This window comes from Schistocerca cancellata, chromosome 4 (genome assembly GCF_023864275.1).
Source record: "Schistocerca cancellata isolate TAMUIC-IGC-003103 chromosome 4, iqSchCanc2.1, whole genome shotgun sequence".
NCBI lineage: Eukaryota > Metazoa > Arthropoda > Insecta > Orthoptera > Acrididae > Schistocerca > Schistocerca cancellata.
This window is the reverse complement of record NC_064629.1, coordinates 867,276,091-867,348,179: the sequence shown is the minus strand read 5'-3', so window position 1 is coordinate 867,348,179 and position 72,089 is coordinate 867,276,091. Positions and strand designations below refer to the sequence as shown.

The window sequence follows — 72,089 nt, the reverse complement described above, 5'->3', positions numbered from 1 at the left end:
TTCTCCCCAATCCTATTCAATACCTCCTCATTAGTTACGTGATCTACCCACCTTATCTTCAGCATTCTTCTGTAGCACCACATTTCGAAAGCTTCTATTCTCTTCTTGTCCATACTAGTTATCGTCCATGTTTCACTTCCATACATTGCTACACTCCATACAAATACTTTCAGAAACGACTTCCTGACACTTAAATCTATACTCGATGTTAACAAATTTCTCTTCTTCAGAAACGATTTCCTTGCCATTGCCAGTCTACATTTTATATCCTCTCTACTTCGACCATCATCAGTTATTTTACTCCCTAAATAGCAAAACTCCTTTACTACTTTAAGTGTCTCATTTCCTAATCTAATTCCCTCAGCATCACCCGACTTAATTCGACTACATTCCATTATTGAGGCGCTAGAGATAATTTAAAGATCTCTGATTGGGATTAATTTACAACTTTGCAATTGGTACCCTTATTTCTAGAAAAGTCTCCTTTACAACATTACACAAAATACCCTAAATTGAATTTATATTATATAATCATACCTGATGTTTTGTTTTCTTTGCTGACGGCAGGCTTTGTGAAAAAGGAATCCAAATTTCTTGTCTGAGATAACGCCTCACTTATTTGTTTCTTCTTCTCTTCTGCTATTGTTATATAAATCTCCCCACTACTCCTCTTGGGTAAAATATTCCGGAGGTAAAATAGTCCCCCATTTGGATCTCCGGGCGGGGACTACTCAAGAGGATGTCGTTATCAGGAGAAAGAAAACTGGCGTTCTACGGATCGGAGCGTGGAATGTCAGATCCCTTAATCGGGCAGGTAGGTTAGAAAATTTAAAAAGGGAAATGGATAGGTTAAAGTTAGATATAGTGGGAATTAGACTTCTGGTCAGGTGACTACAGGGTTATAAACACAAAGTCAAATAGAGGTAATGCAGGAGTAGGTTTAATAATGAATAGGAAAATAGGAATGCGGGTAAGCTACTACAAAAAACATAGTGAACGCATTATTGTGGCCAAGATAGATACGAAGCCCACACCTACTACAGTAGTACAAGTTTATATGCCAACTAGCTCTGCAGGTGACGAAGAAATTGAAGAAATGTATGATGAAATAAAAGAAATTATTCAGATAGTGAAGGGAGACGAAAATTTAATAGTCATGGGTGACTGGAGTTCGAGTGTAGGAAAAGGTAGGGAAGGAAACGTAGTAGGAGAATATGGATTGGGGGTAAGAAATGAAAGAGGAAGACGGCTGGTAGAATTTTGCACAGAGCACAACTTAATCATAGCTAACACTTGGTTTTAGAATCATGATAGAAGGTTGTATACGTGGAAGAACCCTGGGCATACTAAAAGGTATCAGATAGATTATATAATGGTAAGACAGAGATTTAGGAACCAGGTTTTAAATTGTAAGACATTACCAGGGGCAGATGTCGACTCTGACCACAATATATTGGTTATGTAGATTAAAACTGAAGAAACTGCAAAAAGGTGGGAATTTAAGGAGATGGGACATGGACAAACTGAAAGAACCAGAGGTTGTACAGAGTTTCAGGGAGAGCATAAGGGAACAATTGAAAGGAATGGGGGAAAGAAATACAGTAGAAGAAGAATGGGTAGCTCTGAGGGATGAAGTAGTGAAGGCAGCAGAGGATCAAGTAGGTAAAAAGACGAGGGCTAGTAGAAATCCTTCGGTAACAGAAGAAATATTGAATTTAATTGATGAAAGGAGAAAATATAAAAATGCAGTAAATGATGCAGGCAAAAAGGAATACAAACGTCTCAAAAATGAGATAGACAGGAAGTGCAAAATGGCTAAGCAGGAATGGCTAGAGGACAAATGTAAGGCTGTAGAGGCTTATCTCACTAGGGGTTAGATAGATACTGCCTACAGGAAAATTAAAGAGACCTTTGCAGATAAGAGAACCAGTTGTATGAACATCAAGAGCTCAGATGGAAACCCAGTTCTAAGCAAAGAAGGTAAAGCAGAAAGGTGGAAGGAGTATATAGAGGGTCTATACAAGGGCGATGTACTTGAGGACAATATTATGGAAATGGAAGAGGATGTAAATGAAGATGAAATGGGAGATACGATACTCCGTGAAGAGTTTGACAGAGCACTGAAAGACCTGAGTCGAAACAAGTCCCCCGGAGTAGACAACATTCCATTGGAACTACTGACGGCCTTGGGAGAGCCAGTCCACACAAACCTCTACCATCTGGTGAGCAAGATGTATGAAACAGGCGAAATATCCTCAGGCTTCAAGAAGAATATAATAATTCCAATCCCAAAGAAAGCAGGTGTTGACAGATGTGAAAATTACCAAACAATCAGTTTAATAAGCCACAGCTGCAAGATACTAACACGAATTCTTTGCAGATGAATGGAAAAACTAGTAGAAGCTGACCTCGGGGAAGATCAGTTTGGATTCCGTAGAAATACTGGAACACGTGAGGCAATACTGACCTTACGACTTATCTTAGAAGAAAGATTAAGGAAAGGCAAACCTACGTTCCTAGCATTTGTAGACTTAGAGAACGCTTTTGACAATGTTGACTGGAATACTCTCTTTCAAATTCTAAAGGTAGCTGGGGTAAAATACAGGGAGCGAAAGACTATTTACAATTTGTACAGAAACCAGATGGCAGTTATAAGAGTCGCGGGACATGAAAGGGAAGCAGTGGTTGGGAAGGGAGTAAGACAGGGTTGTAGCCTCTCCCCGATGTTATTCAATCTGTATATTGAGCAAGCAGTAAAGGAAACAAAAGAAAAATTTGGAGTAGGTATTAAAATCCATGGAGAAGAAATAAAAACTTTGAGGTTCGCCGATGACATTGTAATTCTGTCAGAGACAGCAAAGGACTTGGAAGAGCAGTTGAACGGAATGGATGGTGTCTTGAAGGGAGGATATAAGATGAACACCAACAAAAGCAAAACGAGGATAATGGAATGTAGTCGAATTAAGTCGGGTGATGCTGAGGGAATTAGATTAGGAAATGAGACACTTAGCAAAATAACTGATGATGGTCGAAGTAGAGAGGATATAAAATGTAGACTGGCAATGGCAAGGAAAGCGTTTCTGAAGAAGAAAAATTTGTTAACATCGAGTATAGATTTAAGTGTCAGGAAGTCATTTCTGAAAGTATTTGTATGGAGTGTAGCCATGTATGGAAGTGAAACATGGACGGTAAATAGTTTGGACAAGAAGAGAATAGAAGCTTTCGAAATGTGCTGCTACAGAAGAATGCTGAAGATTAGATGGGTAGATCATATAACTAATGAGGAAGTATTGAATAGGATTGGGGAGAAGAGAATTTTGTGGCACAACTTGACCAGAAGAAGGGATCGGTTGGTAGGACATGTTCTGAGGCATCAAGGGATCACCAATTTAGTATTTGAGGGCAGCGTGGAGGGTAAAAATCGTAGGGGGAGACCAAGAGATGAATACACTAAGCAGATTCAGAAGGATGTAGGTTGCAGTAGGTACTGGGAGATGAAAAAGCTTGTACAGGATAGAGAAGCATGGAGAGCTGCATCAAACCAGTCTCAGGACTGAAGACCACAACAACAACAACTCCGTTTTCGACCATCCATTACTATACAAGTTATTAAACAAATTTAAATACACAACAGAAGAACAATAGATATTAATATAACAGAAAACAATGATGGCCATGTAACGCCGTCGCGCCCCAACAATAAATGGCGACGGGAGAAGGTAGGTTAGGCGTGCATAATGTCTGAGAGCTTTAGTGTGAAACTATTCCCTGTCAGCCTGTGTTGACATCTTAGCCGATTTTCGGCTGATGCTGGCCGATTTAAGAAAAATGTTTTTGATCGTCGACAGCCGAAATTCTGGCAGTTTTCTTGTATTGCTGCAAATACAATTAAATAATTTAATTGAACTTACTTGATGCACATTGTTATTAAACTATTAACATTAAAGCATTGAGTTCCAATAAGTTAATAATGGTATTAATATTTTGAATGAACCATTAGAACAGATAGCTTAATACATTATTTGAGTCAGTATTCTGGTTGTTGCTGCCAACTGCGTGACGCCTGGTGCGATAAGACTGAAGCGCGACAACAGTGGTTTCTCGAATAACTATCGCACTTTATAGGTGCAGCCAGGATTTGATTATGGGACGGTTTTTCTACAAATTGGCGTTGTAATAACGTAGACTTGTAATAGAACTCTAAAAGGCACTAGCACTGTATGTATTGCGTCTTGATCTGAACATTTCATTCCAAAGAACTGTTTGCTAGATAGTCACAGTAGCATGAATGCAACATTAAGGAGCTTCCTAAGATAAAATAAATAAAAAACCCCAAAATTCCCCCCCCCCCCCCAAATTCTGCCGCCCGGCGCAGAGGAGCAATAGGTACTCCATAAGTTATATTAGAAGTATAACAAACATTCGGCGAAGTGACAAATCAGAAAATGAAATGTCGGGTACGGCCTTTCTGCGATACATTCCCATAATGACGGACAGAATCGGCCATATATTGCGTAAACGCGGCGTAAAGACTATTTACAAACTGACAAAGAAGATCAAAGAGTGTCTCAGATCGGGAAAGGAGAAAAGGGACCCACTTGCAATGCCAGTAATATACCGCATACCATGCAATTGCGGAAAAGTTTATATTGGAATAATTGGACGATCAATCAACACCAGGATCACAGAACATAAGCAACATTGCAGGTTGGGGCAGGTGGAGAACTCAGCTGTGACAGAGCACATACTGTGTGAGATGGACTACGTACTAGAATTCGTCAACATGAAAGTTCTGGCTGCAGTGAAGAACTATCACATCCACTTGTTCAGAGAAGCTATACAAATACATAAACACGAGAATAGCTTCAACAAAAAAGAAGAAAGCCTCAAAATAAAAACGGATCCTGGCTTCCCGTGCTGCAGCGAACGACCGTATCAAATACCGAGAGAACCGCACCCTAAGTGATTATGGAGGACCCCTTGGACGTTGGCGCGCCAGGTACAAATGAGTGGTCTTATGCCAGAATGAACTAAGAGACTTTTTTTAAAGAAAGCTGTTATTCACAGTTTTAAAATGGTGGGGTTTCATTTTGTCTTATGCCAAAATGAACTTTCTGACAACTCACCCCGTTTCGTCGCTAAGGCAAGGGATTTCTTTGGCAGAAGGTTGGTACATTTCATTGTCTTATTCCATACTGTACCATGCGACATCACAAGATGGCTACCGCGATACATAGCTCGGTCGCTCGTCCCCACGCAATGGCAGAAAACGATTCTAATTGTGAAGACGAGCTCTTCTGATGATATGAACCTAGTGATGGCCCCTCTCAATCATCAGATGGTAAGTGGATTTTAATAACCAGTTATACTTTTCTTTGTAGAATAAACTCGTTTATTTTGGGTTACGATGTTTATTTCACATCCCAAAATGTACCATGACCAGGAGCGGTAAATCTAAGGTCACTGCACAATCGATAGTGCTGCCACACAATAATGAGGGGAGAGGAATATTGACTCTCGAAAGAAATACCTCTTTATTTAGGGCAGGAAATATGATTTAACGTGGAGATGGTTCACTCTGGCGAAAGAGTTCCTTAAATATTGTATCTAACATGTTCGTCAGCCACCAAAGTAATGAAATGGATTATCTTAACTTAGTCTCTTAATAAGTCAATTTTTAAAACGAATTTCTAGAGCTAAGTACTTTGTTTCTCAGATGATCATGTAATTTCTGGCAATAAAAGAAAAGAAGGAAACGGAACAATGGAAGAAAACCCTAAGGAAGAAGAACCAAATAGTGGGGAAACTTATGTTAAGAGCAAAGGGGAGACTGTCCCAGGAAAGACATTTGTTGATTTTAATTGTTCATGTAGAGAAAAATGCTGGCAAAGAAACAAATTGTGAGGAGAAAAGAAAGTTTTTGACACATTTTATGGAAGTGGGTCTTGGAATGTGCAGACATCAATGATATATTATTCAGTTAAAAATGCTCCCATCAAAAGGAAGCGTTCTAAAACAGACTACGAGAAGTTTTCTAGGAACTATTATATTCCTAGTGGGGATGGAAATGATGTGAAGGTATACAAAGAAACTTACCTAAAGACTCTGCAGATTTCTTGCAGCAGAGTGCATCGAGCCATAGCCAAAGCTGAGACAAGCTCTTTATGCGACCAGAGCGAAACACACGTATCTCATAATAAAAGTGCTGACTCAATGATTATTCACATCCATAATTTTGTATCCCGCCTGGAAGGCGGCGCCGGCCAGGATAGCCGAGCGGTTCTAGGCGCTACAGTCTGGAACCGGGCTACCGCTACGGTCGCAGGTTCGAATCCTGTCTCGGCCATGGATGTGTGTGATGCCCTTAGGTTAGTTAGGTTTAAGTAGTTCTAAGTTCTAAGGGACTGATGACCTCAGGAGTTAAGTCCCGTAGTGCTCAGAGCCATTTGAATTATTTTTTGGAAGGCGGTGCGTGGGTCTGCTCCTGAAATCTGAAGGGTAGGCTGAATGTAGGAAGCTAGGAGGAGCAGGTGAGGTAGAACACTTGGTACTGCAATCAAAAGTGGTTTTACTATATCACCACACAATAATTTTAATAAATCAATGGTACTTAACTTTGGTTGGGATGGCACATAGGTGCGAAGCTGTACATTAAGTTATAACGGCAAAATCTGTAGTGGCTCGCCCACTATGAAATAGAAACAAAGTTGCTTGGTCGTCTACTCGGAATCAAATGGGCTGAACCCGAAGCGGCGCTCGTAGAACTGCAAAGCGCTGGCTAGAGGGCGCTGTCGTCGGTGTCTGGCGTAATGCCAACCTAATAACTGGCACCTACGCCGTGGCATCGTAGCTATCGGTACCACACACAATAATATTAACAGTTTTCCCACTACATCGAGTCACTACTGCAGAAGAGATTTGTCAAAAAAGTACTTGGACAGCAGACGTAATCTTAGTTTGATGTACAGATTATTCATTGACAAGCTGAAAGAAGAAGATCCCAACGTTAAACCTCCCAGACAATCACTGTACATAAAAGTATTTAGATGAGGCTTCAATCTCAGTTTCAAGCGGCTTCAAAAGGATACATGTCAGACATGCGACAGACTAGATACGCTAATTAAAGCAGAGGAGACACTTAGTTCTGGTGAGGTAGACACTGAGATGTTACGAAGATTAAGAACGGAGCATGAATTGCACCAAAGGAAGGCTGAAGCTGCAAGAGATTATCTGTAAAGGGATATGAAGAACTCCAAGGCAGAAGATAATCTTACAGTTTTTTTTTTTTCATTTGATCTGCAGAAAGCATTACTGCTGCCAAAATTGACATCAGGTGTTTCATACTATAAACGTCATCTCTCCTGCTTTAATCTTGGAATTCATGACTTTAAAAGTGGAAAGGCAGCAATGCGTTACTGGTATCAAAGTATTGCTTGAAGAGGAGCTCCAGAGGTGGGCTCTTGTGTATTGAAGTATATGGAATCTCATGATATTGGTCCAAGGATGGTCACATTCGTGTGAGGGGAAAAAATAGGAATTTTAAAATTATGACAATTTGGATGTATTTTGTTCAGAGTGACAAAAACAACATTGAGCAAAATAACTAAACATTTGCTGAACCTGATCACTCGTATCTTTCGAATGACGGTGATTTGGGGATACAGAGAGGAAACTACGGCGTTATCCAGAAATATTTTACCCACAACAGCTTTTTTGTATTATTGAGAATGCCAGAGTGAAGAAAGGTAAATTTGAAGTTGTAAAAATGGAATGTAGTGACTTCAAAAGTGCTATGGTACTGGAAAAGCAATGACTAACAGAAAAGTAAATATTTCTGGAGAAACGATTGAGTGGCTTAGGATTAAGGAAATGAGATTTTCAAAAATTGCAGTATAAATACAGCCACAATAACATGGAAGAATATTCTTCAGTGAATTTCAGTAAACGACTAAATGCTCACAACTGTTCTCTAAGTAAAATTGCACTGCCTACATTGTATTCACCAGGGCGCACTCTACGCCCTGAGAAACTGAAAGATATTCAGAGCCTTCTAATGTATGCACCCCCAGTCTACCATGAATTCTATAAGGGTCTCAGAATGGCTGAAGTAACAGAAATGAACAATGGCAGTAATGAAGAAAATGAGTAATACAGTACCCATATGGATAATAGGGAAGATAATGTTCTTTCTTTCCTAATCCCAAAAATTGTTTAATAATGCTGTATTACATAAATACTTAAATTATTATGCGTGTTTCCATTGCCAGATGGATCCATGTATGAATATAATACAAAAACAAGAAAACTTTACTTTATGTCTTGTATCTAAAGTGAGTAAATGTGGTGTGAAAACAAAATAACCTGACGTACATGGATATTTCACATTGTTTCTATGCAGCATTAAGTTTCATACTGTAATTAAATAATGTGCTGCAAGGCTCAAAATGCTTGTAAAAGTTTTTCTCACACATTATGCACCACACCACATGTATAACCATAAATATTTTTGAATAAATAAGTTGCTGCAAACTCATAACTTCAGTCATTTATTTCTCAAAACTAACTAAATGTCACTTAGTTCGTTCCGGCAAAAGACCACTCAAATAGTTTGGGGCCGCGAGCTCGGCTCTAGTCCACCACCAGCAATGGAGGGTGAAACTTTGACAATGCCAGCCACTCCTCCTGGCGAAACGTCAGAAAAATCATCAGAGGAACGTCGGCCGAAGAACCCGAGACAAACGCTAACAGGCAGTTTGTCAAATATAATACACTTTCTCAATGAAACATATGGCAACGAGCCAACCATTTACAATAATTTTTAATTTTCTTTCCTACAGTGATTTATGGTTAACTTTAGATGCTATCTGCCACCTCCCGTCTGTCTCCCCTCTTCGACTCCCCCTGCTGCCCCACTTCCCTCCTCCACCCTCCCCCTGCCTATCTTCCTCCCCTCTTCTCCCCTCTCTCCCTGTCTCCCCCGTCTCCCGTCTCTCACCCTTCCTCTCACCTGCGCCCTCCCTTCCACCCTTCTGCGTTCCTTCCTCTCCACATTTAAATCGTCAGCGATCCGAGTAATATCAAACTCCTCCTCACAACAGACTTTCTATCGCCCCCTATTACTCTGTAGGGATGACGTGACTTCCGATCGTCAAAAACTTGTTGTCGTCCACTGCAGTAGTTTACAGGTGTGGAAACATTGTTCCTGCGATACTGAAGGTTTGCATCTAGATCTACATTCATACTATGTATGCCACTTACAGTGCATCGCAGAGCGCACTTCATACCATGACAGGTCATTTCCTTTCCTGTTCCACTAGCGAATGGAGCGAGGATCAAAACAACTATCTACATGCTTCCACACAAGGTCTGACTTCTCTTATTGTGGCTTAGCATTCCTTATTCGAGATATACGTTGGTAGCAGTGGAATCGTTCCGCAGGCTGTACAGCATGACTCTGAATTGCTTCGATGTCTTCCTTTAATTCGATGTGGTGGGACCCAAAACACTCGAGAAGTACACAAGAATGGGACGCACAAGTGTTCTGTATATGGTCTCCTTTACAGATACTTCCCTAGAATCCTCCCCATACATCAAAGTCGATCATTCTCCTTCCCAACTACCAGCCTTAAGTGCTCGTTTCATTTTATGTCACCTTGTAACGTTACGCCTAGATATTTAACCGTAGTGACAGTGTCGAGTAGCACAGCACTAGCACTGTATTCGAACCTTACAAGATTGTCTTTCCTATTCATCGGCATTAACTTACATTTTTACGCAATTAGAGCAAGTTTCGATTTATCACAAAAATAGAAATTAGCCTCATATGACCCTGCACAGTCACCTGCGACTACACTTCCCTGTTCATTGCAGCGCCTTCAGAAAACAGTCGCAGATTCTTGCTCACACTATCCGTCATATCATTTACGTATATAGAAAACAGGAGCTGCTCTATCACACTTCCATGGGGTACTCCTGACGATACGCTCCTATCGCATCACGAGATGATCACTCTTTCATACTCCACATACACTCTTCGGGTTACTGTGTTGGCTGGATTCTCTCTTGCTATTTACCGGCGACTGTGCCTGGACTTAGTTCTAGGTGTTGGACTCATACGGGTGTAACTGTTCTATTGTCTGTCATCGATAAACGTGAAGCTGCATCACGCCACAACACAATTATTTCTGTAACTTTTGGCGACTCAGTTCATTACTAAATGAAATACTAACGAACATGGCGTGGCGTATAATACACACAGAAAATAGATACATATACCATCTGATCAAATGTATGCAGATACCTGTTCGTAGACGTTAATATGGGGCGTGTCCACCCTTTGCCTTTATGACGGCTTGAACTGTGCTGGACACACTTTCAGTGAGGTGTCGGGATGTCTGGGTAGGAATGGCAGCCCATTCTTCTCCAACAGCCGAAACCAGAAAAGGTAGTGACGTTGGAGTCTAGGGCGAAGTTAACGTTCTAACTCATCCCAGAACTGTTTCATTGAGTTCAGAGTGTGTCAATGGACAGGTCATTTCATTTATTGTCAACAAAGCATTGCCTCACGGGTGGTGCTTTGTGACAGGGTGCAGGTCACGCTGATACAATCATTGTCACCAAACTCTTCCTCTGTTGTACGTAGTTCATATCTTTCCGCATTTAGCGTTGAATGAAACACAATTAGCACCAAGCACCAAAAACACCACCATGCCGTGACACCATCCACCAGTTTTCACTGTTGGCTCTACACATAATGGCACGTGAAGTTATTCAGGCATTCGCCAAACCCAAACCCTTCCTTCACATTGGCACAAGGCATAGCGTGATTCATCACTCCAAATATTTCGTTTCCAGTCATTCACGATACAGTGATGTCGTTTCTTACACCACATCAAGCGTTGCCTAGCGTTGGCTTCAGAAATGTATGGCTTATGAAGAGCTGCTCAGTCATTGTATCCCATTCTTTTTAATTCCATATGCACAGTCATTGTCATAGCTGAACTACTGGTAGCACTTTGGAACAGGCGAGTGATTCCTGTCGCTTATGTCACGGAATTTTTTTACAACAACCCTCGGCTATGCTCGATGGTCCCTCTCTGTGAGCTCAGTACATAATGTCCGCTTGGTCTCGGTTTGGTTGTGGTTGCTCCTTCACGTTTCCGCTTCACAGTCGCATCACCAACAGTCGTTCTGGGAAGCTTTAGAAGGGTTGAAATATCCCTAATGGATTTGCTACTCAGATGACGTCCAATAACTAACCCAGGTTCTCTACTGACAACACAACAGTTCTCGCGTACTCTTACACCGGCGGGTCCGTCTCTCGTGATATCGTGTGGTCAATTTCGCGTGTCACATGTGTGTCCGGGGTACACAGGTGTGCTCAGATAGTGTACACATACTTCGTCAATTTAAGGTGTTATTGGTTTGAATTTCTTTACTATAAACTAGCGTTTGTACTGAACATTTGGAATGCCATGCTGGTGCGTCCAGCAGTAGTCAGCCAATATCGCTGCAGTCCATCAATTGTTATAGCGTGTTTCCATAACCATCCACGGAAGAAACGCTTGCTATGTTCATCATTGCCTCAACCTATCCTCTCAAGGAAGAAGTCAAGATGTGAGTCAAAGAGATGTCTTCTGAGCGACGTGTTGCAACTCAGCACTAATACACTTCACATTTACTTTTCCCAGGAAAGCTGACTACGTCTGACTTGAATTCATGACTTTCAGCACCACTCAGTAAGTCTTGGAAGGCTCTGTCGGCAATGATTTTCCTTGTTTAAGGACTTACGAACACACCTATTTTCACAGTTACATGGATCAACCCCAGAAACTTGTTGCACAGGTACCGAAATGCATCTAAGCCTTTGTCTAACTCCTTTTCAGAACTCTTCATAAGCCCCAACCTCATACGCACCGGTCGCATTAACAACAGCGCATGAAGGACGTTTTGGTTCCCCGGCTGCAATCTATGATTGGCCATTTCTGCTTTACGTTGGGGTGGTTTCCATTTCAGCTGTCCCACTTTCAGATAGAACGGCAGTACTGTCTGCATTCCCACGGGACAAGAATGGTGATTATTTTCAGATCACCTCAAAGACTAGTGATAGTAATATTGTCAAAAAAGTGACCTAGCAACTTGCTTTCGTATTTCTCTTTTAGGTGATCAGAATCTCCAACTAGTGCTGATGCATATGTTTCCCTTGTGGAGTTGTACCGCCTTCAGTTTTGTCTCACTCAGATGAATCAATAAACAGTCGCACACTTCCACGTTATGTTCTCACCGAGGCTTTGCGTACGACTTTGCTTATTCGTTCAGCAGCAAATAATGCCACACCTTCTATTAGTGTTAAATCCCATACGAGATCTCGAAATTTAGCATAATTTATCACCTGAATATTTTCAACAGGTTGGTAGTCAGAGTTACAGACGTTGAAAAGAAATATAAAATCATTTGTCTCCTTGCATCTCTTCGTCAACTGCGGCTGTTGATGCCATAGGAGAAGTGACAAGATCATTTTGAATTCGTTTATAAACTGGGGAGATTCTGGATATTTTACAGATACATGAGTTTTGATGGAGATTGTCGTGGTGTCTGTCATAACAGAAATAACAGTTGGTGGTGTGGTTTCTTGCTTCACGCCCTACCATTGAAACTCGAAATTTCAAGGGACTGTTCTTCCTCAAAACTGCGCAAATTGCAAGCACATGTCAAGTAGATAAATCTTGGTACCCATACCTTACCACTGTCTATCTTCATATCAAAGAAGTACAGTTCACACACTTCCTCAGAAACGGTGTGAAACTCTTTTCAAGAAATTTGTCTGTTACGCAGCCACACACACGAAAACAAATACTGTCAACAGAAGTGAAACTACACAGTGCTCTTTTTATATTCGTTTATGGCCTAAAAGAGTCATTTCTGATTTCAGTCTTGATTATATACGTGATGAATTAGTATCATCAATGTAGTTTACCAAACAATGTACGATTCTGCAGCAGCAAAAGTATGTAGGCCTCAAAATCATCTGTTTATACACGAATGAGAACAAAATTACTGCTGTTGCTGTGAACCACAAGAAACGACTCATCGTCAACATCGATAAAAAGAATTAACCTGCAGCCATTAGAGTGACTCCAGTGGGCAATGTTACCCCCAGCTGACGGCAATTAACCTTGAAAATATTTCTATGTACCGTACACAACAAAAATTAATGTGATAGAGCAAAGCAGTTTTTAGATTTAAAAACATAAACTGCAATGTAAAAAGGAAAGATCGTGTAAGATATTTACAGTTTGTTTATAGTGGTTTTTGTCCCCTGTCGTCGGTTGTTGCTGTATTAAGGCGTGGAACACGTTTGTATAGATGATTAATAGTTAATTAATTTCAAACCTGCTACATTTTGCATGAATCGCGCGTATGAGTCTATTTTGCTGCTTAATTGTAAGTAAAGGGGCACTATTGTCCACATTTCAGTTCTGTAAGTTATCTATTTGTCATTATGTAATTGGTCGCTAGCTGCCGCATTCATGTCTGGAGTCAGCACAGAAATTCCTGTCATTGCTGACTGATATCTCTCATATGACAGGAAGAGCTGTTAGTTTCCCCTCTCTTGTATATGGTTCTCATACACTCAAATGGGACTGATCAGAGAGGACATTCGGGCTATTTTTCTGACATTTTAACTAAAGACAATTAGGCTTCATCTAATTCCTTATCGATTTTTCCCAACACATGGACATAGAATAGAATAAGTGGGTTAGTTTCACATTTTGAATTTTCCTGAGATTTTTATCGAAAGTGACATCATCACACAACTGCAGCAACTGGAAGTGGCATGATTGGAGGTGGAAACTGAACCTCTGATAATACTACCATTGCTGTATTACTATTGAGTTTCCCTAAGCTGAGAATAAAGTTCTCTTAGTGTTGTTTTCTGAGCTTGCGGAGCACTCAGGCTGAGCTTTCAGACTAGTTTAATTTGGCAGAAGCCTGTCGACTGACCTCAGGAAGACATCTAAACAGTACTGTAAATATATAATCAAAGTAGCAGAACCATAGAGGATGTTTTGGTAAAAGTGAAGCTATAACTATAGTGTTGATTGGTTGAAGTGCTGCAGTTTTCATCGGTTTTCTGGGGTTCCACTGAAGCTTGTCGTGATGTGTCATGGAACTGAGGCTGAAGATATTGCAATATTGATTTCGTTTCGTCACACCAATTATTCGTGCATGAAACTACAAACCAGAATGAATGCGCTAGGTATTTGTTTTTATTGAAACACGCCAGTGTCTATTTCTGTGTTGCCTGTGATAGATTAACAACTAGTAGCATCCTGAAATCCAAATTCGAGAAAATATGAAGATTTGCAGCAAATGAGTTTCCATGTTGTTCATTTCCACTACTAGTATTAAAAATATCTCTGTTAGATACGGTATGTTCCGGTTTAAAAAAAATTCGCGTTGATATAAAAATTAGACAGCCATGATACTTGTGGGTATCACTTATGCAATGAAAAAGAACTGAAAATTGTAAGACAAAGAAATAGCTAATGTAGGTCAACAGGATTTAGTGAAAATACAAGAGGGAAGTATTCTTTTTGAAATATGAAACTGTTTTAGAGGAATGTTTTGAGAATAAGAATTTTACCAGTTAACTTATGTGACATAGGTGTAACATGAGGCCACAGGTCTCATTATCCTCAGAACGGCTGCACTTTTCAGCAAGAAGCATTACGAGGGACTGTCTGTAACTTAGTTCCTTTATCATCTTTATCATCCGCACAAACCAAGCTGACACTCGGCGCGGTGGCTGATGTGAGTGACCGTAAAGACATCTTCCATTAGTGCAGATAATACTTCGGAAGAAATCCTTAGAGGACAATCAAGACAGATGACTGTAGGACATAAATCAGTTGCATATAGTTTCGCGCTTTTTAGCAGAGTGATAGTTGGTGTAACAATTTAATCTTTCATTATTATTTGCATATGACATAACATTGTTTAAAATCCAATGCTGAACTTTCAGTTGTGTGTAGCGTAACAACTTCAAAAAAGTCCTGTGCCAGACGCTTTCCCGGTCGTGTCATAGCCTTAGTTTGAGTCTTAGGTTAAATCATTATATGTAGAATTCAACCTATATGCGTATCTCGACCATCATAAATATCCCAAGCATTATATACGGATTTGGAAGAAAAATTAGCTTTTCTTTACAAACTATTGATTTCAATCTGTTGCACAGCGAAGCAAATCTATTCTTTGCCTTTGATAAGTAGCAGAACTTGACAATTTAGTTTCTCACAGCAAACGCAAAAGTCATTTTCCAGTGAACATTGATTTTAAACTTTAAAACTCTACTATTCTCACGACAGGATCAGAGCTACCAACGTCACGGCCTCCTAGAAGTTTTATAGAAGGCTACGACATTTCAGAAAAAACGAAGCTAGAGAAGCCAGTGCTTCGATCGATTTTTAATGTCGTTGCCGTCTAAGAGTATTGACAGTTCGCCAGCTGTTGCCGGTGAGGAGCAGAAGGGCAATAAACTTCGTGTGACAGGTATGGCCATAATATGCGATATTACCTGTCATTTGTTTTGATAGTCCTGAAAAATCGTGAATTTGAATGAGAAGCGTTCTGCGTTCTTTGATGATGGTTTGAAACCAGTATGATCAATAGACTACCTGTTGCCCACAGAGATAGCGTAAGCTTTAGTTCATCACATGTGTAACATGTCTGGAACAACAGCCCTATTTGAAAGTTAAGAGTGAGTTTGGTGGTATGATTATCGAAATATGTATAGTGCAGACAGTGCTGTTTTCGTACTAGCTCTTCGGTAAACATGTACTCTCTGTGCTGTTATCGCATAGTCGCCGCCACTTGTAAATGCTGGTGTACGGTATGAATCATTTGTTGATGAACTTATAAGTACAAACTGCAGTGCAGTTCTCCATTTAGAGTTATTACATTCATCAAAAACATTTTTCACTACATGAAATATACGTGGTACGTGTAGTGTAACTCGGAACTTTTGAGGATCACCTCGCATGTCCGGATTTTCTCAATTTTGGTTTGAGATGACAGTCTTTAAATAAATAATAGGATTTACGGTATTTTAGAGTACGTTTGTTACCGGCATCATACATTTTTGTGAAGTAACATAAGCCATCATTGTAGTTGCTTTAACTTGTAAATTGGCGGTTCAAGCATATTTTGCTGTTCCAGAAAAATGGAGGCACTTCATCACGATCACAAAGAAGGCTTCACTTTAGCTTATGGATTGGCTCAGCTTACAGGAACGGCAGCAGTTGTAATGGTTGTCGTTTGGGCTGGTTACTACAAAGGAGGATTTTCATGGCGTTCAAACCCGTCAGTTGAATTTAATTGGCACCCAGTGTTGATGCTGATTGGAATGGTTTTTTTGCTTGGAAACGGTAAGTGTGTTTGGTGCAGCTACTGTAAATATTTACTTTTATGCTATGTACCTTATGACATAACATCAATAGTTATGTAATCAACTTACTGAAAGTGACAACAGAGATGAGAATGTTACTAATCAACTGGAGGATCCATTTTAAACTTACAGGATGTTGATAGTTAAGTTTTCAATAGAGGCGTTATTCCATGCTACACCTTTCACAGGGTCGACAGAAGCGTCCGATCCCACGCGTCTGCTTTGACCCGTGACGTAATGGTGTTGTCGTGTGTGACGTCATAACGGCGCGGAGTTTGGTTTGAGTGTGGCTGTCTCCAGTTCTGTTTTATCTTATCTTATTTTATTTACTTTTCTGATCTGCTCGTTCTATCCCGTGAGATTTTTTTTTAAAGGCAAAAAACACTAATCAGCTACTGAAGCATCTTTATCTTCTATGGGTTGCAGGGGTACGACCCCTGGGGAGGTAGGTGGGTATTCATGCATGGCTGTCTTCACTTACACGTTGTAGCTACGCAAGGCGTCTAAATTTGTTTATATTTAGTTTGCCCCCCACCCAAAACACCCCATTTCCCGCGATTGTCACGTTAGTGTCATTAGGCTTCTTGTGGAAAGTGTGTGTGTGTGTGTGTGTGTGTGTGTGTGTGTGTGTGTGTGTGTGTGTGTGTGTGTGTGTGTGTGTGTGTTTTGTTTCCGCTATATTTGTGACGTCATGGGTCAAAGCAGACGGGTGGGATCGGACGCTTCCGTATATCCCTTTACATTAGTAAGTGAACATACATTGAACATCACCGAAGGGCATGTACTACAGTGCTTACGTGACTAAATGTAATTGCTGTTTGAATTTCTCTTTTATTATTCCTCTGTCTAGACAATCGGAATGGCTTTGTGCTGTATGCAAAACAAATTGGTGAAATTTATGAAAAATGAAATGTACCACCACTGAAGATTTAGATGCCACAGCACCACACATTTTATAATCTTTAAGCATCAAAGGGCCACATCTCAGTGATACAGATTTTGTGAAGGTAATAAAATGCAAATAAACAGCTCAAAATATACAACACATGCTTTACTGGGATAGGACAGATTGGTCTGAGGATAGGGCAAGTAGTAGGCTGTGGGCTTGATTCAGGATCCATCCCATGACTTTAGGAAAAGACAAATCAGGATGGCTGGACAGAGCAACTCCAGCCTCTCAAATGAGGTCAGTGCTGTGAAAGCTGTACTTACCCATTCAGTTGGTCCCTATTGTACAATTTTCCTTGAGTTACTCAGTTTATTTTGGGTAACTCCTTAAACACATTTTTGTTCTTGATTGCTGAACACAGTGACACTTGCTGGAGACTCCTGGACTAGGAAGATGCTACTGTGCCCTTTGCACCAACTCACCTAGTCAGAAAGCTGATTCGTGCCTGTACATATTCAGCTATGCTTCTCAGTCCTCTCTCTCTTCAAAAATTAATTTTAACAATGTGCAGAATTTAGAGAACTTTGCCTTTACAGTAATTTCTATATACATTTTGTCACACGTTTGTTTTACCAGTGTCCTAGAAAAAGTAGGTTCCTTATGTTCTAAGAAGATTCTTTTGTGGTCTTCCAGTTTAGCAGGTTTTACCAAGTGTCTTTAGCTTTATCATCTGACGGTAATGATCTGAAAGGCCAATCTGTCATGAATACTTTCCCCTGTCAATATCTATAAGTAGATGGTATAAAACTGATGCTGAACTTCTTGATAACATTGTTTCAGTGTTTATTATCTATGCCAGACCGGAATTGCTCAAAATGTTTATTAATTTCACTCTAAACCACTACATTAATATTCATATCTCCCCATATTATTATGTTAGTTTTTGGGGCTGTGGCGCTTTCCAGGACTTAAGTTACTTCAACTTCAAGGTGGTGTACCATTATTTTTAATGGACTTCGCATTTAATGAATAACAGACTTATAAGCAAATTCTTTACTGTATGTGCACTCCAGTGTGGTACATTCTATTTTCTGTGTACATTATGAAGAAATGTCTCAGCTGATTGAGATACTTCAAAGGCCTGGTTCTCCTAGCCATAACAGGTGTGACCATGTGTGGCCCCCACACTCATCTGCTGTAATCTCACTAATAAACTCTTCCAACCTCTTTCCCAGTCCTGTTGAGGTACAGCCAATGCCTAGTGCAGCACCATCAACTGATAGTCCCCACAGGCACGAAAGCAATGTGGACCTGGCCAGTAATCATTGCCATCTTCAGCTCCCCATTGGCTCACCATACAGCTCTGCCACTGGAACAAGTCTACTAAACTAACACTGTTGCAGCCAATTAAGGAAACTTTCATGCTCAGGTCACCGCCTATGTTGTACCCACTGTCCACATCCAAGTGGACCAATTGTCAGTACCTGATGATCTTTTATAAAATCCTTGCACAAAGGCCCTAAACCCTCAATCACTTGATTTAGCCCAGCACTGGGCTTGCAAGTGCTGGTGACTTGATAATCTTCCACTAACTCCTCTGGTAATTAAAGACTAAATCTCTGCCATGACTGCTACATAGCAGCAGTGCTCTCCTCTTCATAACATTTGTGGTTAAAACTAAGACAGTCTCTTAGAACTTTGGCCACACTGAAGAGTACTATACAGTGAAGTTTCAAAATAATATCAAGAAGCTGGTACATAAATAACAATGGTAATGAGTTAATATTCTAGCAGATGTAATAGTGGCAGTATCTGATGTTTCTAGTTGCTTGCTGTGAGGTATCACAGTAAGGAGAGGATGTCAGCTGTTCTACATAGTCAATAAGAGCAGCAGGCAGACAACACACAGAAATAAGTGTTGGAAGTCATTATATTCAGAACCGAGTGTGAAAAATTGCTGTGAATGAGAATTATAAATTAAATTGCTCCTTGCTTCACTAACTGGTACCTGCTAACCTAAGAACAACCTTGTAGTACATCATTATACTCTATATAACAGTGAAACATTTTTGACAATAAAGGTGATAAATGTAATTGCTGCTCATTTTGCTAGCAGCAATTTATTCTGTTATTAGAATGAACCTAACCACAACATAGTACTTCATGATATGTTTGGGGGAGAAAAAAAAATATTTATGAAGAGTAATATTATTACATAATTTAATTTTTGAGTCACTGTCATATCTCAATCTAACATAGACCTGAAGCTAAGCTATAGATCAGTCTGTCACCACAAGCAGATTTTTTAGCTTTCAGTTTCACTGGCTTCAACAACTAGCAAGCAAACTTTCATACCCAAACATAAAAAATATGGTAAATGACATAGTTATGAAAGATAGCCAAATATTTGCAGCAACATTATGCCATGCAGGAACCATTTAATAGCTGCCCATGCGCAATCTATAATATTTGTTTGGACACCTTTCGTCACATCCTTAAACATCAGTTTGTGATTCATGTTAATGTTGGTACATCCTTTTGGAGAAAAAGTCTTATATTGCCGCTGCCCCTACCAAAATATTCTTTGGTTACCAGCAAAACAGCATTTTTCCCCTCTGTGAAACTTCGTTTTGCCCCACAGAGATTCAGTGATATCAACAATTTCATAAAGTTTCTCATTCTGTCTTGCACGTGCTTAGACAAAAGTTTCTCTATAAAAATTATCTCGTCAACCAGCTTGCTTCACCAAGTCAAATTCTCAACATGTAAATTTAAATTTACTCGTAGACCCACAAATAAGTAAATTGTAGAATGGTATTCACTTTTAATTTACTTTCAGAACACCATGGATTCTTTCAGTTGGACCTGTTATTCCATTTCACTACTCCAAATGAGTAGGTCAATATTGGTATAGCATAAGTATTTATAGCTTTTGTCTTGTTTCTTGCTGTCAATTCTGTTTTCAGTATTTTTGTTAGTCTTTCTGTATTTTTCTTTTAGTTCTTCTTTAATATTTGTATTATCTATTCCTATTTTTTGTCTGTATCCTAGATATTTATAGGCATCTGTTTTTTCCATCACTTCTATGCAGTCACTGTGGTTATCCAATATGTAATCTTCTTGTTTAGTGTGTTTTCCCTTGACTATGCTATTTTTCTTACATTTGTCTGTTCCAAAAGCCATATTTATATCATTGCTGAATACTTCTGTTATCTTTAGTAATTGGTTGAGTTGTTGATTTGTTGCTGCCAGTAGTTTTAGATCATCCATGTATAGCAAATGTGTGATTTTGTGTGGGTATGTTCCAATAATATTGTATCCATAATTTGTATTATTTGGCATGTTGGATAGTGGGTTCAGAGCAAGGCAGAACCAGAAAGGACTTAATGAGTCTCCTTGGTATATTCCACGCTTAATCTGTATTGGCTGTGATGTGATATTATTAGAATGTGTTTGGATATTAAGTGTGGTTTTCCAATTTTTCATTACTATGTTTAGGAACTGTATCAATTTAGGATCTACTTTGTATATTTCCAATATTTGTAGTAACCATGAGTGGGGTACACCATCAAAAGCTTTTGGTAATCAATGTATGCATAGTGTAGAGACCTTTGTTTAGTTTTAGCTTGATATGCACCTCTGCACTATTATCAGTTGCTCTTTACATCCTCGTGCTCCTTTGCAACAGCCTTTTTGTTCTTCATTTATAATTTTGTTCTGTGTTGTATGTGTCACTAATTTCTGTGTAATGACTGAAGTTAATATTTTGTATATTGTTGGGAAATACGGAAGCGTCCGATCCCGCCCGTCTGCTTTGACCCATGACGTCACAAATATGGCGGAAACAAAAACAAACACACACACTTTCCACAAGAAGCCTAATGACACTAACGGGACAAGTGCGGGAAATGAGGTGTTTTGGGTGGGGGGCAAACTAAATATAAACAAATTTAGACGCCTTGTGTAGCTACAACGTGTAAGTGAAGACAGCCATGCATGAATACCCGCCCACCTCCCCAGGGCTCGTAACCCCTGCAACCCATAGAAGATAAAGATGCTTCAGTAGCTGATTAGTGTTTTTTGTCTTTTAAAAAAAAAAAAACTCATGGGATAGAACGAACAGATCAGAAAGATAAATATAATAAACTAAAACAGAAATTGGAGGAAACAGATAAAATAAGTAATAAGTGTTTTTAAATTTTAAAAAAATCTCACGAGATAGAACGAACAGATCAGAAAAGTAAATAAAATAAAACAGAACTGGAGACAGCCACACTCAAACCAAACTCCGCGCAGTCATGACGTCACACACGACAACACCCTTACGTCACGGGTCAAAGCCGACGCGTGGGGTCGGACGCTTCTGTCGACCCTATTGTTGGTAGGCATGTTATGGGGCGATATTTAGCTGGGTTTGCTGTGTCTGCTTGATCTTTGGGTTTCAGATAAGTTATTCCTTGTGTAAGTGTATCAGGGAATGTGTGTGGGTCTGCAATGTAACTGTTAAATAATTTAGTTAGATGTGAATGTGTTGAGATGAACTTCTTTAGCCAGAAATTTGCTATTTTATCTTTTCCAGGAGCTTTCCAATTGTGAGTAGAATTAATTCCTTGGGTGACTTCATGTTGCAAAATTATCACTTCAGGCATTTGTGGTATCATCTTGTATGTGTCTGTTTCTGCTTGTATCCACCGTGCATGCCTGTTATGTTGTACTGGGTTTGACCATATGTTGTTCCAGAAGTGTTCCATGTCTGTTATGTTTGGTGGATTGTCTAATTTAATGTGTGTTATCTATTGTCTGGTAAATTTTTTTTTTTATTTGTGTTGAATGTTTGGTTTTGTTTCCTTCTATTTTCACTTTTTTTGTATCTTCTAAGTCGTTTGGCCAATGCTTGTAATTTCTGCTTCTTTTCATCTAATTGCTCTATCGCTTCCTGTTGTCAGATTTTACCAAACCTTTTTCGTTTTTTTTTTTTCTTCTTCTGACATTTCATTTCTTATAAATTGTTAGCTGTCAGATGTCTTTTCTCAGTTTTTCTATTCTGATCTATAGCCTGTGTTGCCATGCTGGTTTTGTGGGTTTCTTCTGTGTGTTGGTTGGTTCTGATCTCTGCCTAGTGTGTATATTTAGTGTAGTGAGTGCTCCGATATAAACCAGTAGTTGTAACTCTTCCATAGTTGTTTTCATTTATTTTGTTGTGTATGATTGTGTTGATAGTTTTTATTGTTTCTACTTGTGGGTTATTTGGCAGTCTATGCAAGAATGGTCTAATGTCTGTATTTGTGTCTTTGTATTCTATATATGTCAGCTGAAATTTTTCTTCTATATCTAACACGTGTGTCACTTCGTGTTCTATTTGTGCTTGTTCTGGTGGCTGTCTTAAGATTTCGTTTTCCTCTGATTGTTTAATTGATGCGTGTTGTCTTTGTTTGCTCTGGGATGTTTGAGTCCATTACTGTATTTTCTTCTTCTGATTGCACATTATTTTGTTCCAGTATTTGTTGTACCTGTTGTTTGATGTTTTCTAATTCTGACTGGGGTATCCTGTTATTTTTTATTATTACACGGATATGATCAGCTAGTCGTTGTTCTGTTAAAAATTTTAATTCTAGGTATCTGGTAATGTTGTGTATACTTGTGATCTGTATCCAGTTGTGTTGGTTCCTAGGTTTGTTGCTTGGTAATAACAGAACATGAGGTGTCGGTTAACTTCATCTGACCATCTCATCCTCTGTCTTTGTTTTCCTTCTAGGGTGGTTGCAGGAAGCATATCCTGCAAAACACCTCTATTTGGATTTAAATCAATTTCCAGTTGACTAGCAGTGTCGTTACCATTGTGGGCGGGCATAGGGTTAAAGCGTCATCCCCGACCATGACGGCACTTGTCCGAGGCTTCTTTAGTTCTGTCCTGAACCAAGTAATCACACTAAAAGGGGGGGGGGGTTAGCCCTATTAGTGGTTTGTTCTTTTCGTCGCCTTTTACGACTGGCAGAACATACCGGAGGCCTACTCTTTTCCCGGGCCTCCACGGGGTTTTTATAATAATAATTATTATTATTATTATTATTATTATTATTATTATTATTATTATTATTATTATTATTATTATTATTATTATTAAATGGCAATAGGCACATGGGTTTATTAACAACTTATTAACATTAATTCACTGGAAAACCTTTTAATAGATATTTTAAAGTATATAACAGTAGTTGAATGTGTTAATAACACATTAACTGTTGTCTCGGACATAGTTGGGATTCGCTGTTTGGCAACCAAAATGTATCTAAAGACTTCAAAAAAATTTTGATTTCATTGTTTTGTCTGCGTTCTGATCTGCCAGTTCTTCCCGTAAGCCTAAACCTAACGTATTCGGAAGATGCTTTGAATCCACAAATGGATCACAAATCCAGTCAAAATCTTCTACACTCTCTCCAAAATGTTTTTGAAATTCAGCTGTAAGATTACTAAATGTTCTTTAAATTCTTGCCAGCTGGTGTGACCGAGCGATTCTAGCCATTTCAGTCTGGAAGCGCGTGACTGCTACGGTAGCAGGTTCGAATCCTGCCTCGTGCACGGATGTGAGTGATGTCCTTAAGGTTTAAGTAGTTCTATGTTCTAGAGGACTGATGACCTCAGAAGTTAAGTCCCATAGTACTCAGAGCCATTTGAACTTTTTTTTTAATCAATAAAAACTTGTTATCCATAGTTAAGGGCATTTTAAATTGTCTGTATCCACAAATTTAACTTATTCTGACTAGGATGGATAATGTTCAAGAATTATTAATATTTTTATTTCTACCTTGTATTTTTCTGTTTAGTTAATACCTTACTGCTCCAGGCAGAAGACATGCTTTGTTACTGTTGAACAGTTTCATGACTTTGACTGATAGACTGACATTGCAGTGTTCATCTTTGGTATGCGTGTGTAGTCACACAATCAGCTAAGCAAAAAATTTGTTCAGTTTACACATTTGTGTATATGTAAAAAGCAGACTTCAGAAACCACATGTGCTGAGATTCACATTTTTTACTGTTTGTGTACTTTCTGCACAATCTTGTACTGATTTTATCGATACTTTATTGTACTGTGATGTATTGTGCAAATTCACATTTGCAAGTGCTGTGATAAACTCGTGCTGTTATTGTCAATTGTGAGCTTAAAACGCACTTGTGCTCTTCTAATATTTTTTAGAACAGTAGTCCTTTGCATAAACTAACTCATAATAAATTGGCATTTGATTGTTACTGTAGCATATGTTGTAACATACTGTTAAATCTAGTTTTCCCTTTCAAGAGCAGTAAAGACTATCTACATTTATCATAAAAGTTTGAAGTTTTTTTTTCTATAATTAACCTTAAAGTTTCACAATTTTAGGCATGGGTGACTGCAGCAAGTGTAAATAAATTTTAAATATAAAAAGTGTATATACAACAGGTTCCATAAGTTTAGTGTAAAAGTTTTAATGAACTAGTAATTTTTACCACAGCTTTTTCTGTTGCCTTAATAAAACTCATTTTGTGTATTTGCTTAAATTCTTACATGGAATTAGTAATTCTTTAGAACAACAGATTAAGATAGTCAGTAGGTGTAGTTTAAAGTTATTTGTTAACTGACCTGTAAAATAGTACACCAGCCACAATGCAGCATGACTGTGAGTGCTGATCTCAACAAAAAATGAGTTAGTTGATGTTAACAAGCAGCTGGAAATCACCCTGACTATTTTCAAACAATTGGGTGCTGCAAATTGATATGTTGGAAGAGCTCCCTAGAATCATGTAGTACCGAAGGTACATAAAGTACTATCATCTGCTGTAGATAGTGTTCTCTGTGAGAAGTATAGAATCTAACTACTTGTCCACTTGACTCTGACGTGCCAATGGTAGAGCTAGGCATCCTATATGGAGTAGACAGAGATGACAGATCACTGAGAGTGTTGTACTGATCCCTGCAACCAACAATAACAAGTTGCTGTCTTTAACTGAAACTGAGCCAGTGGGACTCTCCACTTGTGGACAAATTTGCATAATTCCATGTCAGTAAGAGGCAAGTGCAAAATAGTAGACATTAATGCATCAATTAACCATCAGCAGTTCAAACTTAATGCCGACTAATGGTATCCTTTTGGGAAATGGCAGCAAGGGACAGGAACACAAAGTGCTCTGTGTTTGCCTGGGGCCTCAGTCAACATACTTAAGAGGTTATTCTGGCAGCCATTGATGACAGAATGCAACAAACATGCAGATTGTTGTGCGTGTTGAAACAAATACTTGGAGCATCTAGTGACTACCAGTTAAGACTGAGAATACCAGCCATGCACATGGAGTTTCATTGAAGATCACGATTCACAGCATTTTCGCAGAACAGACTGTGCTTGCTCCCTCTCCCCCACACTTAGTTGAGTGGCAGTACTGAACTGGAGACTTGGAATGTTCTGTGACTTCCTGAACTCGTGCCATAGAGTTGAGCTGTAGGGTCCCCTTAAAATGGGTCATGAGTGCACTACACATCAAAGGCTGCTGTGTAGGTAGCTAGCTCTGTGTGGGGTGTGCACAAGGGTTTCTTAGATTGGATGACTCTCCATCCAGCCCAGATGATAACAGCTGTAGGGGACCCAGAAGTCTAAGGAATGCCCCCACAGGTGAGAGGATTAAATTTCTTGTAGTTAACTGCTGAAGCATTCGCAACAAAGTGCCAGAGTTTGAAGCACTCCTGAAAAGCAGCGAAGCTTACATAATACAAAGTACAGGAAGCTGGTTGAAACCTGGAATTGATAGCTCTGAGATTTTGGGAGGAAATTTGTTTTCATTGAAATGATGGGCTAATGAGGACTGGAGGTGGTGCATGTGTCACAGTAAACAAGAAACTGGGATCCACCATGGTAGAAATTGAAGCTGCATGAGCAATTTTTGGGAAAGACACAGTATCAGGGGTGGGCATAAAATAGTAACTGGATCCTTGTATTGCCCACAAGACTCGTCTTGTGGTGTAACAAATCATAGTGTCATCAGTGGAGACTTTAATCATCCAATAATCAATTGGGAAAAATCAGTTTTGTTAATGGTGGACGTGTTGGGACATCTTGTGAAACATTACTAAATGCCTTCTCTGAAAACCCCCTAGAGCAGATTGTTAGGAACCCTCACCTTATTATGAAAATAAATTAGATCTAATGGCAACAAACAGACGTGACCTGTTTGAGGATGTCCATGTCGAAATTGGTGTTGGTGACAATGACATGGTTGTGGCAGCAGTGATTACCAAAGTACAAAGGAAAATTAAATAAAGTAGAAGGAGGTATATGTTCAGTAAACTAGATAAAAAAGGCAATAGGCATATATTAATAAGGAACTTGAAACTTTCAACAAAGGACAGGTGCATGTAGAGGAACTATGGCTAAAATTTAAAAGGATAGTTGACCATGTACAGGATAGATATGTGCCCAGTAGAACCATTGATGATGGGAAGGTCCCTACATGGTACAGTCTCTGCAGAGAACTGTCTAAAGGAAACAGACTACTGCATAATAGGTGTAAAACAAAACTTAGATCTATAGATAGGGGTGCTGAATGAAACACAATTGTCAAGAGACCAGTGTGTTAAGCCTTTAATGACCACTGTAGCAGAATATTGTCAAATGGACTTAAAGAAATTCCAGCCATATGTAAAGGCAGTTAGTGTGCAGTCCTTAGGGAATGAGATACAAACTGAAATTCAGGGTAGTCATGAGTAAATCGGGGATTAGAATTCAGTTATTGGTAAAATATTGGGGAAATGCAATCATTCTACAATGGAGATTGCTTAAAAATCACTTGTGCGATCCATTCTAAAATATTGTTAGTATTCGGGATCCATACCAGATAGAACTAGCAAGGGATATTGAACGCATGCCAAAGTCGGCATGATTGGTTGCTAGCTTGTTTGGCTGAACCAGAAGACGCTTGAAGATAGATGTAAACTGTCCTGAGAAAGCCTACTTAAAAAGTTCCAATAACTGGCTTTAAATGATGTCTCCAGGAATGTACTAAAACCCCTATGCATTTCTCACATAGGGAGCTTGAGGACAAGTTTACATTAATTACAGCATGCACAGAGGCATTTAAACAACCATTCATCACGTGCTCCATACACGAATGGCGCTCTCTCTCTCTCTCTCTCTCTCTCTCTCTCTCTCTCTCTCTCTCTCTCTCTCAAAGCAACATATTTAGAGCCATGGCTTTCACTACTTTGCACATTACGATTTTGAGAGGAAATGGCAGAGACTTCAAACAACAATGGCTTCCCAGTGAATGAGACAATGATCAGTTTGTTAGGATTCAGTTTGCGTGCATTACCCACAGATCCTTTCAGTCAGCATGTCATTCAGGCAACTCTTTCTGTACTAACTATAATGCAGTCCTCCCCCAGTAATTCATTGCAAACCACAAATTTATTAGTCACATAAAATATTTCTTCACAAAAAGAAATTACTTGAAATGATCTGAAGTGAGAACTTAACTGGTCTTTATTTTCTTCTTCATAATTCGATGCCACCGGACATGTCAGTAACTCAGCAGCTGATGGTGTCAGCAGACAAAGGTTTTTAAATCTCATTAGCAGCTTCTGAACCAAGGACTATTTTTACCATTTCTTTATACACTCCTGGAAATGGAAAAAAGAACACATTGACACCGGTGTGTCAGACCCACCATACTTGCTCCGGACACTGCGAGAGGGCTGTACAAGCAATGATCACACGCACGGCACAGCGGACACACCAGGAACCGCGGTGTTGGCCGTCGAATGGCGCTAGCTGCGCAGCATTTGTGCACAGCCGCCGTCAGTGTTAGCCAGTTTTCCGTGGCATACGGAGCTCCATCGCAGTCTTTAACACTGGTAGCATGCCGCGACAGCGTGGACGTGAACTGTATGTGCAGTTGACGGACTTTGAGCGAGGGCGTATAGTGGGCATGCGGGAGGCCGGGTGGACGTACTGCCGAATTGCTAAACACGTGGGGCGTGAGGTCTCAACAGTACATTGATGTTGTCGCCAGTGGTCGGCGGAAGGTGCACGTGCCCATCGACCTGGGACCGGACCGCAGCGACGCACGGATGCATGCCAAGACCGTAGGATCCTACGCAGTGCCGTAGGGGACCGCACCGCCAATTTCCAGCAAATTATGGACACTGTTGCTCCTGGGGTATCGGCGAGGACCATTCGCAACCGTCTCCATGAAGCTGGGCTACGGTCCCGCACACCGTTAGGCTGTCTTCCGCTCACGCCCCAACATCGTGCAGCCCGCCTCCAGTGGTGTCGCGACAGGCGTGAATGGAGGGACGGATGGAGACGTGTCGTCTTCAGCGATGAGTCGCTTCTGCCTTGGTGCCAATGATGGTCGTATGCGTGTTTGGCGCCGTGCAGGTGAGCGCCACAATCAGGACTGCATACGACCGAGGCACACAGGGCCAACACCTGGCATCATGGTGTGGGGAGCGATCTCCTACACTGGCCGCACACCACTGGTGATTGTCGAGGGGACACTGAATAGTGCATGGTACATCCAAACCGTCATCGAACCCATCGTTCTACCATTCCTAGACCGGCAAGGGAACTTGCTGTTCCAACAGGACAGTGCACGTCCGCATGTATCCCGTGCCACCCAACGTGCTCTAGAAGGTGTAAGTCAACTACCCTGGCCAGCAAGATCTCCGGATCTGTCCCCCATTGAGCATGTGTGGGACTGGATGAAGCGTCATCTCACGCGGTCTACACGTCCAGCACGAACGCTGGTCCAACTGAGGCGCCAGGTGGAAATGGCATGGCAAGCTGTTCCACAGGACTACATCCAGCATCTCTACGATCGTCTCCATGGGAGAATAGCAGCCTGCATTGCTGCGAAAGGTGGATATACACTGTACTAGTGCCGACATTGTGCATGCTCTGTTGCCTGTGTCTATGTGCCTGTGGTTCTGTCAGTGTGATCATGTGATGTATCTGACCCCAGGAATGTGTGAATAAAGTTTCCCCTTCCTGGGACAATGAATTCACGGTGTTCTTATTTCAATTTCCAGGAGTGTATGTGGGCAATTACTGTGTTTCTGCTATTATGAAATTTTTTTGCCTTTTCGATAAGGTAAGATACCTTGTAGCTAGCATCCTGTACATGTGCTGATGTAGCATTAAGTTTCACTTGTTTTCATTTTGTTCTAACAACTGACAAAAATGATTCACATCTTTACTTAAAAGAGAGGAGCATTTTCATGATGAAAGTTTCACTTCAATGGGAACTGCAGCAGCATTAGTTTTTAACAAACTCTATCTGGGATTGGGCATATTTTGTCACCACACCAAAGACACCGATAAGAGTGATAATCGTTACTGTATTGACTGAACTACTTTCTTTCTTTGGGCTCAATGGTTTCAGCAATTGCACTCAGCGTCAGATGACTCCATACAATGAACTTATCCATATCGAAAAAAAAGTTCAAAATCACTGTAATAGAAAATACTGGTGTAGCAATCACAATATTCACATTAGTGCAGAGCACAGCTGTAATAAAATTGAACTGAAATGCTCTGTGAGAAGTCCAGGATGTAATAACAATATTGTTGAACTGAAATACTGTATTGTTGTCTGACAATTTGTGGGTCCTTTGGCAGTGAATGAAAAGATCAATAAAGTTTAAGAATTGGCTAAAAACTGGAACAAATATCTAAAGCGATAAAAATGAGGGTGTAATACCCAGAATTGCAGGGAAAAATGTGATATTACAAAGTACTCGTATCTTAATGGCATAGCCAGTATACTGATACAGGCAGGAATACAATCAACTCAAGATAAGCAAGGTATAACAACAATATTGAATAAACAAAATGTTTAGTTTGTGTGAAAATGTGTCATCAGCATGTATTAAATATAGAATAAACAAGCACCTTTTTACTTAAAACTAAAAAATAATTCAATTTAAATTTCTTTTCAAACAAAAAAATTGTAGTGTCTAGAATACTTATCTTAATTTCTTACAGTAATATTTAAATGTTCACATCACACCCTTCAGTTCATGGTGGTGCAACAGTGTGCCACAACACACCAGTTGCAGAACACTGACGTAGACTACGCAATAGGTGAGTTTTAAATATGGCTCCTTCCACTTTATTTACACTATAACTTTGTTGTTGGTCAGTTCCCATTTTACAGATAAGGTTTTGCACAGGTAAAGAGAAGCGTCTCTCTTCGTTCATAAACATATCCAGAAGAGAACTAATTCAACCATTAGTCGGAGGCATAGTATTTTTTGCACTTTACAATGGCCTAATGTACAGTGACAGAAACATGGAAATAAGTGCACATAACAAAACTTGCTGTACAGTCACCAATCTGAAATACACTGTGCAGAAATAAGTGCCCAAATATTAACAATTTGGGGATACACACAATACATACATCTTACACATGATGTCGCAGCACGGATTTTAACACATTGTGTGTTGTATGCCTCGCTCAGGGTTCTCATTACATCATTGTTTGCCTGTTGTGGGCTTAAAGCTGCATAGATGTTCAGTGTTATTCCCAACAGCAAACTTTGTTTAACAGACACACAGGAGTTAACATGTTGCCAGACACACTGGTGATTTTGGTGGAGGGGTGACTATTTAGACAGGTGTAAGAATATGGTGAGATTTCCAAAACTCCTCAATGCTTTGAAAATCGTTAGTTTTTACTATTTTGCACAGATTTTAATACGTCACTATTATATGGTATGTGGTAAGTGTTGCAGGTCATTATAATATAAAAGTATATGGAACATTATTAATATGCAGTGTGACAGCCCCTATTTACAAGTATGGCATCGAGCTTGAAATAAATCCTAGATTTCTCAATCATAGTGTCTAAATTAATTAGTGGGAAATGTTTTCTGAGCCAGAAAACATAGCAATAAAATACTAGTAAGTTAATAATCTTACAGGCATTTGAAATTAGGATTCAAACTTTTAATCGCAGTTATTTCATATGTAAATTATTTTCAAATAATTTAAAATGTTTTCAAAAAGCGGAATATGTTTGCTTTCTAATGAGTGGTAACAATACCACCTATGATGCCTATTAGCTCAAAATGGTTTCTAATGAGAGGACATTGTAATTTTGGTGAACCATAACTTTAAATTGCTCAGGCTTCTACTAAAACCAATTTTAACCTTGTAATCAGAAAGGTAAGATAAAAAAATTAAACTATACATTTAAATGGAATTTCTTAAGTAACAATTTGATGTATGCCTCTGTATTTCATATTGCATGTGCAGCTGTTTTAAATGTAGAATAAGAGTGAAAACATTTGTTATTCATGGGAACAGAACCCACAGAAAACTGAGTAGTTTGCAACTTGCTAGGTCTCAAACTGTTTCTGCATAATGTACCAAGCTTCGTCAGAATAGATCTGCTTAGTAGCAATGGATAAGCAGTTCAGTACTGTCGTGTCACTGCTCCACCAGAAAATGTGCAGAACAAAAGGAGATACATGTGATGTAAAGTTGTGAACTTCTGAAATAAGTTCATTTATTGGTTGTCACCTTCAGTGTTCAACCCTCTGGTCATCTTGTGTCCATAGCAGTTTCTTCAACTATTTGAAACATTTCAGTGGGTTATTTACTGGAAGGCATTTCTAGATTCTAGTAGTGCACAAGAACATTTGTGCTGGTTGCACTTGTGAAAGGACTCGAATGGATCACAAGACTGTAATGAAAAACAGTAGAATCATAACTTCAGTCATACGATGAAACTTTAAATTTTCAGAATGAGTCTAGACTTCTGGAATGAATGGGAAGGACAAAAAGAACTGGACCACTCTACTGTTGGATGATCTGTTAAGTGCAAATTGTATGGTATAAAACAATATTTATTAAGATGAAGTTTATGCATATGAATGTATCCCTATTTTTTTTGTTTGTTTCACAGGTGTTATGGTGTATCGTGCTTATCCAAATTTCCGCAAGTACCACTTGAAGGTGACGCATGCTGTGATGCAGATAATTGCATTTATATTATCTGTGATTGGCCTTCAGGCTGTTTTTGATTCACACAACCTTGCTACACCTCCAATTCCTAATATGTACTCACTTCACAGCTGGATTGGGTTGACAGCTGTTATACTATTTGCTTGCCAGGTATTAGAAAATAAACTTTTCTCCATAGAAGCATCTGTAGTGTTAAGGGAGCTTAACTGTAACAAAACATTTGTCATCAGTTTTGCAAACTTCCACATTAAGTTCTAACTAGTGCTTATTGTTGGTATGCATTTTTTTTAACTTCAGTGTTGTATTTGTGTGCTGAAGACTACTTGCAAGTTGTGTGTGAATTCAAACATGGACATAATGTTTTTAATCTTTTTCTATAAAATTTGTGGTGGTCATGTTTGCTGAGTGTGTGTGAATCTTAAGAAAGTCAGTCAGTTGTGAAAAACACTGAATGATATTGGTAAATGTCATTTTTCATTGTTCCTAGAGGCACAGAGGTATGAGGAAGAGCTTGATCTAGTGTAAGATAATGCCAAAGTGAAACTGTCAACAGTTTACTGAATGAGAAGAAAAACTGAATAAATTATTTTTAAATGAACAATATTGTCTTTCCACAACGAACATTTGAGATGTATCTTGTGTGTGTTTGTGTTAGAGGAAATGTAGAATTGTTAAATTTTTGAATTCACAAGTAATTCACCTTGACAAGCAAGTCAAAGATAGTTATTAGAATTATTCCATTTGATATGACCATTTCTGGAATTCATAGGTGGTTTTTCCTTCACGTGCATGTCACCTTTATCTTCATTATAGTTTGTGAAACTATGCTAAAAGTGTTTAGTTATTAAAATACACAATGTTTAACAAAGAACCTGCAGTTGAATCACTTACAGTAACTTTCATATCTGTTATTTGTTCCTCTTTTTGCATGGAATGCAGTGGAATTAAATCAGGTGGTGCTGAAGAAATTAGATTAGGAAACGAGACTACTCATAGTAGACAAGCTTTGCTATTTGGGAAGCAAAAGAAAAATATGGTGGAAGTAGAGGATATAAAATGTAGAGTGGCAATGGCAAGGAAATCATTTCTGAAGAAGAGAAATTTGTTAACATAAAGTGTAGTATTAAGTCTCGGTAAGTCTTTCCTGAATGTGTTTGTATGGAGTGTATGCATGTATGGAAGTGAAACGTGGACAATAAACAGTTTAGGCAAGAAGGAATAGAAGCTTTGAAATGTGGTGCTACAGAAGAATGCTGAAGATTAGATGGTAGATCATGTAACTAACGATCAGAATTGGGAGAAGAGGAATTTGTGGCAAACTTGACTAGAAGAAGGGATCAGTTGGGAGGACATGTTTAGAGGTGTCAAGGGATGACCAATTTAGTATTGTAGGGAAGTGTGGAGGGTGAAAATCAGAGGGAGGCAGAGATGAATACAGTAAGCAGATTCAGGTGGATGCAAGTTAAAATAGTTACTTGGAGATGAAGAGGCTTGCACACTGTAGAGTAGCATGGAGATCTGCATCAAACCTGTCTTTGGACTGACGATGACAACATATTGCTTGGGTGCATGGCTCATGTATTTCCCTTGGCTTGTTTCCTGTTTCTCCTTCAACCATTTCCCTTTCCATGAATTGAAAGCAACACGTAGTTCTTTTCCAGTCAGCTGTCTACATTGTAAACTTAAAGTACATTGTATAAGTCTCTTTGATGGACTAAATACATTGCTTCCTCTACTTGGTTGTTTAGATTAATACCTTCCTGCCTCAACTACCTGGTTTGATTTCTGTTGGAAATTGCTGTAGCAGTGTACTGGTGGTGAAGGAAGATAGTGAACTGCTAATTCTAAGTCCATTGTAGGACATTTATAAAAACTTATTTTTTGGCTGTATAAATTACTGGAATAATAATGTTAATATCTCCATACAGCTGTATGCACAGTTTATTTTGATGTTCAGTTAATGTGCAACCAGTTGACAAGTCTCATCAGTTACCTCCAGAAAACAAAGTAGATATGTAATCACCCTCATTCCTGTTCTCACAATGTAAAATATAATTAATAATGAACAGGCAAAAAACATGCCATTGAAAGAATTTATACATATTATTATTTGCAACCATTGTTACTCAGTTGCTACGTAAATTATGCTTAATCGTCTATGTCAGAACCACAACAGAGTCAAAATCCAAGGGCAGACTTGTTAATAAACTAAAATACTTAGTGCTGAAAGCACATATACTGCTGACACCCCCATACAGCCAGAACAGAATTAAACTCCTGTATGAAGAGTGCCACTATTCATTTTAACATCCCAGAATGCTGGGGTTCATGCAGACCTTGAATATTCAGACATTATGTTCATAAGATATTTAAATAACATTCCAGAACTGAGGAACACTACATAAAAAATTACTAGTGACCCACAGCACACCAGCTAACATTGTTAACCTCTACGCCACACTTGTTACTATAGAGCCCATGATAATATAGATAAGAAACTTTCACCTTTTGCAACTGAGTTGTATTTTTGCATATCAGAACAGAGGTGAAACATGTTTGATAGGCAAAAATAAAACATTAAATGGAAAAATAGTTTTTCTTACCTGTATGATACAGCACAATAAGAATTTTACTTGTAAGTAAAGATAATGGGAAGAGATCTAAGCAACTAAAAATCAGAACCTGTCAGTAAACACCAGTAAGACTACTAAATCACAGAACTCTTAGCAGAGTTAACTACTTTTCTCTGAATCATCTGTGGATGTCCTATTTGAGAGAATAAATCTTTTAAATTATCAATAAAGTTTCACTTAAGTATGATCATCTACTACTAATATTCAAGAAGCTATATTCTGCTATGGCATAATATTTAAAGGGCTTGAGATCAACTTTTATGTATATGAGGTGACATTATCAATTAAAGTATTGGACTGGTCCATTTTCGCAAACTGTTAAGTCTGTGTATAAGCTGTTTAATATGCTGAGATTATGACAGCACACTGTATCTTTGCTGCACTCTCTCCTTAACAGTTAGAAATTAATGATCTTGCTTAGTTTATATTCAAAAAATTTAAAAACATGTGTATTAAATACAGAAAGCTTGTGTTTCTAAGCTTAACAACACAAACTAGTAAAAAGTTTCCTACAAATAATCAACAAATTCTGTTTCAGTTTATATCTGGGTTCATCACATTTCTCTTCCCTGGGTTAAAAATATCACTGAGGTCGGCATATTTGCCTATACATGTATACTTTGGAAATATGGCCTTTGTATGTTCTGTCGCTGCTGCTCTTCTTGGTATGACTGAAAAGGCATTCTTCATGCAGACTCCGTAAGTAAAATTTTTGTACTGAATGTTAAGTAAAGCATGATTTTTAAAAAACTGCATTTGCAAAACAGGGAAAGATCATGGTGACACAGTAGCAGAAATTAATATTTTTGAGTCGAGAGTGTTAAGGTGCACTGGTTGGTCGGACATGTGAGGAGCTTGTATTTGGGGTTACTTTAAGACAGTCTTCATTCACAAAAGTTGACATCAATCAAAAATAGTTGACTGAGAAATTCGTTAATAAAAATGTGCATATAATTTTGTTCTTTTAGTAGTTGGTGACTTGTCACTGCTGCTGATAATGATTGAAGAAAAATATTCGTCTATATAGAGCTGTGGGAATTGAAAATGCAAGGGAAAAAAGTGGTGTGTAACTAAGTATTCCTGTTGTTTGATTTATTATTTAACATTTGCTTTTAGATTTATTCATTTTTTATAAACTAGCCATTGCTATCAAATGGCACTGTTAATGATGGGACATTAAAGTGTTATCCATACTATGTATTCCTACAGGAAGTGCATTATTTTTTTTGGCAAGATAATCTAGTCTCCACAAAACTAAAACTGTAAATAACTGGAAATTTTTGTACTGCTTGCGGGAATTTTAACTCAGAAGTTCAAATCTTTCCCTGTTGTGAAAAGAAAACTGAAAGGTTAATACATTGTTTCTTTGATATCTATTGACACTATGGATAAGAAAGATTGTTAGCTTAGTTAATTTTCCACAGATACTGAAGCAGATAATTTGTTACTTGAACACTCCTTTATAATGAAATGATGCACAACTGATGGTGTGACCCAAGTTACTGGAATGGTATGATTAGTGTCTCTTGAGATGAGATGAATGTGTTAGGAATACTATTAAAGGGTATTAAGGGGGGAGGGGGGGGGGGGAGGGTGAAGATAGTGTCTACAACCCTTCTTGTCATTATGCAACTACATTTGCACATACTAAGTTGAAATGACCCCTCAAAGCACAATGTGCAAAAGCTGTATCACATCATTCACAGTTACACGTAACATTCTTCTTAACTATGAAAGCATACCACAAAATCTGATTTGTACAACCTACAGTGGTGCCATTGAGTGTGCACACTTCATTGAAGGGTTTGTTTATTTTAGTGTCATGAGATGTACATGGGTTGTGGTATAATAAATAAATTATGCTTGTATTTTTCTTTTCAATTTATGTATTAAATATTTATAACTTTCAGAAAATACGATATGTTTCATTTTTATTATAAATAAATATATTTAGCTGACAATGGTTTAAAAACTTCATTATTTCACATGCTTGTGCAGCTGCAGATAAAGTTCATTCTGTCCAGACAAATCAAACAATTAATGAGTATTATTGCATTATCCAATGAGGAAAAGCATTCTGATCATTGTTTAAACTGTAACACTCGTGGTGCTGCTGCTGCCGCTGCTGCTGCTGCTGCTGCTGCTGCTGCTGCTTTTTCTTTAAAGTGAACTGAGCTGACAGGTGATATTAAAAACAATATCTCCTGTACCAAAAAGTGTCCGTTGGTCACAACAGTAAAAGGAATGAGGCAGTAACGCTCTGAAGAATCTTACACGTATGCAGAAATAGCAGAGAGGTTGGATGGAGGCACTATAAAGTCGGGTTGAAAAAAGTCCGTGAGTGGTATGAAGAAGCAGAGTTAACAAACTCTGCTCTACCCCCAGGGGGTCCACAACTCTTTTGTGGATACGTGCGTAGCGAGCACGGGACCCCGAGCTAATGTGGCCTTCCTTCCTTTCCGGGCTGCATACCTTCCCATTCCGCATCCTTCCCCATCCCTATCTTCGCCCCTCCTCCCCTCACCTCTGGCTCTTTCCTTCCCTTTCTCCCCATCTGGGAGTATGGTTTGTGCCTACGTCCGGAGACGGACGCTCGTAAATGTACTGCATTCTTCGCCTTTCTTGCTTTTATGTCTTCTTCCTTCCTTTGTCCTTCCCTTTTTCCTTACCTCTTCTCTTTCCCTTTTCTCCGCTGCGGCGTTTGAGACCTCTCTTCTTTCCTTTCCCTTTCTCTTTCTTCCTCCCTGTGCGTGTCTGAAGGCCGACCCACGCCCTTCGTGCGTAGCCGGTGACGGGGTAACGCGTAATTCCCCGCCCCGGGTAGACAGGTAGGACACGTACGTACCCCCTGGTAACGGCCAGGCCCAGGGAGGGGTGATTACCCGAGCTGATACCTTCCGAAAATGCCGATTGGTCCCTCCGTCCGTTTGTCGGGAGGTGTGACCTGAGGTGTGAACAATCACCTAAGGCGGGAGTGCCCTCAGAGAGGGCCCCCACAAGGGAGGAGCGCGCCATCGGAGACGCCGGTAATCATGGGGGATTCTTCCGCAATGGTTTCCTCACCTTCCACTATGTCTGCTCACAAACGTAAGTATACCGAGTCTCAGCCACAGACGATTCTTCCATCGTTGCCACAGTTCCTTGTTGTTTCTCGGACTGATGAAGGTCACGACTTCTCCACGGTCAACCCTTTCATTATTCAGAAAGGTGTCGACGCAATTGCAGGTCCTGTAAAGTCTTGTTCCAGATTACGGAATGGCACCCTGTTGTTGGAAACACACAGTGCCCTCCAGGCACAAAAATTGCTGCGTACTTCTCTGCTCCACACCTTTCCTGTCCGGGTGGAACCGCACCGAACCTTAAATTCTTCGCGTGGAGTCGTTTATACACGCTCCCTCGATGGATTGTCTGACGAAGAAATTCAGCACTATCTGTCTGACCAGGGCGTAACAGCAGTTCATAGAGTAATGAAACGGGTTGACACGAACATCATTCCAACCCGCACTGTCTTCTTGACATTTGACACAGTTCAACTCCCATCGAAAATCAAAGCTGGCTATGAGATAATTTCCGTTCGCCCTTACGTCCCAAACCCTACGCGTTGCTATCGATGTCAGCGGTTCAATCACACCAGCCAGTCCTGTTCCAATCCAGCCAAATGTGTTACGTGTGGCAAGGATGCCCATGAGGGTGCTTGTCCACCTCCATCCCCTCGCTGCATCAACTGTATGGGTGACCACGCTGCTTCCTCTCGAGATTGCCCCGTTTTTAAGGACGAAAAGCTCATCCAGGAAATAAGAGTCAAGGAAAAGGTGTCGACCTTTGCTGCTCGAAAATTATTCACCAGTCGCAAGCCCACCGTGCCTCAGACAGGAAAATATAGCACTGTCCTTGCTTCTCCTCGGCCAACAAAGGAGGCGGCCACGCAGACTTGCGACCTCACCTTTAGTGCCACGGTCGTCAGATCGGCCAGCGCAAAGATCGCTCGTTCAACCTCACCACTTTCGCCTGCCCACTCTATGGCTCACCCTTCGTCGGGTTCTGCTAAATCTCGAGCCCAAAAGTCGGACGCCAAGTCTTAGAAAAAAGAGCATACTCGTGAAGAGTTTTTACGTACTGCAACTTCCCAACCGTCGGTTCCTCCATCTAAACATCATTCTTCCAAGAAGGCTACAAAGAAACCCAGTTCCTCTCCTTCTCCGCCAAGGCGTGTCCCATCTACAGCACCACCTGGCGGAAATCGCCCTCGGCCGTCTTCTGTGTCGCCGAGGCGCACTGCTGGTGGCCGGTCAACCGGCCGATCGCTGGTGGCAGGAGCTGCTCCTGACCAACCTATGGATCAGGATCTTCTGCCTTCGGCTGACTGCCATTCCATGCTGTCAGTCGCTAGCTCCGAGCAGTCTTTGTTAGCTCATTTAACACCTTCACTCCCTCCTCGGAAGTTTGGAGTCGGCTTCGACGGTTCTCAGGCGCGCCTAGTTTCTCCCCGGTCTCTGGGCTCAGTCGCGCATGATACCTTAGTGGACCCCGTCGCAATTTCTAACTCGTTGGGTCAGCACTTTGCTGAGATTTCGAGCTCTTCAAATTACCCGCCAGCGTTTCTCCCGAAGAAACGTGCAGCGGAAGTGCGACCTGTTGCTTTCTCCTCTCAAAATCACGAAAGCTACAATACTGTTTTCTCCATGCGGGAACTCCAACATGCCCTCTCATCTTCTCGCTCCTCCGCCCCGGGACCGGATGGTATCCATGTCCAAATGTTGCTGCATTTATCAACCCCTAGTCTGCGTTACCTCCTTCGCCTTTATAATCGAATTTGGACTGACAGTACCTTTCCCAAACGGTGGCGGGTCACGAGTAGTGTCTGTAAGGTTTTGGAGCGTATGGTGAATTACCGTTTAGCTTGGTGGCTGGAATCCCACAGTCTTTTAACACCAGCCCAATGTGGATTCCGGAAGCATCGTTCTGCAGTTCACCATCTTGTTGCTCTCTCCACTTATATCATGAACACATTTTCTCCGGAAACGCCAAACGGTAGCAATATTTTTCGATCTGGAGAGAGCATACGATACCTGTTGGAGGACAGGCATCCTCCGCACACTGTTCTCTTGGGGCTTTCGAGGCCGGCTGCCCCTTTTTCTTCGCGAATTTATGGCAGAGCGCACTTTTAGGGTGCGGGTGAACACTACTCTCTCCCGTACTTTCTCCCAAGAAAACGGGGTACCCCAGGGATCCGTGCTGAGTGTTGTACTGTTTGCCATCGCCATAAATCCAATTATGGATTGTCTCCTTCCTGATGTCTCGGGCTCCCTCTTTGTGGACGATTTTGCGATCTACTACAGCTCTCAACGGACCAGCCTTCTTGAACGACGTCTTCAAGGATGTCTCGATCGCCTCCACTCGTGGAGCATCGAAACCGGCTTCCGTTTCTCACCCAGTAAGACCGTTTGTGTCAATTTTTGGCGACGTAAGGAGCTTCTTCCGCCCTCCTTACATCTAGGTCCTGTCAACCTTCCGTTTTCAGACGTCGCTAAATTCTTGGGTCTTATGTTTGACAGAAAACTGTGCTGGTCCTCCCACGTCTCCTATCTTTCGGCTCGCTGTCTGCGATCGCTTAACACCCTCCGTGTCCTGAATGGTACCTCCTGGGGAGCGGACCGAGTGGTCCTTCTCCGCCTCTATCGCGCCTTAGTGCACTCAAAATTGGATTACGGAAGCATAGTCTACTCCTCTGCTCGGCCGTCTATTCTTCGGCGTCTCGACTCTATCCACCACTGTGGATTACGGTTAGCGTCTGGAGCTTTTTACACTAGCCCTGTGGAAAGCCTTTATGCTGAGACTGCTGAACCTCCGCTGTCCAATCGGCGAGCAGTCCTCCTGAGTCGTTATGCTAGCCATCTGTCTTCCATGCCTGCTAATCCAGCCCATGACCTTTTTTTCGACGCCTCCTTTGATGTAGGGTATGCAGGCCGCTCCTCCTCCCTACTACCCCCGGGAGTCCGCTTCCGTCAATTGCTCGATTCTCTTTCCTGCCGCTTTCCGAAAACCTTTTTGACAACTTGGGGTACAGCACCGCCTTGGCTCCGTCCCCGGATCTGCCTGCTCCGTGACCTTTGTCAATTTCCCAAGGATGGTACCCCTTCACTTGTTTATCGTCGGGCATTTGCTGCTCTATGTGCACAAATGACGGACGCCACATTTATTTACACCGACGGCTCGAAAACATCCTTAGGTGTAGGGAGTGCCTATATTGTTGGCGACACCCCAAATCGCTTTAGACTTCCCGACCAGTGTTCGGTTTATACTGCGGAGCTTTACGCTGTTCTCCAGGCTGTCCACTACATCCGCCGCCATCAGCGGATACAGTACGTTATCTGCTCAGATTCTCTCAGCTCTCTCCTCAGTCTCCAAGCTCTTTACCCTGTGCACCCTCTGGTCCACCGGATTCAGGACTGTCTGCGCTTGCTCCACCTGGGGGGCGTCTCGGTGGCGTTCCTCTGGCTCCCGGGACATGCTGGTATCTGTGGGAATGAGGCGGCCGATATAGCGGCCAAGGCTGCAGTCTCTCTTCCTCGGCCAGCTATTCAGTCGCTTCCCTTCACCGATCTACGGAGCGGTTTATGTCGCAAAGTTGCTCATTTATGGCATGCGCATTGGTCAACACTTCCCCGTAATAAATTACGGGAAGTGAAAGCCCTTCCTTGCGCTTGGACCTCTTCCTCCCGAACGTGTCGTCGGGAGGAGGTAATTTTAGCTCGACTCCGGATAGGGCACTGTCTTTTTAGCCATAGACATCTTTTAAGCGGTGATCCTCCTCCACTCTGTCCCCACTGCTCTCAGCCGTGGACGGTCAGACACCTTTTAATTGAATGCCCCTATTTTAATCCGTTACGCTCCCGTCTACAGCTATCGCCTGATCTATCGTCGATTTTAGCAGATGACACGCGCTCAGCCGACCGCGTTCTGCAGTTTATTAGTGACAGTGAAATGACGTCAGTCATTTGAAGTTTTTTTTTTTTGGGGACAATCACCCCCTGTCTGTAGTGGATTTTTAAGCATTCTTTCTACTTTTAGTTTCTCCAATTTTATGAGTTTGTTCCCATTGCTGCTGGTTTTCAATTTCGGTTTTTTACTGTCTTAAGTCACGGGCTGGGCGCTAATGACCATAGAAGTTTTGCGCCCTAAAACCACAAAAAAAAAAAAAAAAAAAAGCTACCTCATCCATTTCCACTGCTTGGTGACTGTAATGTGCACCATCCTCTTTGGAGTTCTTACAGAACCTGTCGGAGAGGTGCTCTCTTGGCTGACCTTCTTAATCAACTTAACACCTTCTGCCGTAACACTGGAGCACCCACATTCCTTTCAGACTCCTTGCACACACATTCCGATTTGGACCTAACCTTCTGCACTGCTCAGCTTGCCCATTGTCTCAAGTGATTTGGTCTCTGACACATACTCGGGCACCCATTTCCCGTGTGCTATCTGTTTGCCGACTTGCACACCAAACCGACAGCTTACTAAGGCCAACTGGTGGGTTTACTCCTCCCTGGCGACCTTGAAATCAAAGATTTCCCCCACTTGTGATGAAGAGATGGAATATCTTACAAATGTTACCCTTACCACTGCAGAACATTCCATTCCTCGCACCTCCTCTTCAACCAGCCATAGCCCGGTCCCTTGGTGGACTAAAGCTTGCTATGATGCAATCTGCGCATGGAGACATGCTCTCTGGGGTTTTAAGTCATCCCATGACAGCAAACAGCATTCATTATAAACAGATGGGTGCACAGTGTGGTCGTATCCTTCGTGATAGCAAAAAGCTGGCTGGATTTCATTCGCTGGTTCTTTTAACTGTTCAAACCCCCCCTCCCATCGGAGCTAACCTCTAATGGCTCTCTTGGACCAAGATGCATTCCCCAATTTCCAGTCTGACAGTAGCAGATGATGTCATTGTGGGCCTATTGCCATCTCAACACCTTGGGCTGTCATTTTGCGGAAATTTGGAGCTCTTCCCAAAATCACCCTGCCTTCCGCCATTGGGAATGAGCAGAGGCAGCTCAGGCAATACCCTTCTCTTCTCAGAATTGAGTGCTACAATGTTGCCTTCACTGTGAGGAGCTAGATCATGCTCTCACTTCCTCCTGGTCCTCCACCACAGGGCCAGACACTGTTAACATTCACATGTTGAAGCACCTTTCTCTTGCAGGCAAGCACTTTATCCTTCATACATACAATCGCATCTGGGAAGAGGGCCCATTTCTGAGATTCTGGCATGAAGTCACTGTCATATCCAGTAAGGACAAAAACCTTCCTTCCAGCTACTGCCCCATTTCCCTCGCCAGCTTTGTTTGGAAGGTGATAGAACGTATGATTCATGCCCGGCTGGTATTGTGGCCGGAGTCTTGCAATTTACTAACCACTGCAGAGTATAGAATGAGAGCTCGCTGTTCTGCTGTTAAATATCTCATCCCTTTGTCCACCCAGGTCGTGAATGGTCTTTTGTGGAAATCCCAGACTGTGGCAGTGTTCCTTTATTTGGAGAAAGCCTAGGACACCTTCTGGAGGACTGGTATCCTCCATACTGTCTACACGTGGGGCCACCTGCCCCGTTTCCTTGAGGAATTTTTAAGTGTTTTCAAGGCCCATGTGGGTTCTTCCTTGCCGGGCACCTTTATCCAGGAAAATGCTGTGCTTTCAGGTTCTGGCCTGAGCCTCATCCACTTTGCTATTACCATTAACACTCTAGTGACCTGTGTCTCACCAGGCATATCTGGTTCCCTTTTTGTTGACAATTTTGCCATCTATTGCAGTTATCCACAGATATCTCATTGAGGGCATCTTCAGCAATGTGTCGATTGTCTTTACTCGTGGAGCATTGACAGTGGCTTTAGTTTTTTTCCGCTGTAGAAACCCTGTGTGTGAATTTCTGGCAGCACATGTGGTTTCTCCCACCATCTTTACATCTTGGGCCTGTTGTTCTTCTGTTCATTGAAACTATGAAATTCGTGGGGCTCATGCTCAATAAGAAACTTCCTTGGTCCTCCCATGTGTCTTACCTGGCAGCCCACTGTACGCATTCCCTCAACATCGTGTGTGTCACCAATGATGCTTCCTTGGGTGCAGATTGCGTCACCCTCCTCAGTTGGTTCCAGTCCCCTGTCCGTTCAAAACTACACTATGGGTGCTTTGTTTATGCATCTGTACGTATGTCCCTCTTACGCTGTCCCTATACTATCCACCATTGTGGCATCCATTTGGTCACTGACACCTTCTACACTAGTGCGGTTGAACATATGTATGCAGAAGCTGCTAAACTACCACTGTTCCTACATCAGCGACTGTCTCCGCAGGAGGTTCGCGTGCAGTCTCTGCCGTGTGTAGCCACCCATCCTATTCTTCCTTCTTTGATGACTCCTTTGATCTCCTGTATTGGTTGCATCCATATTGTCTGTTACCTCCTGGAGTTTGCTTTAAATCCTTGCTCCAGCAGCTTAACTTCATGCCACTGGCAACGTTGCTTGATGGGTGTGAACCCTTCTCCACCTTGGCTTTGTGTGGTGACCCATGTTCACTGTGGCCTTCATTCACTTCCTAAGGACTCAACTCTAGCCTCGATCTATCGCCTTAGGTTTCATGACCTTCACATGGAACTTCAGGATAGTACCTGTGTGTACACTGATGGCTCTCAGACTGACTCTGGTGTCAGGTGTGCCTTCGTCATTGAAGCTGACGTTTCTTGGTGCTTCTGGCAGACTGCTCAATATTTACAGCTGAGATCTTTGCCCTGCAGGCCACATAGTACATCAGACTACGGTACACAGGCTTTTCAATTGTGTCCTCTGCTCACTCTCTCAGTACCCTTCAAAGCTTCTGTGTGCTGTACACTGCCCATCCCTTGGTGCAATGGGTCCAGGAAAGCTGTCACTTGCTAACTCGTGCAGTTTTAGAAATTATGCTTGAAAAATAAGAACCATGAATGACTCGCAAATGAAATGCACAGTTAGCACTTGCAACAAACAGTCTTAACTAGACTATGCTTGAAATGTCGCCATCGCTACACCAAACAGGATCCAGTGTCAGACTTCAATCTTCAGAGTGTGGCGGAAGATGAATTTTGGCCACTACCCTTCTCGTTATCTCGTGCCGGTTAGAGTATCGGAGGTCGTGAGGATGCAACATATGAGGCAGTGCAGAGATTTTTGCCATTTGCCTATTGACTTGTGAGGCAGGTTAACTTCATAAAAAAACTGACCAGTGCAAAGCATACTTCTGCAGAATGTGTGAATTAGGAAGCAGTTTGCAGTCAATGTCCCAATATGTTTAAACTACAGTGAGTACTGGTTTACTTTTACCTCGACTACTCAGGTGTCCATACATAGTAATTGTGTGTAGTCAAAAGAATAATGAAAGTGAGGCTTCTGATAGAAAGCCAACTGCAGATTGTGAGAGTGCAAAACATTTTTTTCAGCCGTTCGTGCTGTATTGTGCATCCATGCTTAGTAATGGGAAGGCAGGCTGAAACGTGGTGTGTGAATTAACTTCCCTTATCAAAGTTGCAATTTTGGCATTGACTTGTTAAACACAAATTGTTCAATACAGTACTTGAAGGTTCTTTCCCCTAGAAAATGGAACAAATTGTCATGTACAGTTTTGAAACAGTTGTCAAGAACTGCATCATGTCCTCAAGAAATTCAAAATTTAATAGAATCCTGCATTTGAATTCGCATTCTTAGTGTAGGCATAGGATGTGACATTCCTTTTGAGAGGATAGGGTTCAATATACCAGATGCACGATACTAAATCTTAATTGTGGCTTAACAAAACAAAAACTGTAATGTCAAATTTTGTGGTAAGTCATTGTAATCTTCCCTTATGATACTTGAGTCACATTGTGGATACCAAATAATATATATTGATAAGTAGCTTTAGAATTGTCACAACAAATTGAAATGTTATTAAAAACAGTTGTGTGTGCTGTATAAGTGGTGATCTTAATTGCATGCATTAACTAGACATTTGCGTATTTGTTACTTCTTCTAACTGAAATCCTTTTGTATGAAAGGCATTGGTGTCTTGTTGATTATTTACTTTTAATACAGAACTTCTGTTATCTCAGTTTATTATAAAATGTTTTCTTTGAACATGTTGTGAATTTGGACCACAATTAAAATGCAGAGTCCCGTAATATTAATTATAGTAACATATCTGGTTTCACTGGTTTACATCATCTTCATTTTTTCCCTTTAGTTTTGAACATTTGTTTTTCAGTTCAGTGACCTCACTTTCAATAACTTCAGTGATTCTAAGTTCATAGTTTCCTACCCTGAATGATTATGGTCTGCAAATGTGAAAAGAATTAGCACAACTCAATTATAGGTAGGATTATGGCATAGTTGTGTAATTATATTAAATGCAGTGACACACTTCAGAAATTGTGCTTCTACAGGCAGAGAAGTTTATCAGAGATTTTAATGGCATCCTAAGGAGGCAAATTTCTGTGCATATCCACAAGAGAGCAAAACGACTGTTGGAGGTAAAAATAAGAGGACAAGACAACCAGTCACATGAATAAATACTAACTCGAAAGGTAGAGGTATTTCTTAATATGGAACATGTGTCCAGTGCATTCAGATCCCCGAGTTGTGTTTATACATCCAAAGTAAAGGCACCAACACTCCTTTACATTACTCTGCACTGTAGAATGAATTTCAACCTAGTTGATACTTCACTGCTTGGTCCTGCATACCAGCCTGCTCGTTTAGAAAGTATGAAACTTTCTCCTTCAGTTACTAAGTATAGTTTCATGTAAGTATGATACATATTTTACTATATAAGGTGAACTGTTTGATACAGGTGAACGGTCTCTCTCATTTGTTCCAGTGAACTTAGTTGATCTGCTTTTGTCTCCTAACTTGAGACAGAATTGTTTATTTTTCAGTTTCCATACACTGACATACCTGAATGTAAGATTACCATGTACTTAATATTCTCCCTCCAAAGTGTTAGTAGTTTTGTGCCATGAAATTGTGATGTAGTCTTGAGTATCCAGAGTATTTCATACCTGCAAGTAATAAAATTATAACCATTACTGCTTGAATTTTTTTCAATTCAGTAGTCTTGAAATAACAAAAGTACTCTAATTACCTCATTTTTCATTCCAGGAAATACAGTGACTTGACATCTGAAACATTATTAATAAACTTCATTGGTGTTGCTGTTGTGGTGTTTGCATGCCTGGTAATGTTTATTTTGACAGAGTCAAAATACAAACGCCAGCCACGACCAGAAGATGAAATACTTCTTGGCGGAGGTTATGAATAATCTGCAGTCAACATTTTCGTGGTTGGCCTTGTGATATTTTCTGTTATGTAATTATAAATGTACAGTGCTTGCTGTTGCATTCCATGTACTTAAGTTATTACTTTTTATATGTCTTTACCTCATTTTTATTTGTGTACTTTTTGACTATTGTATAACACATAGTATGAAAGTATAATACAGATGTTTGTCCTGTTTAGTTCTGTATAAACATTAAAGCAGAAATAAAACAGAGATAAAATGCTGTAGAAAAGTTTTTGTTGGACATGTAGTGCTCAGAATACAGTAAGTTTTAAAAATACAAAATTGCTAAAATAACTGGCTTGATAATAGACCATGTGTGAAACTACAGTTCCAATTGCAGAATTCAAATTCAGATCATGCTTGAAACGTGATTGCAGAAGATCCAATCAACCATTACCTGAAAGGAGTTGTTGCAGTTCTGGTGAGGCTGCATATTATTGAGAGGTGCATTATTCACTACTGTTGGCAAATTCCAATGAAACTGTTATGTTAAAGTGCACATGTGTATTTAGACATATGCTCACTCTCACGTGTAAAAATTCCTGCAGTGTTAGAGCAGCACTTTTTTAAACTGAATTCAGCTGATAAATATTTTTGCTGAGGGAAGTGTCTCTAACAAAGAAACAAAATGAGGTATTAGAGACAGACAGTGAACTGTTTGTTGATGTTGACTTTGACACTGTTGGTATACCAGAGCACCACTTATGCAGTAGGACAATTCAAATACTTCCTATAACTGAGTACAGGTTAGCTGGCTATTTTTCAGGGTGTTCTTTGCAGAGTAGGGAGTGGCCATACACATGAAAAGTGGCATTTCATTTACATCTGTTGATGTATCAAAGCACTGCACTGAAGAAGTTATTGAATGTTGTGCAGGGGCAGCTGGATTCTGTAAAAATCAGTCTTTTAAAAAAAGGTGCATATTAACCCTTTTTTTTCTCTGATAGCAACAACTTCTCACTGTTACACATTAGATAAAATTACCTGTAAATCCTTTAACTCTGTTCAAGTTATAAAGTTCTTGGTTCATTTCATAGAAAGCATGTGCGCGTGCACATTTGTAGGAACAAAAAATAGAATGAAAACATTTAAAAATATTAATCTACTGCCAACAAACAACTTAAACTTATTTAAAGAAAAGAGTGACATGAAATTCGTAGTGCACATATCTTTAGAAAAGAAATATAATGCATTCCTCAATATATTTGTCATGCTTTTTGAAAATTGCCATCCATTAAAATGTTTAAGGTAGGGTACTGGCACTAACAGGCTATGTGGGTGGCTGACTAATGGGGACAAGGCTATGATTTAGAACAAAGTGGGAATTATATCAAAATTTTAGGGGTAGTAACAACTGAGCTGCAATAGGTCATAACAAATAGTAGTACAAGGTGCTTTAAAATTTCATTAGGAACGCGAAAAACATGGGATATGCAGATAGGAAAGCCAGTTATCAGGATAAGATCAAAACCATATGGTGAGTCATGAAGGAAGTGTCTGGCCAACAGCACAAGTTTGAGGATATAAAATCGGTATGTAGTAAAGATGTTAAAGATGTTTTGGTTACCAATAAATCAGATACATAGGGTATGATGAAAAAGTAATGGGATTTTTAATTTTTTGTGCTTTGTACATCAGATTTTTAAAAAAGTTAGGTACGCGGTGCCCAATATATGTTTGCATTTTCAGCTGTCTGAAATATTTAGTTTATTGTTGACAGCCAAAGAGGTTATATGTATTTCAGTGCTAGGCAAATTTTTACCTTCAAAGATGGATCGAAGAATTTGCGTTAAATTGTACTTGAAAAATGAAATGAACTGCAGCACCACTTTCAAAATCTTGACTTAGGCTTTTGGCGCCTGTGCTATGATTACAACAGTTTACAAGTGGTATAAATGTTTCAAAGATGCCTGAGAAGACATTAAGGGAAGATCACTGCCCTGGATGCCCTAGCACACAAATCACAACAGTGAGAAATAAAGAAAATTTTACCAGAAAATCAACTAATTGCCATCAGATTGCTGCTGTGCAGGCATATCCTTTGGCATATGCCAAGCAATTTTTTTTTTACAGTTTTGGGCATGAAACATGTAACATTAAAGTTTGCTCTTTAAATGTTGAATTTTGACCAAAAAGTCATGTAGACAGTGCTCAGGAACTGCTGAGTGAAGTCTATAATCCAAAACTTAAAAGGTTATAATAGGTGCTGAAACATGGGTATGTGGGTATGATGTCGAAATAGATACCCAAACATCCTAATGGAAACTGCCTGAAGAGCAAAGGCTGAAAAAAATTTGGTGAGTTCAAAGATGTGTGAAGGTTCTTCTCACTGTTCCCTTAGATTACCATGGGGTTAGCGTATCATGATTTCCTACTTTGTGGTCGAAAATTGCATCATAATAACGCTCGCAATTAAGTCTCCTCCCCCCCCCCCCCCCCTCCCCGCCCCTTGAGGGCTCCCGACTCTAAAGAGTTAGTGCTTGGTTACCATGGGATCCCAGCCCTTGCAGAATCTTTTCCTGTCTGTGCTGAATGTCTATGCGTTGTTCTTCCTCCCCTGCCGTCCGTGGGGACTATGTCTGGGATTTTTTAATGTTCTGCATTTTTCAGTAGTCAATATCTGAGAAGTCTCTACACTTCCTTTTGTTCCTCTTTTTTCCACTTCTGCATTTGAGGTTCCTCTTTTTTGTCTTCCTCCCGGTGCAATTCTGATGGCCAGCCCATGTGTCTGACGTGTAACAGGTGACTGGCTAATGCGTAATTCCCAGCCCCGGATTGACAGAGTTTGCACATAACCTGTGGTACAGACGAGGCACAGGGAGGGGTGATTGCCTGAGCTGCTACCTTCTCAAATTGCGGATTGGTACCTCTCTCCGGTGTTAAGGAGGTGTGACCTGAGGTGAGGACAATCATCCAAGATGGGTGCACCCCCTTCTGAAGGGGCCCCCGGTTGGGAGGAGCAAGAGTGTGCCATTGGAGACACGGGCAATTTTGGGTATTTCCTTGCAATGAGCCAATCATCATCTCTATAGTCAATGTGTAAGAGACGTAAATGGAATGAGGCTAACGATTCAAAGACCCTCCCAGCTGCACCATGGTTCCTCGTGGTTTCACATACTGAAAACTGTCACTCCTTTGCTACGGTATATATGTTTATTATTCAGAAAGGTGTTGATGCTACTGGTGGCCCTGTGAAATCCTGCTCTCATTTATGCAATGGCACTTTGCTTTTGGAGGCCCCTTTCGATTCTAAAGTGCAACTGCTTGCAATTTTGCTCCTCCACGGCTATCCTGTTGGTATCGAGGCCCATCAAATGCTGAATTCTGCCTGTGGTGTCACTTACACTAGGCTGCTTAATGGTCTGACTGAGGCAGAAATCAGAGTACCTCAATGATAAAGGTGTCATTGCAATCCATCAGGTGATGAGATGCCTCCCTACAGTTAAATTCTTTTATTTTGGCAGTTCGCACGTGCCTACACAGACGCAGGAGATTGCTGCGTTGCCAGTTGCACACAACGCACGCGCCAAGAGAAGCAGTGCCATAGTATAGTGTATAGTATAGTGTGTAGTGTAGTATAGTATAGTATAGTATAGTGTATAGTATAGTGTATAGTATAGTGTATAGTATAGTGTATAGTATAGTGTATAGTATAGTGTATAGTATAGTGTATAGTATAGTGTATAGTATAGTGTATAGTATAGTGTATAGTATAGTGTATAGTATAGTGTATAGTATAGTGTATAGTATAGTGTATAGTATAGTGTATAGTATAGTGTATAGTATAGTGTATAGTATAGTGTATAGTATAGTATAGTGTATAGTATAGTATAGTGTATAGTATAGTATAGTGTATAGTATAGTATAGTGTATAGTATAGTGTGTAGTATAGTATAGTGTGTAGTATAGTATAGTGTGTAGTATAGTATAGTGTGTAGTATAGTATAGTGTGTAGTATAGTATAGTGTGTAGTGTAGTATAGTGTGTAGTGTAGTGTAGTGTAGTGTAGTGTAGTGTAGTGTAGTATAGTATAGTATAGTATAGTGTGTAGTGTATAAGTATAAGTGGTAAGTATAAGTGGTAAGTTAGCAAACTTACGTTTAGGTGGGAGCGCGCAGTTCATGAAGTAAAGCCACCACGGCCGCATTAACCCTTTCGCTGCTATTAACACATGCTCCCAGCATTCAGCACTGTGAGATTTCGTCATCACTGCACTGCTTGCCTGAGTACACACATGGTGTTCTGACTGCTTTGGCACACTTATTATTCGATTTCACAAAAAACTATTTGGCCCAAACATTTGATTTTTAGATATCTTCCCAACTGATACCTTCCCTCCATAAATGACTTAATTTTGTTTCGATGTTCAACGCAGTTATTGTGCAGCATTAAATGCAGTAAACCATTGCACGAAATTTTGAAGAGTTTTCAGAGGTAGAAGTCCGTAGTGTACACTTTCCGTATGGTCGATTTTAGTTGCCACAATGTTGAGAATGAAATGTGGACAAGATACCTAAATTTCATATAAAATTTACTGTATAACAATATCTCATTAAATTTAAGTACCAGATAGGTGTCATATGTTATATTGAGAGATATTCCATCTTTTGCGGCTGTAACAAAAGTTTCATTTACTCTGGGCGCGTTTGGCTTTATTTTAAAGCACTTCAATCAATCAAAAGGAAGTAGACAAAATACATTAAACAAAACTATGGACTTACAAAAACATTAGGACTTGAATATACTGTTTATCAGTGAAGTGCTCTGAGCTATGTCAAATATAATTTTTGTGTGTGGCACACACAAATGGCATTTATTTGCTAAAACACTGATCAGCCAACACAAACATTGAATATTGTGTTACCGCAGCACAAAACTAAAACAGGTGACTTGGCAACGGAGGAGACAAAATACTGTCCACTGAAGATGCTTCAAAAGAGAAAAACGCGTCTGGTCTAAATAAGACAACTTTTTACAGTTGCAGAAGAGGAATATATTTCAATACCATTGGTAAAACTGCGACTGTGGAACAAAAAAAAAAGAAAGAAAACATGAGTAACATTGTGTATGTGCCTTACCTTTCATTGATTGAAGTGCTTTAAAATAGTCAAACGCGCCCGGTGTAAATAAAACTTTTATTACAGTCGCGAAAGACGGAATATTTCTCAATATTATATAAGACACCTATCTGGTTCAAATGGTTCAAATGGTTCTGAGCACTATGGGACTTAACAGCTGTGGTCATCAGTCCCCTAGAACTTAGAACTACTTAAACCTACCTAACCTAAGGACATCACACACATCCATGCCCGAGGCAGGATTCGAACCTGCGACCGTAGCAGTAGCGCGGTTCCGGACTGCGTGCCTAGAACCGCGAGACCGTGGCCGGCACCTATCTGGTACTTAAATTAAATGAGATATTGTTATACAGTAAATTTTATATGAAATTTAGGTGTCTTGTCCACATTTCATTCTTAACATTGTGGCAACTAAAATCGACCATACGGAAAGTATACGCAATGGACTTTTACCTTTGCAAACTCTTCAAAATTTCGTGCTATGGTTGACTACATTTAATGCTGCACAATAACTGCGTTGAACATCAAAACAAAATTATGGGGGAAGGTATCAGTCAAGAAGACGTGTAAAAATCAAATTTTTGGGCCAAATAGTTTTTGTGAAATCGAATGATGTGTCGGCACAGGTGAGCAGTGCAGTGATGACAAAATTGTGTACAGTGCGGAATGCGGGGAGCATGACTGTCTCTTCATTAACCCTTTCGCTGCTACAAAACACTAGAAATTTCAAAAAATTACATTCAAACAAATAAAACTCATGAAGTAAGACACTTCGATATAGTTTTAAAGTAAAGAAAATGTTAAGCACCGCACAAGGTTTGAACTCAGGACCATTCACTTAGCAGCCCAACACCTTGACCATAACGCTAACGCAGTTCTTCAGCCAGCGAAACTCTTTGAGGACTCTAAAACATCATGCAAAATACTGATAAACACTGTTGGTATGACTATGAATTATTCGCACTTCGTCAAAGTACAATAGGAAATAAACAATTACTGCTGTTCTTTATTGCAAAAAAGCGGTTCATGAGATTGATACAAACACCTTTCCTTGTTATCGCCTGAATTAGGAGGCTTATTGCTTGTTTGGTTTAATTAATTAATAGAATATGAAGCAATTGGTATAAAGAATGATTTTCCCAAACTTTCTATAAAAGTCTATCAAGACATTGCTTTTGTTCTATTACTTTATTTATGACTTAACGTTTCTAAAACTGAAGACACTCGTCCATGCTCTGCAATGCAGTAGAGATCTGGCAACATTGTTCTCTGTTCATTGGCTGTGTTTTGTGACGTCAGATGCACAGAACGAACCTAAACTCGGCCGCAGTCATCATAAATGACGCACACTATAGTGCCCACACGCACTCTTTTTCCCATTTGTGGTAGAATGGTGCTTCCACCAAAGATCAAAACAAGTTATGACGTTAGACTGTACGTTCTGAAGCCGATGCGCTGCTGCTAGTGTCATCATTACCATCACACTTGAGTGTCCTGTTGAGAACCGGCCAAATGTGTCACCTATGGTAGGGATGCTCACAAGGGTGAACATCTGCCTCCCCCCCCCCCCCCCCCACTGTATCAACTGCAAAAGAAAAAGTAACTAACCCTGCACTTACAGTACCGTTCTTGCTACTTCTCGCTCCACAAGACATGGTCTCGCAGATGTGCAACCTTAAATTCAGCAGTAAAATTGTAAAATCACCAAGGGTCAGGGTAGCAGCCCAGTCTCCTCCAGCTGTGCAACAAGCCACCAAAGTTTCATCTCGCAGAGTGGAGTCACCTGCTACACTACCAGCAGGCCGCAAAAGACATCCTACATCCTTCCAGCCAACCAGCACCTGAGTCACCGCCAACTGGAAAGGTTCCAAGAAGTCAAACCAAGGCACTCAAAGATCCTCTTCCATGGTGTTGCCACATGATACCCTCACCCTGCAGTTTTCTATGTTGCTGGTGTGCACCACCAACGATTTTTCTGCTCTAGACTCTGCAGACTGACAGGAGACTGCAGACACCTCCATAGATCTCGTGAAGCAGGATCCTCCAGCCTCTGTGCCCTGTAGCGGTGAGTCTTCGAAGGTTGGCACTTGGCAGCTACTAAAGTGACAACCCTTCATATATTCCATCCTTCCCTTTCATTGTCATTACTCCTCCAATGGTACATTTGCAGCATTCGATCCAACAAAGAAGACTTACGGCTGCTCTTAGAATCACAGCGTCCGCTTGTTCTATGCTTACAGGAAACAAAATTGCATCATCAAGACTGTTTTGAGCTCCCACAATTCTTCCCGGGCCACTTTGACTCCCTCGAGGACAGAATTCCACCTCATGGGGGAGTCCTGCTGCTCATCCAAGATGACGTTTTTAGTCAAGCCATCTCCCTGAATACCAGTCGTCAAGCTGTTGCAGTTTGCCTTTTCCTTCCTCACTTGACCTTCCCCTTTTGTACCATTTATCTCTTGACATCATTCGATGTCACAAGGCAAACTTTGTCCAGCTTAGTGGGCAGCTACCTCACCCATTTCTGCTGCTCAGTGACTTTAATGTTCACCATCCCCTTTGGAGTTCTTGCAGAACCTGTCAGAGGGGTGCCTTCTTGGCTGACCTTCTTAGTCAACTTACTCTTCTGCCTTAACACAGAATCACCCACATTCTTTACAGACTCCTATTCCCATTTGGACCTATTGTTCTGCACTGCCCAGCTTGCCCATTATCTCAAGTGGTCCGTTCTCTGACACATATTCGAGCAACCATTTCCCGTGTGCTATCTGTTTGATGACTCCTGCATCATGTACATGCATGCTCAGTTGGCAGCTTTCTAAGGCTGACTGGAGTCTTTACTCCTCCCTGGCGACCTTTGACAAACATTTCCCCAGGTAATATATTCTGCAAACGTTTTCCTTACACAGTAGAACATTCCATTCCTTGCACTTCCTCTTTCCCCCATCACGACCCACTCCTTTGGGGGATGTGGACAGAGGTGATGCCATTCATGTGGGGAGACATGCTCTCCACATTTTTATCTGTAATCCTATGATGGAAAACTGCATACATTATAAACAGTTGTGTGCACAGTGTTGTCGCATTCTCCATGATAGCAAAAGCGCTGGCTGGATTTCATTTAAAAGTTCTTTCAACAGTTCCATTCCCCCCTCTGTTGTGTGGGCCAACCTCCGACTGCCCTCTGGGACCAAGGTCTATTTCCCAATTTCCAACCTGAAGGTAGCAGATGATGTCATTGTGGATCCTATTGCTATCTCCAATGCCTTGGGTCACTATTTTGCAGAGATTTAGAGCTCCTCCCGCTGTCATCCTGTCTTCCTCCATCAGAAACAAGTGGAAGAGCCTCAGGCGATACCCTTCTCTTCTCAGAATAAAGTGTTACAATGCCGCCTTCACTATCAGGGAGCTAGATCATGCTCTCACTCCATCCCCATACTCTGCTCCTGGGCCGGATGGTGTTAACATTCAGATGCTGCAGAACCTCCCTCTTCCGGGCAAGTACTTCATTGTTCACACATACAATTGCATCTGGGCAAAGGGCATGTTTCTCAGATGCTGGCGTGAAGCCACTGTCATCCATACCTAAGCCCGGTAAGGGCAAACAGTTTATTTCTGGTTATCACCTTATTTCTCTCACCAGCTACGTTTGCAAGGTGGTGGTACATATGATTCATGCGTGGCTGGTATGGTGGCTTGAGTCTCACAATTTACTAACCACTACACAGTGCAGATTTCGAGCGTACCATTCTGCAGTTGACAATCTCATCACCTTGTCAACCCATGTTATGAATGGTTTTCTGCAGAAGCACCAGACTGTGGCCATGTTTTTCTGTTTGCAGAAAGCCTGACACCTGGTGGAGGACAGGTATCCTCTGTACTCTCTACTCTCTACGTATGGGGCTTCTGAGGGTGCATGCCCCATTTCCTTCAGCAGTTTTAAAGGTCGGTGTGGGTTCTGCCTTGTCAGACATTTTTATCCTGGAAAACTGTATGCCTCAGGGTTCTGTCCCAAGTGTCATCCTCTTTTTCCCATGTCCATTAACCCTTTAATAGCCTGTCTCTTGCCAGGCATATCTGGCTCCTTTGTTGACAATTTTGCCATCTATTGCGGTTCTTCACGGACATGTCCCCTTGAGCGGCATCCTCATCAATGTCTCCATCGTATTTACTCATGGAGCATCAACAGTAGCTTTTGCTTTTCCACTGACAAAACAGTGTGTGTAAATTTCAGACAATGCAATTGGTTTCTCCTTCTGTCTTTGTCTTGGGCCTGTTGTGCTTGTATTTGTTGAAAGTACAAAATTCCTGGGGCACATGCTTGATAGGAAACTTTCTTCGTCCTCCCGTATGTCTTACCTGACTGCCCACTGCACTTGGTCCCTCAGTGTCCTACATGTCCTCAGCAGTAGATCCTGGGGAGTGGATTGAACAACCCTACTTCATTTGTATCAGTCCCTTGTTCGTTTGAAACTAGACTATGGGTGTTTCTTTTATGAATGTGCACATCTGTCCACCTTTGCCGTCTCAATACAATCAACCATTGTGGCGTCTGTTTGGTCACTGGCCCCTTTTACACTAGCCTGGTTGAGAGTCTGTACGCAGAAGCTGACGAACTACCACTGTCGAGCCACCACAACTGCGTCTCACCAGAACCACATGCTGTCTTTGTGCTGTGCCTAGCCATCCATCCTGTCTCTCCTTCGATGATTCCTTTGACTGCCAGCATGGGGTGCATCCCTCATCTCTTCACTCCTGGAGTTGGCATTCAGGTCTTGCTTCACCAGCTTAACTACATGCTACCTGCCCTTTCCTGATGGGTGCGAAGTGAACCTTTCACCACCGTAGCTTTGTGCAGTAGCCCATGTTCACTTTGGCCTTCATTTGCTTCCTAAGGACACAACTCCAGCCTTGCTCTATCGCTGTAAGTTTTATGACCTTCACACTGAACTTTGCAATAGTACCTTCATGTGTACTGATGGCCCTCGCACTGACTGTGGAGTTGGGTGTGCCTTCATCATCGCCACCAACGATTATCAGTTTCAGCTTCTGGAACACTGCTCAGTATTTACAGCAGAGCTCTTTGCCCTGTATCAGGTCAAACGGTATATCTGGCGACACAGGCTTTTCAGTTTAATCATCTGCTGAGACTATCTGTGCCCTTCAAAGCCTCTGTGCACTGTACACTGCCCATCCCTTAGTGCAATGGGTCCAAGAAAGCTGTTAGTTGCACACTCTTGAGGGAGTCACTGTGGTGCTTATGTGGGTTCCTGGCCACATCGATCTCATTGGAAATGAGGCTGCTGATGTTGCTGCCAAGGCTGCAGTCCTCGTACCTCAGCCCACTAGTTCCTACATTCCCTCCAATGATCTCCACATTGCCGTCTGTCAGGAGGGGGTGTCACTTTGGCATCGCCATTGGTCCTCCCTTCATGGGAATAAGCTCCAGATTATGAAGCCTCTCTCAGCAGCTTCGACAAGCTCCTCTCGGCCCCCTTGCCATGAAGAGGTCATTTTAGCCATCGCCATTTGCTAAGTGGTTCTCCTCCACCACTTCATGCTCATTGTCCTCAACCTTTGACAGTTCATTTCCTGGCGGAAAGCCCTTTTTTGTTTTTAAACAACCTAAGTTCCAATTTATGTTTATCGTCTGAATTACTGGTCGTTTTAGCGAATGCCATGCGCGCTGTGGACTATGTTTTACTTTTAATCTGTTGTAACAATATGGTGAATGACATAGTCTTTCGTTCAGGACCTCTGTTTCTCTACAGTGCATTTTATGGACATTTCTCCAAGTACCTGTTTTTAGCTGTTTTTGCTTTAGTCTATTGGGCTTAAGGTGTAGTCGATTTTAACTTTATTTATTTATTTTTGTGTTCTCTAGTTCTGACTTGGGTGCATATGACCCTTGTTTTTACACCCTAAAGCAAAACAGAACCAATTAACATAAATGGAATGAGGCTAAAGATTCAAAGACTCTTCCAGTCGCACCTCAGTTCCTTGTATCGTGTACTGAATGTCAGTCCTCTGCTATGGTTAATGCAGTAATTGTCCAGAAAGGTGTTAACTTCAATTGCTGACCCTGTGAACTCTTCCTCTCATCTACATAATGGGACTTACCTTCTGGAAACCAATAGTGATTTTCAAGCCCAACAACTGCTGACAGCTTCTCTCCTTCATGGCTATCCTGTTCGTGTCAAGGCCCATTAAATGCTGAATTCTTCACGTAGTGCTATTTACACTCTGCTGCTGTATGGTCTGACAGAAATCCAACCCTCCTTTCTGATGGAGGCATCAGTGAAGTTCATCAGGTCATGGAGAAAGGTTGATACAACCAGTTTCTATGCACACTTTTGTACTCACATTTAATAGAGTAGTGCTTCCATCAACAATCAAAGCAGGCTATGAAGTCATCACAGCCTGACCATTCGTTCCAAACCTGATGTGCTGCTACCAGTGTCTCATGAGAGCGATTGTCTGCCTCCTCCTCCCCCCCCCCCCCCCCCCTGCTGTATCAATTGCAATGGCAACTATCCTGAGAATGTCCAGTGTTTCTCGATGAGCCAGCTGTCCAGGATATCTGAGTGAAGAAAAAAATGCCTTACCCTGTCACTCACAAGTTGTTTGCTACTCAAAAGCCCTGTCCTTTAACATCTGGTACTTACAGCACTGTTCTTGCTACACTTCGCTCCACAAGGGGCATGACCATGCAGACCTGTGATCTCAAATTCAGCACTGTGGTTGTAAAACCACCCAGTGTCACCATAGCATCCCTGTCTCCTTCACTTCCAGCTGCATACAAGCCACCAAATTTTCACCCCCGGGGGGGAAAATCCTATGCTTCCCAACTGGCAGGCCAGAAAGGGCAAAAGGAACACTACTGCGAAGACTTCTTAAGTCCCTCCAGCCAGCAAACCAGCAAACATCTGAGTCTTCATCTGCCAATTGCAAAGGCTCTAAAAAAATCGAAGAAAGACTAACGGTCTTCTCCTTTGTCGACTCGGATATCCACTTCAATGCTGTCGCTGTGTGATACCTTCACCTAGTCAACCTACATTTCACTGTAAGCACCATCAACCGTTTTTCTACCCTGGTATTTGCAGGCCAACCCAGAGAATGCTGATGACTCTGTAGATCCCATGGAACAGGATCCTCCAGCCTCTGTGCCCTGTGGCAGTAAATCTTCTAAGGCTGGCACTTGGCAGCTGCTGAGGTGACAACCCTTCATTTTTTCTTCCCTCCCAATTCCCTGTCATGACTCTCCTCAAACGAAACGTCCATGGTGTTAGCTCCAACAAGGAGGAATTATAGATGCTCTTGGAATCGCAGCGTCGAATTGTTTTCTGCCTCCAGGAAACAAAATTGCGTCCTTGAAATTGCTTTCATGTCTCGCATTTATTTCTGGTCCACTTTGACCCTCTCCCCAAGGACAACATTCCATTGCGTGTAGAAGTCACGCTGCCCATCTGGGATGATGTCATGGTCAAACCATCTCACTGAACACCTGCCTGCAAGCTGTTGCAGTCCACATTTTCCTTCTTTGCTTCACCTTTCTTCTTTAAGTGTCTAGAAGTCATTTCTGAAAGTATTTGTATGGAGTGTAGCCATGTATGGAAGTGAAACATGGACGGTAAATATTTTGGACAAGAAGAGAATAGAAGCTTTTGAAATGTGGTGCTACAGAAGAATGCTGAAGATTAGATGGGTAGATCACATAACTAATGGGGAAGTATTGAGTAGGATTGGGGAGAAGAGAAGTTTGTGGCACAACTTGACCAGAAGAAGGGATCGGTTGGTAGGACATGTTCTGAGGCATCAAGGGATCACCAATTTAGTTTTGGAAGGCAGCGTGGAGGGTAAAAATCGTAGGGGGAGACCAAGAGATGAATACACTAAGCAGATTCAGAAGGATGTAGGTTGCAGCAGGTACTGGGAAATGAAGAAGCTTGCACAGGATAGAGTAGCATGGAGAGCTGCATCAAACCAGTCTCAGGACTGAAGACAACAAACAAAACAAAGTTCTAGCGGACTGATGACCTCAGAAGTTAAGTTCCATAGTGCTTAGAGCAAGAGCTCGCGTCATAACTTGGGCGATCGTTTTCTTGAGCCTGCAGCCTGTGGAGTCAAGCTAACTGCCGAGCTTCCTCAGCTCTGGTTAACACCTGGCCGATGTAGTTGTCGTTCATGTCATCAGGCTTTAACGGAAACTCAGTGCCCATCGTCGTAGTCGCCTCACGCCTATACACCAGGAAAAAATGGCGTAAATACTGTGATGTCTTGTGTTATGTATGAGGTGGAACTATGGGCCTCATGGAAAAAGGGTGACCCGGCTGAGTCACGCAATTTGACTCTCCGTCTGATCATGAGGCGTGGCCATTAATTGCACGCATTGATCACGTAGACTGAGGTGAGGATGGGATCTATCTGGAACATCTTAGGTGATTAGAAAGATAGTAGATAGGAATACAATTAAATACTTAGCTTTAATTCAGCATCAGCGGTGAACGTCGATCTTGACTTTGTACAATAATATTTACAAGTGCAGTTATAGACTGAACTGCGAATACTTCTTTACAATTCTGATTGCTTCACACATATAGATAAATTGTCAATGCATAAACTGTATGTGGTGCCTGGCTAGGTCGTAGCTACTGACTTAGCTGAAGGCTATGCGAACTAGCGTCTCTGCAAATGAGATCTCTGAAGCTATAACAAGTGAACCATTTCTATTAAAGTTGGCTGTAGAACTGGCAGTGCGCTAGCTTGTTTCGTAAGACCAGCCGAGTGGCGGCGCTCGGTCTGCTAGCGTCGACAGTGGCGACTCGCGGGTCCGATGTGTACTGACGGGCAGCGGCCGATTTCAAGCCTTCAACCTAGCGATTGTGGTGCCTTGCGATGAGCGGTGACACCACATCTTGTTCGGCAGTGTTGTAGGCAAATGTCACGGAAGGTTTCACCTCATCCCAGTTGCTCTGCTCAACATTGACGAACATTGATAGCAAGTCGGCCAAGGTCTTACTAAGACGTTCAGTAAGTCCGTTAGTTTGCGGATGGTAAGCAGTCGACATGTGATGAGTAACGTTGCACCGACGGTTTATCTCTGTCACAAGATTCTATTGAAAAACTTTCCCTCGATCCGTAATTAACGACCGTGGTTTAATACAATGTCTTCCACGATGAATTTGGCTACCTCGGATGCTTCAGCTGTTTTCACGGCTTTTGTAATGGCGTAGTATGTCAGATAATCAGGGCAAACTATAATCCATATATTGCCACTAGCAGACGTTGGAAATCGTCCAAGGAGGTCTATCCCAACACGTCGGCTGATGGAATTGGTATGAGTCTGCCAGGTGGTTTCTGAGGAACTGCCTTTCTCCTCCGGCACTCTCGACTGTGCGACACATAGTGATGGACATTCCTAAATAAATGTGGCCACAAAAATCTTTTGCGGATTCTATCGTAGATCTTAATAAATCCTAAATGTGCGGCCTCAGGTGTGTCATGGAATTTCTGTAGAACATCTAAGCACATGTGTTTAGGAATCATTCGTAGCCACCTCTTTCCAAACGGATCAAAGTTTTTCTTGCAAAGTAATCCATTAACTACCTTAAATTTTCCTTTCACATCCTCTGACCGATTTAAGGCAAGCATAATTTGAGATATCTTGGCGTCCTCCTCCTGCTCAGCAGAGATTCTGGCGTTCTGCGAGACAGTCACTATCTTCATCAAAGTGTTGATGGTCTTGCACAGGGTTTGTTGAGAGACAGTCGGCATCTTGGTGTTTCCTTCCACTGTTGTACACTATGGTAATTTCATACGCTTGAAGATGTAGTGCCCACCTGGCGAGTCGTCCTGTTGGAGCCTTCAGACCTGTCTGCCAACAAAGTGAATGATGGTCTGTAACAACTGTAAATTGCCTTCCATACAGATACTGTCGAAATTTGCATATGGCCCAGATCACAGCAAGACATTCTATTTCTGTAGTTGAGTAGTCTCTCTCGACTTTTGTAAGTGTCCTAGAAGTATAGGCTATAACATCTTTTCCATCCGAAATTTGCACCAGAGGAGCACCGATCCCATACCCAATGGCATCTGTGTGCAGTTCTGTGGGTGCTCACTCACCATACAGACCAAGTACAGGGTCAGTTGTCAGAGCTTTTCGCAACACATCGAAAGAAACTTGTTGAGCACCACCCCAGATAAATTCAGCATCAGCTTTTCACAACTCTTGGGGTGGCCTGGCTTTGATACAAAAGTCTTTGATAAAACGATGATAATAAGAATATAAACCAAGGAAGCTTCTCACATCTCTAATACTCTTAGGAATAGGAAATTCCGTTATAGCTCTCACCTGTTCTGGGTCTGGCCGCACACCTTCGTTTGACACAAGGTTTTGATTTCTTTTGCTCCAAAGAGATACTTTCTTGGATTAAGATTCAGTCCGCCTTGTTGGAGACACTTCAAAAGTTGCTGGTGCATTACACGAGCCAAACGGAATTACCTTAAACTCATACAGGCCTTCAGGTGCGATGAATGCAGTTTTCTCACGCCCGGCCTCATCTACCCTGGCCAGTATCCCGAGTACATGTCCATTGTTGAGAAAAACTTAGCTCCCTTCTGACAATCTAGTGTATCTTCAATTCGTGGAAGAGGGTAAACGTCCTTTTTAGTTATCTTATTAAGCTTCCTGTAATCAACACAAAGGCGCCAACTGCCATCCTTCTTCCTGATGAGGACCACTGATGATGGCCATGGGCTCTGAGAAGACTGAATGTCATTCTTCATCATTTTCTATCCTCGTCGCGAATTATTCGACGTTCCGCTCCTGACACATGGTATGCTATCTGGCTTACTGGTTGAAGGTCTCCAGTGCTTCACCGTCGATTTGTCTAATTTGCTCTTCACCTGTGGACTGAAGCATTCAGAGAACTCTTGAAGAATGTCAAGTAGCTTCTTCTGTTGTTCCTTAGTGAAATCTGGTGATAGTCGAGCTAGAAGATCTTGTAGTGGTAGCGCTAATTTCGCCCACAGACTCAGCATGGGAGGTTTCTATAACAGCTCAGCTGTTCTTCAATTAACAGATTAACGGCTCAGCACTTGCTACGCACGTGCATCTTGAAAGGATCTGCAGTTCTCGGCGACAGTTAACTATCCACAATTCACCGAATACGTTCTTAAATGGGACAACAAAGGCTGGAAGGACCAAGTTATTCTCCAGTGGTATGCTTTTCATACGTTCCACTACAAGATCCATGGGTTGATGCATGGCATGACAATGACAGTTACCTTTCTAGTGCTGACCGCAGGAATGATCACTTCATCCAGCACACATATTCTCCACACATTCGGATGCACATCTTCCTGTCCACAGTACCTCATCTCGTCTAGCATAATCTTTGAGCGACCAAAATCTATAATTGCCTGAGAAGCTTTCAAAAAGTCCCATTTGAGAATGACTTCATGACTACACTCGTGTAAGACGATGAATTCTAAGGACTGTGTGTGGCCACTTATACCCACACGAATGGCACATCTTCGTGCAGGTTTTACATATTTCCCATTAGCCACCTTTTGCAGAGATGTTTTGTTGTTAACGAATACGATTTTCTGCAACTGGCGACGGTACTTCTCCGAAATGACTGAATATGATGCTCCAGAGTCCACAAGAGCTTGGGCTGGTCTGCCATCCATGAGGATATCGACGTAGTTTCCTATCATTTTTGTAGTGATCGACGGTGGAGGATTTTTCTCTTCAGCGACCAAACCTCCAAGGAAGGTCGCACACACTTTAGTTTTCCACGTTTCGGCGGCTAGTTGATTGGCTGGAGCTTCTAAACGGCGATGGAGACCTTGATCGGCGTGTTGAGGAGCATCCTCTCCAGTAGCGCACCACGTGGCCCGGTCGTCAGCAGTGGAAGCAAACCGGTTGGTTATCCTGGGTCCTCCAGACATCAGTCTTCCTTGGTGCTCAAATAGGTTCCTCATGCGGCTTTGTACGAACGTATCTCCGCTTGGGTCTCGATTTTTTCACCGTTTTAAAGGGAAATGAAGGACGAGAGATTAGGTTCAATGTGTGTTCCACTTCCTCCCGTATGACCTCTTGAAGCGTCTCGGTTTTTTGCTCGCCGTGCAATCAAAGTGCCTTCTGAGCTTCCTCTCTCACTACCTGACGAACACTTGCGAAATCAGTTGCTTCCTCCATCACAGACATCGACACGTTTGCAAGCTGTTCAAACTTCTTGCGTGTAATTCTTTTTTGATGCATTGTCTTGATATACTGCCATCATTTTATGAAGTCTGCTGTCGAAACCTACTTCAGGAGTAGGGCTTCTTGATACATGTCCTCAGCAACACCCTTCATGAGATGTGCAACCTTATCTTCCTCCTTCATCCTAGGATCCACTATTTTATACAGCTGCAAGACGTCTTGAATGTAGGATACCGTCGTTTCTCCTGGACGCTGTGCCCTGCATTTTAATTGATCTTCACCCTTGCACTTCTGTCGTTGTGCGTCGCCGAAATACTTGCGCAGTTCCGCCTGGAATACTTCCCAGCTTGAGAATTGCCCTCCAAGTAGAAAAATACGTTAGCCAAACACACAGTGTCATCCCATTTGTTAAATTTGGCTATACGCTCATATACCTTCAGCCACTTGTTTGGATCTTGACCATCGTCACCAGGGAACCCGGAAGGATACCTCATGTGGTGGCACGCAGTTACTGTCATCGTAACGTCCTCTTCTTCTTCCGTCTGCAGTAGATTGCGATCTGTTGAATATGGCTCGAACTCGGGTTTCTCGCCACGTAAACGGCGGCTCTGTCGTGGCCTGATGGGAGCCACTGTGTCGTCGATAATATGCGCTATCACAAGTTCAAATACCCAGCGCCTCCACCAGAATAATGTCACGTAGGGGAAGGTGTAAGTAGACGAATAAAGAACACTATCTTCACTTAACAAAGGTTTATTCAGCACTTGCGCGCACACACAAGAGCACGGAGCGAACTGCCTCCGGGCAGAACACATACAGTATATATACAGCTATAGAACGTTCCAGTACAATGATTCTTGCCATTTGTGGATACTTCTAGAATGTACTCGAACCGAATATAGAAATTAAAATGGTACAGTCCAGGTGAGTATTGAACTCACGACCTTCCATTCAACAGTTTAGAATCATAACCACTAAACCATGTTGTTACTCATTTCCTTCTGCGACAATATGTTTAGCAGGATCCTAAAGCACTGTGCTGCATATTTTAGCCCAGAAGTAAGGCACATTAATTTTTCCTTTAGGGATGGTCAGTTTCTTGGATGATTAAAGTCTCTATAGTTAAACCACTTGATACGAAATGGGGTAATGTAAACGATTTTATACTTGCTTCTATGCCACTGGTGCCTCCTAAAGTTATTGGAAAGGATGTACTTCCAAAGGCAGTTGATCATTTCAGTTCACACAATTTCCTGTCAAATTTACTGTTTGGTTTCATAAGGGGCTTGGTAATTCAAAACGCTGTATTTTCTTTCTTGGTGAGGCACTGGACGAATTAAATAAACAGTTTCAAATGCTAGGTATCTTCAATATAACTAAGGTATTTGTGTGGAACACAAAATACTACTGCAGAAATATGATCATTATGGATTAAGAGGAGTCCTCTCATAACTTAACAACAGGCAGCTAAAGGTCATTCTCCACAGTAATGAGAACGACCATAAGGTAGTGTCTGATTGGGGCATGGTTAAACTAGGGAGGTGCTTCAGGGCTCAGTGTTGAGATCATTACTGTTTCCTTCTCCTAATGTGACAGGTGATTCTAAAATATTTGTTTGCTGATAACAGGATTCTGGTAGCGAAGGATGTTGATTTCAGCTTAGCAAATTAATCAAATATTGCTGTTAAATACACTACTGGCCATTAAAATTGCTACACCAAGACGAAATGCAGATGATAAACGGGTATTCATTGGACAAATATATTATACTAGAACTGTCATGTAATGACATTTTCACGCAATTTGGGTATAGATCCTGAGAAATCAGTACCCAGAACCACCTCTGGCCGTAATAACGGCCTTGATACGCCTGTGAATTAAGTAAAACAGAGCTTGGATGGCGTGTACAGGTATAGCTGCCCATGCAGCTTCAACACAATACCACAGTTCATCAAGAGTAGTGACTGTCGTATTGTGACGAGCCAGTTGCTCTGCCACCATTGACCAGACGTTTTCAATTGGTGGGAGATCTGGAGAATGTGCTGGTCAGGGCAGCAGTCGAACATTTCCTGTATCCAGAAAGGCCCGTACAGGACCTGCAACATGCGGTCGTGCATTATGCTGCTGTAAGGTAGGGTTTCACAGGGATTGAATGAAGGGTAGATCCACGGGTCGTAACACATCTGAAATGTAACGTCCACGGTTCAAAGTGCCGTCAATACGAACACGAGGTGACAGAGACATGTAACCAACGGCACCCCATACCATCGTGCCGGGTGATATGCCAGTATGGCGACGATGAATACGCGCTTCCAATGTGCGTTTACCGCGATGACGCCAAACACGGATGCGACCATCATGATGCTGTAAACAGAACCTGGATTCATCCGAAAAAATGACGTTTTTTCCATTTGTGCTCCCAGGTTCGTCGTTGAGTACACCATCGCAGGCGCTCCTGTCTGATGCAGCGTCAAGGGTAACCGCAGCCATGGTCTCCGAGCTGATAGTCCATGCTGCTGCAAACGTCGTCGAACTGTTCGTGCAGATGGTTGTTGTCTTGCAAACGTCCCCATCTGTTGACTCGGGGATCGAGACGTGTCTGCACGATACGTTACAGCCATGCGAATAAGATGCCTGTCATCTCGACTGCTAGTGATACGAGGCCGTTGGGATCCAGCACAGCGTTCCGTATTACCCTCCTGAACCCACCGATTCCATATTCTGCTAACAGTCGTTGGATCTCGACCAACGCGGCACTCAGCAGCAATGTCGCGATACGATAAACCGCAATCGCGATAGGCTACAATCCTACCTTTATCAAATTCGGAAACATGGTGGTACGCATTTCTCGTCTTTACGCGAGGCATCACAACGACGTTTCACCAGGCCGTTGCTGTTTGTGTATGAGAAATCGGTTGGAAACTTTCCTCATGTCAGCACGTTGTAGGTGTCGCCATCGGCGCCCACCTTGTGTGAATGCTCTGAAAAGCTAATCATTTGCATATCACAGCATCTTCTTTCTGTTGGTTAAATTTCGTGTCTGTAGCACGTCATCTTCGTGGTGTAGCAATTTTAAGCGCCAGTAGTGAATGTAAGTTCATGGTTTGGAGGAAGCAAATTGATGCTAAATCACAGTTAAGACTCAGTTTTTTCGGTTTGTTTCGGTGTGTTTTCTGCACTTGCAGGAAGTATCGATAACTGACATTTGTGATGAATTGCGAAAATTTAACTGTATTGTGACGTTTACATTGAATAAGCAGGGTTTGGAAGTTGGGTGTACGAGTACTGCATGCTCTAATTCAAAGCAACAAAAAATCAAAGTGGTACCTATTACTGCATTTTTGCTCAAACATAATGAGTTCACTTACTCTTATTGACCATTCCTATGCAATATTGTTACTTTTTACAAGTTACGATGCCATTAAGTTATCTTTTTGAAAAGAAACTGACTGAGCCCTAACATGATATATACTCAAGTAAAGGTCAGTGTGAACATAATTCGAATCTGAAACCTCAAAAAGGGTTTTGTCCCCTACGAACTCCTATTCAGGGGTGTGTCCATCACAGCTCGTACATGTTGCCAGCTACCTGAGACACATCAATTTACAGGAATCACACTTCCCTTGATCTATATTGGTCAACTGCAGCTGACGATGCCAAAACACCAACGCCTACAGCAAAAACTACGAATATCGGAATCAGACATTTCCCTTGGCCACAGCTGACGATACCAATACCCACACACAAAACTACGGAAATTGGAATCAGTCATTTCCTTTGACCTGTATAGGTCAACCGTAACTATTGATATGAAGAAACCACCATCTACAACTACGACAAGCAAAAACAAAACCACAACACCTGACAAACTCAAAAGTCAAAAAATTAAAACACATTCAATACACAATAAATACACAAAAAAAACCACAAGACCACATCTATAAACACAACCAACTCATAAACTCTGTGCCATAATGACATCACACACAACACCCCCACTTAAGTCATGGGTCAAAGCAGATGGGTGGAATCGGACGCTTCCATTGACCCCTAATTCCCTGTCTACATTTCGGTGCTTATACAGAGTGTTTGGGGAGGAAAGGTCAATATTTTACACAGTGATAGTATAAGTAATTCTGAACAAAAAATGTTATGTGAACATAGGTCCGCAAATGCTTCGTTAGGAAGGTGTGGGTATTGAAAGGAGCTTTAATTCTACAAAATTGATGTGCACAACATGAACATATACGCAATACAACTAGACCGTAACGTGATTTTCTTGAAAACAATGTTACAGAGAAATAGTTATGTTACACGTTTTTATATAATTATTTACTTTGCTTTCAGTACATAATGCATTACAACATGCTTGTTACATGGATTCAGTAGAAAGACATATCACGTCTTTTACAAACAGCTTTAACATCTATCGTACAGATGTTGTACAGGTCACTGAACAGGTTCGAATATCCCAAAATGTACGTCAATGCACTTCTGGGCTCTAGCAATAACATGTTGTGTTGCTTGTTCAATTGCTGGTTCCTAATCAATTCAATTCAGCAGTGTCCATGATGCAACGAAGCAGTTCATCTCGTATATTTACCTTCACTTTGTGCACCTCTGATTTTATCCAACCCCATAAACAGAAATGGTGATCTTGGAGACCAGTTAATAGCACTGCCATGGCCGATCCAGTGATTAGGGTAGATGTGGTTGAGATGGTCCCTCACATGTAAGGTGACATGTGGAGGGGCACCGTCATATTGAAAGTACATTCCAGTTGACTTGGCTAATGGAACGTCTTCCAATAGTTCCACAAATGGATTTTCCAAAAAATTCAGGTACCTCTCTCCCGTCAATCAATGACTGATAATAAATGGACCTATCAAAAGGCTACCAATCATGGCGCGCCAAACATTTATGGCAAAATGAACTTGGAAATTGTTATCCACTGAAGCATGTGTATTTTCCCATGACCATCGATGATTTTTGCGCGTGTTGTTTATTCCATGTCATGAAAACTGGGCTTTGTCGGTGAATAGTATGCATGATGGAAGCAAGTGACTATTCTCGATTACCCAGTGAATTGAAGTCATTGGGCATTGTCGCCAATGTGGAGATTTTGGACACACTGCATGTGAAATGGATACAGGTTTTCCAAATGTAATGTTCCCCATACACGTCTGTGGGACATTCATACACAGGGACATTCTTCATATGCTCGTACTGCGAATTCGCTCAAACACTTCAATAATTTCTTCCTGTTCTTGCAAAGGTTGTTGACGTGCATGCTCAGACGAAAAATGTCTACTTGGAAGAGAGCCTGTTGCACGCAAAGTGATAAACACCCTGCGATCAGGTAATCATGGAGTCGGAAAGCGCCTGTGGTATTCTTCTCTTGCAGCCGTAGCACTACCATCACAGAGGCCATAAACATACACCATATCTGCGTATTTCTCATTACTGTAAGTGTGTGGCCTTGTTAGTAGCGCTTGTACAAACACAGTTAACACCATACACTACACAGCTAACTGATCCGTCACTGGTACACTACACAATGTAGCTTACACGGCACAACTGCACAAACAGGTGATTGTACTACATACCCTTACATCACCATAATATGTGGTAGGCTGCGTAGCGTAAACATGACATTTACCTGTGCATCATTTGCAAGAAAATCACGTTAAAATCCAATTGTATTGCGTATGCATCCACTTTGTGCACGTCAGTTTTGGAGAATTAAACTTCCTTTCAATACCCATATATCTCTAACAAAGCATTTGCAGACCTCTGTTCGTATAACATTTTTTGTTCAGAATTACTTATACTATCAGTGTTTGAAATATTGACCTTTCCTCCCCAAACACCCTGTATGCACACATTGGAGTCATGCTGCACTGCATATACACTGCAGCAATGTCCTCAAATGTAAACTTTTTGATTGCCCCTAATATAATTCAGTGTTGTGCAATTCTTTTGTTATTGGATCTCCTATGTGAACTTTACTTTTGAGGAAACTGCTAATGAGGCTGTAAGCAAGTTTCGATAAGCAATGCCCTACTATGGAAATGCTTTACAGATCTGAGTGTACCTGATTTTCCCTGTAAACATTTCAATATACAGAGTGGATACATACTGTCACATGACATTTCTTTAGCAGCTACAAAAACATTTCGACACAAGTTCTGTTACAGGTGTTTACCATTTGCTCTGCTACCATATTTTTTAAAATTATGGTTTTAGGGCGCCAAACTGCTACAGTCATTAGTGCCCATTCTGTGGCTTAGTCAAGGGTAAAAAACCAAAAGTTAAATCAGCAGCAATGGGAGTGAAACTCATGGAGGAGGGAAACTAAAAATGGAAGGAAATTTAAAAAAAAACTCCTATTGAAGGAGGGTTGTTTTTCCAAAATAGCTTCAAATGACCGATGTCATCTCAAGGATGCAATCAGCTGAGCGCGTCATCTGCTAAAAAGGAAAATATAACAGGCGTGTAGCGGATTAAAATAAGGGCACTGAAGTAAAAGGTGTCTCACCGTCCTGCTAAAAAGGAAGATATAATAGGCGTGTAGCGGATTAAAATAAGGGCACTGAAGTAAAAGGTGTCTCACCGTCCAGGTTTGAGAGCAGTGGTAACAAAGCAGGGGAGGATCACCACTTAAAAGATGTTGATGGCTAAAAAGACAGTGCCCAATCTGGAGTCTAGTTAAAATTACTTCCTCCCAACGATGAGGCAAGGAGGAAGAGATCCAAGCACAAGGAAGAGATTTTATGTCCCATAATATATTATTGGGAAGTACAGACCAATACGTGTGCCGTAAAAGAGCAATACGATGACATAAAATGCTCTGTAGATTGGCAAAGGGAATGATGCAAACAGTGGGCCGAGGAAAAGACTGCAGCCTTTGCCACTATATCAGCGGCCTCATTTCCACAGATACCAACATGCCTGGGATCAATAGGAATGCCAAAGAGACACCCCCCCCCCCCCCCCCCCCCATGTGGAGGCAGTTCTGAATCTGGTGGACGGGATAAAGAGCTTGGAGGTTGACAAGAGAGCTAGGCGAATCCGAGCTTATGGCGATGGCTGTATTGGACAGCCTGGAGAACAGCATAAAGCTCTGCAGTAAAAACTGAACACTGGTCGGGAAGCCCAAATCTAATAGGGGTGTCGTCAACAATATAGGCACTCCCAACACCAAAGGTGGTCTTCGAGATGTCAGTGTAAATATATGTGGCATCCTCCATTTGTGCACATAAAGCAGCAAATGCCCGATCCTTGGGTAGCTGGCAAAGATCACGCAGAAGGCAGGTCCGAGGGTGAAGCCAAGGCGGCGCTGTAACTCCATTTGTCAAGACAGTTTTACGAAAGTGGAAGAAAAGGGGACATAGCACTGGACATAAGCGGATTACCAGTGGTAGCAGAGTGGAAGGGTGTCCTGCCTACCCTAAATCCAAGGAGGCGTTGAAAAAAAGGGTATGGGTTGGATGAGCAGG

General features: G+C 41.5%; 1 protein-coding gene across 1 annotated transcript; it reads left to right on the top strand.

The window, feature by feature from the left end:
• Positions 1 to 15,434: 15,434 nt before the first annotated feature.
• Positions 15,435 to 47,493, top strand: LOC126185008 (transmembrane ascorbate-dependent reductase CYB561). Its single transcript, XM_049927735.1, has 5 exons — positions 15,435 to 15,552; positions 16,219 to 16,427; positions 32,274 to 32,482; positions 35,504 to 35,664; positions 47,124 to 47,493. Exons 2-5 carry the CDS (start codon positions 16,223 to 16,225, stop codon positions 47,281 to 47,283), a joined length of 735 nt encoding a protein of 244 aa, XP_049783692.1. The 5' UTR covers positions 15,435 to 15,552; positions 16,219 to 16,222; the 3' UTR covers positions 47,284 to 47,493.
• The last annotated feature ends 24,596 nt before the right edge of the window (positions 47,494 to 72,089 follow it).

What these genes read in the sequence shown, in the direction of transcription:
- LOC126185008 (XM_049927735.1), top strand. Translation starts at nt 16,223, where the DNA reads ATGGAGGCACTTCATCACGATCACAAAGAAGGCTTCACTTTAGCTTAT. An exon ending in TTATACTATTTGCTTGCCAG is followed by an intron (nt 32,483 to 35,503) that starts GTATTAGAAAAT and finishes ATTCTGTTTCAG; the next exon opens with TTTATATCTGGGTTCATCAC. An exon ending in GCATTCTTCATGCAGACTCC is followed by an intron (nt 35,665 to 47,123) that starts GTAAGTAAAATT and finishes TTTTCATTCCAG; the next exon opens with GAAATACAGTGACTTGACAT.